General features: G+C 41.4%; 2 protein-coding genes across 2 annotated transcripts in view; one reads left to right on the top strand and one right to left on the bottom strand.

Annotated features, from left to right (window-relative positions):
- LOC150044885 (uncharacterized) overlaps nt 1-2,248 on the bottom strand; it is a 23,006-nt gene extending 20,758 nt beyond the window's left edge. The window contains exon 1 of the mRNA XM_090320836.1: nt 2,030-2,248. The gene's annotated coding sequence lies outside the window, so the exon portion shown is untranslated. The remainder of the gene's footprint in view (nt 1-2,029) is intronic.
- Nucleotides 2,249-43,767: 41,519 nt separating this feature from the next.
- Nucleotides 43,768-61,577, top strand: LOC150044884 (zinc finger protein 717-like). Its single transcript, XM_090320746.1, has 6 exons — nt 43,768-43,847; nt 46,003-46,093; nt 49,319-49,377; nt 53,481-53,607; nt 54,351-54,440; nt 59,007-61,577. The coding sequence occupies exons 2-6, from the start codon at nt 46,030-46,032 to the stop codon at nt 60,062-60,064; spliced, it is 1,398 nt and encodes a 465-aa protein (XP_090176872.1). The 5' UTR covers nt 43,768-43,847; nt 46,003-46,029; the 3' UTR covers nt 60,065-61,577.
- Nucleotides 61,578-72,089: the final 10,512 nt, after the last annotated feature.

Genomic DNA, 72,089 nt, shown 5'->3' with positions numbered 1-72,089 from the left:
AGGAGAAGGGTTAGGCTAGCTATCAAGATGGGAATCTTGTGTTGAGGAAAGAAGTGTTCTACTGTTCTTCAGTTTCTGAACAGTAAAGATCTACCATAAAGCTGGGTGTGGGGGCTCACATCTGTAATCTTAGATACCCAGGAGGTGGAGATCTGAGGATGGAGGTTTAAAGCCACCCTTGGGCACAGACTGTGAGACTCTTATCTCTAATTAAGCACTAGAAAACAGGAAGTGGGAATGTGGGTCCAGGGGTAAGGTGGTAGCCTTGAGTTAAAGAGATCAGGGACAACCCCAGGTCCAGGGGTAGGGCGGTAGACTTGAGCTGAAGAGCTCAGGGACAGTGCCCAGGCCAGAGTTCAAGCCCCATGACCCACAAAAATATATAAAGATCAAGCTGACTCCTCCTGGCAGTTTGCAACAACTAGGTAAAATAGCTACTCCCCTAAGGATTAGCTCTGTGACAAAGAACCCTCGGTGCTCAAGATACCAAAACAGATAACAGCCTAATACTGAGGAGAAAAGAAAACCATCAACCTCAAACTCAGCCTCTTCCCTTCAGGACAGCCAATACTCACTCAAGTCTGACCCTGATACACAACCCCATAAACATCTGAAATGTCCCACTATACAAACCAATTCAAGCATGCCATATACTTGCCAGAAGATGACAGATTTGGAGTAATGTGATGGAGTAGGAAAATGCAAGTCTAAGGCAGGTGCCAGAGATTCACACAAGGGAATGAGATCTGAGAATCCTGGTTCTAAACCTGCCCAGGCAGTTAATGCTGTAAGACTTTCATCTCCAATGAACCACCAAAAAGCCACAAGTTGGGTGCCAGCCATGAGTGAAAATTTCTAAAGGGCAGCGCACAGGTCCTGAGCTCAAGACCCAAGATCTGAATACTCATACACACGTGAAGGAAGAAAATACTAATTTAGTACAAATGCATGTACACATGTGCAGGTTCATGAGTGAGTTTCAAAGAGGCACAATTCTGACCATGATCATGTGATCATGATCAGTTTGTAGTATCAGAAACACCATGTCCTGGTGCCAGTTGTTTGGGAGAGTACTTGCCTAGCATGCACAAAGACCGGGATTCAATTTCTCATTACCACATACATAGAAAAAAGCTGGCAGTGGTGCTGTGGCTCAAGTGGTAGAGCTCTAGCCTTGAGAAAGCTCAAGGACAGTGTTCAGGCCCTCAGTTCAATGCCCAGAAGTGGCAACAAAACAAAACAAAACCAACCATGTCCCATGAGTTCAGAGGAGGGAAGGAAGGCATGGGGCATTCTAGCCTCAGGAAACTGAAACTCTGGAATGTTTTGGGGGATCCCTCCACTGGGACACCTATACTCCTGAAGATTCAAAAGTGACAAGTTCCTCAGGAACCAGAAATTCATCTTTCACTCCATACAAGGGATTTGAAGCTCCAAGAAGATCATTGCACTCACTCCCCAAGGAATCCACAGGACTCGACAAAGAAATAGTAAGGAGAAAGCTGCAGAGGGTGAGGGGAGCAGGTAAATTGTAAAACAGACTTCCTGAGAAGAAATACCAGAATCAGCAGGTGGGGGTGATGGTGGGGAGCAGAGGTGAAGAGGGAACCAGTCCTACCCAAGGCATCACACCCTGGATACAGACATGCAGACAGCGTGCTTCCAAGAATGAGAATGCTTGAGCAGGTCAGGGGACAGGAGTAGGCAACAGAAAAAAAGAAGACTAAATAAAGTCTGGTAATTCGAAGCAACATTTCTGGATTGGTTACCAAGGGCCCTGGGTTCTAATTCTATCTCTGTCGAGTGGATAAATCTCTGTCCTAGGTGCCTCAGTTTACCCCATCCGGCATCAATAACAGCAATAATAATAATAATAATAATAATAATAATAATAATAATAATAATAGGAAGAAGCGCTGACCCTTCCAGAGTCCTCTCTCAGTACACAGACATGGGGAGGTGAAGTAGTAAAACCATTGCCGGGGAGGTGGATGGAGAGTCCCTGGCTCCTCTGCCCCAAGTCACTCACCTGACTGGCTGCAGGAACCAGTGCGGCTCCCAATCCTAGTCAGGCTGCTGCTGCAGAGCTCACAGTCGCACGTAGGGCAGGAAAACCAGGGCCACCAGTCCCAGAGCCGCGGGCTGCAGAAGCTGCTTCTCCTTCTGCCTAGTCAGGGCCCGCCGGCCTAGCTTTTTCTCGCTACAGGGTGGAGATAAGGGGCAATGATGAAAGTAGCAGGAGCCAAGCCCCGACTCCCAGGCAGTTCCGCTGCACTTCTGCTGCTCACTTCCGGTGAATTGGACGCTACCACCAATTCCGTGGGGGGGGACAAATGCGGAATCTCCGTGGCCAGCGCCAATGTTGGGCACCGTGCAGTCACCACACTCAGGATTATTTCTTCTCCACTTAGTAAGTTATACACCCTCCTCCTTGTGGAAGGTTTCAGTCTCTCTGGGTGTGACTTGGGGACTCCAAACATCAGATCTCCCACCTTCTGCGCGGCGATGGTGCATCCCGCTCCTCCCCTGCTGACCCCAAATGAGAAAGTGCCCTGGTAGGGTTGTTGGGAGGTAGTGGGTGCTTGCTGGGCACAGGTGAGCATGGTGCTGCTTTTGATGGGACAGCTCCCAGGCCTAGAGTTCAAGCCCCATGAGCGACACACACACACACATGCACAAAGTAGTCTCTACTTGGCTTTGTTAACGGGGTAGTTAACTCTTAGCCTTTTGAATTTCTTGCCTTCTTTGTACAATCTGGATACTAGGACTTTTACTTATTTATAAGTGCAAAAGCCTCCTCTCAATCTGCAGGGTGTCTTTTTTTTTTTTTCATATGTTAGGGTTACATTATATTCACCAGATAGAAGCTGCATTACTTCACAAACATTGATACCCTTTCTCATGTCTTGCTCCCCATTTCCCTTCCCCACCCTGCCCTTCATCTTGTTTTCCTCCCTTCCCTATCCGACTTCAAATAAGCAAATATGCATATATACAATATATCAAATTACCAGGTGAAATACTGTCACAACATGAGATAACCAAGGGACAGCAAAAGAGGTTAGAGATAACACAGAGTGAAGACAACCATCAGAAAGACAATTGGTTGTGGTTTGGCTGCTCGGGTCCTGCTCCACTGTGCCAGCTCTTTCCACATGGCTTCAGCTGAGGAGCTTCAGGTTTGCTCGCCATCTCTGTCTTCTTCTTGGTCTTAGGATGCGTTTTCCTCCTGCGTGAGTGTGGGCTGAAGGGCTCCTAGTTGGAGTGGTGGACCCCCTGGAGGAGGTGGCACTGCAGATAGGAGATGCATCGTTTTCATTAACCAAACTTCTTGAGGCCACATCTGCAGTATCAGCTCAAGTGGAAAAGATTGACTTAAATGTACAGAAAATGCACTCTTCCTTAAGATTTGGAGAGACCTCTTGAAAGAAGGCTATGATTCTCTGAAACCTGACAACTGACTATGACAGTATAATTCACCTTCTCATATGGATTTGCACACGTACCACATATATAGGACAATCTCCAGCATTTCTGTGTAGTCCGTATAAATTTCCTTCTTCTTTTTCTACACCTTTGTGAAAGCATAATATTGATGTGATTTTTTATGTAAACAAAGATGTGTTTATACTTCCTTTCTGTTCTTTAAGTGTTTTGAGATTCCTTTACAAAAGTGATTTCTCTCAACAGATAATTTTAACAGTGAGTTAGTATCACCAGATAATGTTTTTGAAAGATAGTGCGTGTCAGAAGATCATGTTACAACCCAAGCGATATGACTGTTTGCCCATGTAAATCAGCTCCCCACTTCTATGAAAATAGAGACAAGTTTATGACTTCCAGGCCTATAGCACCGGACACTCCCCAATTTTTTGTTGAGTAAAACACTTGGCAAACATGATTAAAAACTTCCCCCCTCTTTTTTTCCGCATGAAGACTAAGATCATTTTCTTAAAAAAAAAAAAGATGTGTGAATCTGAACTAAAGGGAAAAAAAACTCTCCCAATGGAAGTTGAGGGATGTGTGTGTGTGTGTGTGTGTGTGTGTGTGTGTGTGTGTGTGTGTGTGTGTGTGTGTGTTTTGAGACAGGATCTCACTATGTGGACAAGGCTAGCCTCATACTGCAGGTTCTCCAGCCTTGGCCATCATGAGTGCTGGGACTGCAGGTGTATACCACCATCCCCAGCAGAGTGAATTGAATTTTGATAACTTTTTGTTGTTGTTGTTCTTGGGGATTGAACTCTGGGCTTGGGGGCTGTCACTGAGCTCTTCAGTTCAAGGCTCCCGCCCTACCCCTGGAGCCACAGCACTACTTCTTCTTTTCTGGTGGTTAATTGGAATTGTGATCCTCAGAGCTCAGCCTCCTGAGTAGGTAGGATTACAGACATGAGCCACTGTGCCGGCTAATGATAACTTTTTGAAATAGAGAAGTAAATTTTCCCATTGTGTGATGCTTTTTAAAAAAGCGTTTACTTTAGAGAATAAAAGTATGTCGAGAGAAAATATGCCCTTTATCCCCATTTTATTTTCCTGATAGTCATGAGACTTAAATTTGGCCATACTTATAATTCCTGAGCTTTGTTGCTCAAGGCTAGAGCTCTACTATTTGAGCTATAGCTCCACCTTTTGATGATAAGATTCTCTTGGACTTTCCTACCTTGGCTGGCCTTCAATAGAGATCCTGATATCTCAGCCTCTTGAATTTCCAAGAGTACAAGGATGAACAACCAATGCCCAGCTCCCAACTTATTTTTAAGGTTGATTGCCTTCACAGTTAATATTTCTCACATTTGATGTTTTCATGTTTGAATTACATTATCTGTGTTATTGCTTTTTAATAACTTCAGAAGAGACTTTGTTTCTAATGTGTCAAATTAAGTGATGTAATGTTTTGTAGGATTTGAACTCACTGACCCTGTTTCATTTTAGCTATCTATCATGTCAAGAGTGACCTCATATATTTATGACTTTTGAGCATCTTTGATGTGATATTTTAAGTCTCTGTAGATCTACTGATGTATAAAGAACTTTACTCAAAATCCACACAGTGGAGCTGCAATTGGGGACAACTGGATGGGCAAAGAATAGTTAAGAATGGTTTTATTTAGCAAGTTAGGCCCTAATTCTTGGTTTTTTGTTTGTTTGTTTGTTTTGTTTTCACTAAAAGCCATATATGATATAATTTCTATACCAAAGAAATGTTCACTTCAGTATAAGACAAATATTTTTCTTAAATTTTCTTGTATATTCTGAAAACTGTGATTTTTTTTAAATGTATAAAAATAAATAATTATCATAAGCAAAAAAAAAAACCAACCATCACTCATTATGTGGCTCTTGTTTCTATATCCTGGAGGTCCTTTCATTTAACCTCATTCTATATGGCCTTATGTATCTAGGTTTTGTTCTATTGTAAATCTCTGCTAGGAGAGCCCAAGGTTTCTACTGATTAGGACAAATGAGGGAAACCATTGAACCTATATTCCTTTGAGTCTTCACTTAATATGATTTTTTCTAAGTCTTTCCATTTCCTTAGAAATGGGGAGATGTCAGTTTCTGATAGCAGCATAGAATTCCATTATGTAAAAGTACCACTACTACATCTTGTTGATCTAATCAACGGAGGGGCATCTGGGTTGGTTCCATATCTTTGCTCTAGTAAATAGTGCTGCAATGAACATCATTGTGCTAGTGAACTCGTGACCTGGGTGCTATCCTGAGCTCATCTGCTCAAGGCTAGTGCTCCACCAATTTGAGCCATAGCACCACTCCTGGTATTTTACTTGTTCATAGAAGATAAAGAGTCTCATGGACTTTGCCGAGGCTGGCTTTGAACCATGATCCTCTGATCTCAGCCTCCAGAGTAGCTAGGATTCCAGAGATGAGCCTTCAACACTTGGCAGAAAATATTCTTGTGATGTACAAAAACCCACAACTAATATGGAAACCTTGTTTTAAAATGATTCCTATTGTGTTTCCCAACACAATCTAACTGAAGTCTACAGAGTACAAGCAAACAAACCTTGATATCCCTCCTTAATTTTTGTTTTTTAAATTTTATGGATCTACATTTTGGGGTGTCCTCAGCTTGGTATTTTTTATGTTAAGATTTTTTTTTTTTGCCAGTCCTGGGCTTGAACTCAGGGACTGAGCACAGTCCTTGGACTTTCTCAAGGATAGAGCTCGACCACTTGAGCCACAGCAGCATTTCTGGCTTATCTATGTATGTGATAGCAAGGAATCAAACCTGGGTCTTTCTGCATATGGGCAAGCAATCTACCGCTAGGCCAAACTCCTGGCCAAGATTATTGAAGTCACATAAAATTTTAATCTTCTGGTGCCTTGGCTGAGGCTGGTTTTTTTAGGATTGTGCCACTCCTATAAGCAGTTTTTTTTTTATGTTACATCTTTATTTGGTTCTGTATCTCTCGCAGGATGATCAAATTCTTCACATGAATATTTAAGAACGTAAGCATTAGGGAATTCTCAAACCAGGGTTTAGATCCTCTTTATTGATGTCCCCTTGGCCAAAGCAGGTTAAATGACACATTGCAAGTCATTGCACAAGCGAACACTCAGTGTTTGAATACTGTCAAATTTTCCACTTGACAACTATTATTATTTTTGCCTGCATTAACTTTGGGTGAGAAATATTGTTATAACATGGTATTTAAATATGTAAATAAATGAAGTAGAGTACAAATGCTCAATGCAATCCTAGGATACCTTTACATTAATAGAAAAATAGTTCATACATCCCTAAGTGTATTTCAGTCATGACTACTTTTAGCGAACATGAGGGGATTTTTTTGGTTCCAATTATTTTTGTGGAAAATTATTTTAAAATTAATTCTGTTTGTATATTAACCTGGAAATGAATTGCTTTATAGTATATATCTACCAACTAATGGACTGTGGATTCTTCTTTGGAGGAGAGTTTAATGCTCTATTTGAGACACAAAAGATTATTCTCTCATAAGAAGGTTTTATGCTTTTCCAGCCCATGTATAATGTTTAGAGCAGGAAAATCTGGGGCAAAATCACAGATTCTGACTACTTCATTTTACTTCTTTTGCAGGCATACTTCCAGAATCTCCTGTTCATTGTCATCAGCAAAAAAAGAAAGAAACAAACAAACAAACAAACAAACAAAGAAACAAAGAAAGAAAAAAAAGAAAGAAAAAGAAAAAGAATGGCACTCTGATGAGTTGCTTTTTATTTCTCACTTGGTTTTACATTTCCATGTTTTGAAACTGTAAGGGTTGAGAAGCTCTCCATGCAAAGGAAGACTCCAAGAGATGTTTTCTCATGCAAAAAGCAAGGGGATTTATTCACCAAGCATGCATGGGGCTCACTGAACACACAGGAACAGAGAGCCCCCGAACACAAAGCAGGCAGGGGTTTTATAGTACTTTACAAACAACAAAATTCATACAGAGTTCAGGGGCTGGAGCATTATCTACATACATCATCTGCACAATCCACCGTTTTCCGGAATCCTGAGTAAATTTCCTAATCAATCATTTCTGTAAACTCTGCCTGTTTTTCAGTTTGTAAAACTTTAAACTGCCTAATTTTCTGCTTGAAAGGCTTTAATCGTTTTGTGAGTTTTCCTGAAACAGGCTGACATTTGCACAAACAAACTAATTCTCGAAACCCATTCACACATAGTTACAGGTTGGACCGGTAGTTTTACCTCTGGCTGGCCTGCATTTTTCAGCTCTTGAAACTTCTTAGAACTTTCTAACCCTTCAAAACTAAGGGTATCCAAACCTTAAAAGTAATACACATTGAGCTTCAGGAATATGTTCCTAAATCAGATAAAGATTACTTGAAGTTTTAGCAGATTACAAAATGTTATGGTCTGTTCAAGTTGTGTGCGGTTTTGCTGCAGGTTGTTTCTAGTTTTTCTGAGATGAGAAAAAGCTGTCAAAGTGATGTCTTTCAATGACACTGAGGAGGTGAGTTGGTTTTTTTGTTTGTTTGTTTGCTTGTTTGTTTGTTTGGTTTTTTGCAAGTCATGGGCTTCAACTCGGGGCCTGAGCATTCTTGTTGCACTTTCTCACGGCTACTGCTCTACAACATGTGCCACCGCCCCACCACCTTCTGTGTATTCTATGTATGTGGTACTGAGGAATCCAAAAAAGGTCTTCCTGCATGCTAGACAAGCACTCTCCCAGGAAGCCAAACTCCCGACCCTAGGAACATTCTTTACTGGGGAATTTTTTTGACAGTCATGGGACTGGAACTCTGCACCCGGGTGTTGTTCCTGAGCTCTTCAGTTCAAGACTACCGCCTTACTCATTGAGCCACAACACCACTTCCAGGTTCTGGTGGCTAATTGTCTCACAAAGTCTACGAAAGTCTCACGGAAAGTAGTACTCAGGCTGGCTTTGAACCGCAATCCTCAGATCTCAGCCTCCTGAGTACCTAGGATTGTAGGGTTGCACCACCATCCTGGCATGGGAAAATAATTTTAGTGGCCTGTTTCTTGCATCATATAAGAATTTGGGTGTTTTTTAATTCTTTACCACCATTTTCCTACAAAATCTTTAACAAACTATACACTATCTTGTCTCATTGGATTTTGCGGAAAAGTTATAACATTTTCACATTTTTGTTTTGGTATTTTCCCAGTTTTAGCTTCTGGGGTGCTAATGGGCCAGTACGAAGGGTTGAACTCAAGGTCTAGAGCACTAGATTAATTTTCTTTTTGCTCAAGACAGTCAATGGAGCGGGAGTGGGCTTAGTGGTAGAGTGCTAGTGTGTGATTAAGTTTATGTGGTACTGAGCAATAGAACACAGGGCCTCCTACATGCTAGGCAAGCACTTTACCACTAAGCCACATCAGCCCCTTTGACAGCCTTTATTTGTTTTGTTTTTTGCCTGTCCTTGGCATTGTCCTTGGGCTTTCTCAAGGCTGGAGCTCTACCACTTGAACCAAAGCACCATTTCTGGCTTTTTGTATGCAGTATGGAAGAATTGAACCTGAGTCTTCATGCAGGCTAGGCAAGCACTCTACCCCTAGGCTAAACTCCTGGCCCTGTGTTTGTATTATAATGTGCAGTGGATAATAAGTATGTGTCTGCTGATCTTGAGGATCGTTTTTACCTAGGACTTTTCACAGAGAGGGTTGCTCTGTACAGAATGGTTGAGACTAAATGTTAGGTAAATGAAATCAGCATCCCATCCACCTGCATCCCTCCCAAACATATGCATGTCCTGTGTTGTCCTCAGGGTTACTTTCTCTGTGTGTGAGCCAGTGCTGGGACTTGATTTATGGCCTGGATGCTACTCCTTAGCACTTTTATACAAAGCTTAGGCCTCTGGCATTTTAACCACAACTCAACGTTCAGTTTTTTTTGCTGGTTAATTGGAGGTAAGCGTCTTACGGAATTTATTGCATGGCTGATTCTGAACTGGAATCCTCAGATCTCGGCTTATCTTGAGTGCCAGGGATGACGGTACTTTTTTTTTTTTTTTTGCCAGTCCTTGTCTTGACCTTAGGGCTTGAGCAATGTCCTTAGACTTTCTCAAGGCTAGAGCTCTACCACTTGAGCCTCAACACCATTTCCGTCTTTTTTCTATGTATGTGGTACCAAGGAATTGAATCCTGGTCTTCCTGCATGCTAGGCAAACACTCTACCACTAGGCCAAACTCCCGGCCCTGATTACAGTACTTTTACAACCTGTATGCTCACACTCATCTCTTCTGATCCAAACACTCATTGTTCAATCTAACTGACAAGATGTGAGGAAAGATGATTGACTGTATGATTTACCAGATGGGTTTCTAGTGAGAACATATTTCCACTTCCACTCTGAAGCCAGGGAAATGTTTCTGATACATATTTCCAATATCTCCCAAAGAGGAAATGATGTGTGAGTACATTTGCTAGTATTTCAATTAGGACATGGTCTTTGGTGTTTGGAACTTGGTGGGCAGAATGCATCAGCTGGGCTGTGAGCACAGAGCTGATGTTTCAGATAGGAATATTTTCATCCCAGACAGACTTAATCCAGATCCTCTGATTTCAGGCCTTGAGTAGCTAGAATTACAAGTGTGAGCTGCCACCACCAGCTGGTTCATTTTGGAAAACTTAATTGCTTCTAATTTGTTCATTTTTCTTTCTTGGATGATTGATCTAAGTTGGCTGTTTGTGCATCGTGATAAAGTGATTTGTATAATGCTTCCTGGTCTCTGGAATGGTTATTATTTGTTTCATCAGCACTGGATGAATGAAGCTGATTTAAAGCCAGTAGTATTTTCCTTCTGATATGTAGGGTAACTTACTTATATCATTTATCCTTGCTTTGCTTTCCCAAAGCAAACAACATGTTTCTGTAAAACCCTACTTCCTGAGCATATTATAATTAGAAGCTATCATGTGCACACTTCAGAATAGTCCCTGCATTTATAAACTTATATTACCATATTAGGTAGAAGAATGGTGGCTGTTAGTTTCATAACTATTCCATAGGTTGTACTCTTTAAGGATCATTAGTCAAGAAGGGATTAAATGCACTCAGATAATAGTAGGCTGCTACTGATTTGATGGGTGTGCAGATGATAATCAGATTTCTTAGGATTAGTAAAACGATTTCTTAAAATTTTCAGTAGTAGACTGCTATGCTAACTTGGAGGAGATAGTTATTATGCTGAAATTCTAGGAATTGGCTATGAAGCAGAATTTCAGGGGAGAGCATTACCTAGGAACTTAATTTCTAAGGCTCATATGAAGTATATTAACCTATAACACCCAATGATTTAGGACTCTGCTTCACATTTTGTTTGTTTTATGCCAGTCATGGGACTTGAACCCAGGGCCTGGGAACTGTCCTTGAATTTTTTTTTGCTTAAGGCTAGAGGTCTACCCCTTGGTCCACAGCTCCACTTCCAGATTTTTGGTAGTTAACTGTAAATCAGAATCTCATGCAATGTGTTTAGATTGGCTTCATATCTAATCCTGAGACATCAGTCAGTCTCCTGTGTAGATAGGATTCCAAGGAGCCCCCAGAGCCTGGCTACTGTCATTCATGTATATCTATATAGTCAGTCGTGGGACTTGAACTCTGGGTCTGGGCCTGGGTGTTGTCCCTGAGCTCTTCAGCTTAAGGCTACCACCCTACCCCTTGAGCCATAGAGCCACTTCTGGTTTTATGGTGGTTAATTGGAGATAAGAGTTTCACAAACTTCAGTGTCAAGGCTGGCTTTGATCTGCTATCATCAGATCTCAGCCTCCTGAGTAGCTACAATTACCAGTGTGACCCACCATGCCTGGATAAACCATATTTAAGTTAATTTTTTTGTTTAGTTGATATACAGTTGGTATACAATTACATAAGTAATGAGTACATGTCTTCAGGAGTACATTCTTACCCACTCCTTCGTTTTTCTCTGTTTTCCAACCCTCATCCTCCTGCCCACCCAGGTTGGTTCACCCTTCATTCTTTGTTTTTTTTTTTTTAGTTTAAAAAGTTTTTTTAAATTATTTATTAACATTGATTTCTACATCATATTTCAAATGACATCTTTAACAAACAAGTATTCAAGAAGGAAATCTCTATATACAATCACTGGCACTTAGATTTTAGAACATAATTTAAATTAGGCTGAGGGTTTGTATGTCATAGATACATATTAATCTATGTAATAAAACATTATATCTAAACAGTCATAAATTTTTAGTCTATGTACTTGTGTTTATATTTCCAATGCCATGTCCATAGGATTGGGTAAGTGTAAGCCCCTGGCACCTGGCCTGACATAGAGTCCTGAAAGCAGGAAAGAAATGATGAATCATGCACAAGGGAAGAGGCTGGCTTCAAGAGCAAGGCCATCCACAGAAACGAGCTGGGGGATGCAAGCTAGGTGAAGAAATGGCCACAAAGTCAGGTGCGGTGGCTCACACCTGTCATCCCAGCTATTCAAGAGGCTGAGATGTGAGGATCAAGGTTCAAAGCCAGCCCAGGCACAAAAGGACCCCAGACTCTTATCTCCAATGAATCTCTTGAAAATAGGAAGTGGGGCTTGGATGAAGGGTGAGGTGGTAGCCTTGAGCTGAAGAACTCAGGGACAGTGCTCAGGCCAAGTTCAAGCCTATGACCCACAAAAAGAAAAGAAGTGACCACAGAAATATCCTGTGAGGGACCAGGAAAATGGACTAAACTACCATGCACAAAGGCCTGAGTTTGATTACTCTAAACCACATACACAGAAAAGCCAGAAGTGGTGCTGTGGTTCAAGAGGCTGAGCACTAGCCTTGAGCAAAAAGTTTCCAAGGACAGTGCCCAGGCCCTGAGTTCAAGCTCCAGTACTGACAAAAAAAAATCCTGTGAGGCAACACTAAGAACCCAGCATAGCAGGGCTTGGGTGGTGAATTATGAATTCTCAGGAAGGGTGGCATTGGTCACCTCAGCCAGGACGGCAGACACAGACACCTTCCTTCCTTTCAGGAAGTCAAGGTTTCTGTGTTTTTACTCAGTGAATGCATTTCTCTGCACCTGCAGGGCGTGCGGGTGTCTCCCATCCCAGTGATGACAGCAGCCTGCTCTAACTCGGCCTGGCCCCTCATGTCAACTTTCCCTTGGCAGCTGGGAAGATCCTGATGAACATAAATGTAATTGCTTCCTGCCAGAAATCATGCATCTCTGGATGGCTGTCAGGTTAAAGTCTTTGGTTATATCACCTACAGGCCTATACACACACACACACACACACACACACACACACACACACACACACACACACCACTTATCACTCATGCCAATGGCTAAATTATGCTCTATTTTCTGACTCTTGGTAATAACAACACATAGCCACATCACCTGAGATACACCACCAACACACTCCCACACTGATAGCTGACACACACATGCATGCGTACATCCCACACCTTAGCTTGTACACACACACACACACACAATTCTCATATAGTCACACATGAATTTCCCACATACAGATGTGTACCCAGGCCACAGGCTCCACACCCACCACAGGGTGAGCTGAAACCCACTCACGTAGATTCCATTCTTGCCACTCCCAGTTGCATTTCTTTCTGGAATGCTCTGGGCTCCCATCCTCCAGAAAGTATGAGCTGGTGGTTATTACCTGTAATCTCAAGAGACTGAGATCTGAGGATCACGCAGGCAGCACAGTCTGTGAGATTATCATCTCCAGTTAACTACCAGAAAGCCAGGACTGGTGCTGTGGCTCAAGTGGTAGAGCACTTGCCTTGAAAAGAACTGATATAACAGCCAGCAAGGGCTGCATCCAGAGGCCTAGCTCTCAGAGGCTGAAGTGGGACTCCGACCAGGTGAGTCTAAGAAACAAAATGAAGCTAAAGCTTCTTTGGTTATCACAAGAGTAGTAAGTCAGTCTCGCTTTTCTCCTCCCCTCACTCTACCTCTCTCTAACTTTCTGTCCTGGGGGTGCTGTCCTTGCATAGAGTCCTGCTCACATCTAAGATGTGTGCTGTGGAGAGGTCAGTGTGCTAGTGGTCATGCCAGGAGAAACCTGGATACCAGGCTGGTGCTAGCAACCTCGGGGCGAGGGAGATGGCAGAGGAGTGAGCAGAGGCCCAAGAGGTGTTAGCTTCTGCATGCTAAGACCCAAGTTCTCAGACTCATGTTTGGTGTAGAGTAGGCCAGGCCACAGCACTCTGGGGCAACATCTAGTGGACAGTTGAGGTAGTGCAGTGACAGCTTGGCTGAGGGTGAGCCTGGGTCAGGAGGCTGAGGCCCAGTGGCTCCTGCTTGGCACTAAGGGCTACAGGGAAGGGCTGTCGGCATGACGTGACAGGTTAGTAAGCCACCCAAGACCTGCTGGAATGTCAGTGTTGGAGAGTTACCAGGCCAGAGAGGCCTAACTAGTCAGAGAGTACACGAGAAGTCTTCCTCTCAGCAAGAAGGGGGGTGTTAGGCCTGATGATGAGCAGAGAGGGGTCACAGAGGGGCTGAGGTCAGGCCACCGAGGGTCACACCGGAAGTGCCACCACTGTGAGAAGAAACACGTCTTTCTCCAGCACAGGAGGAAGTAACAACCACCAGGGTTTCATTGCTCTGCTCTCACTCTCCATAACCATCAACACACAGAGGGCACTAGCACAGACTCCCAGAGCCTCTTACAACCTCTTCTGTGACACCGTCGGTGCCAAGAATAGCTCTCCTCTTTTCCAGCCTCTCCCTCAGCCCCTTCAATCCCCTTTCCTCAGTTGAACCTGCGGATCCCCGTATACACTGCCAACAATGGTTCAAGTGGCAGGACTGGACTACACACCAAAATGTAAATGCGTTGAGTTTCTAACAGGCAAAGCTAACACAATCCCTCCCTGATGGCTCAGAAGTGATTCAGCCCCCAGACACTCCTCTGTCTCCAGTACTTCACAGGCCTCTGTCATTGCTACTGAAACCATTGGAATTGGGCAGAGATGCTTAAGGAATGCTTGTGCTCTAATTTCAAAATAAAAGACTTGTGTACACAGATACACACACACACACAGTATATCTCCAAAAGTGTGTCCTTACATGTTTTCTGAATGTTTCATAAATAACTTGAGGCAAAAGGTGATGAGAAACATTTTCCTATTGCAATAAACAAGGAGTAGTATCTTCCATCATACCTTCCATTCAAAAATTGAATTTGAAACAGTAAGTCATTTGTGTTTTAATGCATGGACCACACACACAGCTGACTTTAGGGGAGCAGTGGAGAAATTGATGCTCTCAGGTCCTTGGCTTGAATTGTGTCAGTCTTTCCCCATCCAGCACTCCTCAGCCCATCGTGGAGATTACCTTAGTCCAGTCTCAATGGGCCAGAGCTCTTATTACTGAGTTAATAAAGTTAACTGAAGGTCATTTCCATTATATCTAGCTTCCTTCTGCCATGCAGGATTTCTTTGTAGAGTTTAGAAGTTAGTTACCCTCCCCTTTTCTCTCTCCCTCTCTGTCTGTAAAGTTTAGTAGTTTCTCTGTCTCTCTCTCGTGACAATCCTCAGGCTTGAACTCAGGGCCTGAGCTTCTTTTGCTCAAGGTTAACACTCTACCACTTGAACCACAGTGCTGCTTCTGGCTTGCTCTTTTTATTTAGTACTGAGGATCTAACCCAGGCCTTCATCCTTGCTAGGTAAGCACTCTACCACTAAGCCACACAATCAGCTCTTGGATTTCTGACAAAGGTTTTCCTTTATAGTAATTATTTCTTCTGTGAGTGCTCTTAATGCTTGCTGAAGGTTGACTTCTGTTTTGAAGTCTTACCCTAATGCTTATATATAGAGAGAGATTCTATATATAGCTAAATGGTTTTCATTACTCAGAATTTCTCTCTTGTGTATGTTCTGAAATGTACTGAAGACTGACTTCTGATTAAAAGTCATTGCACATTTGATACATTCATTAGTTTTCTTTTCTTCTATGGGAATCAGGTTTGTGATGAAAACAGAGGTTTGTCTTCCAGGTCAAACACTTTCCACATTTGTAATATTCATAAGGTTTTTCTCTCCTATGTGCATTCTATACTTAGCCATGCCTTCATGATGGACTTTTCACATTCCTTATATTCATGTGTGTGTGGTCTCATGCAAACTCAAGTATGACTTCTTCAAAACATTTCCCTCTCATTTTTTTCATAGGATTCTCTCCTGTGGGTGTTTAGTGATAAATCCTGTGTTTTGCCTTCTGGGTTATTTGCTACATTCATTAAGGGCTTTACCTTGAGTTGCTTCTGTGATACAAGCTGAGTTTTCTTCCACAGACTAAAAAGGCTTTCCCATTTATTACACTGCTAAGGCTTCTCATATGTGTGAACTCTCTTATGCTTCCTGAGGGGTGAATACTGCATGAAGGACTTTCCACTTTGGTTACATTCCTAAGGTTCCTCATATGTGTGAATTCTGTTATGCCTCCCGAGATGCGACTTCCACCTGAAGGCCTTACCACATTTGTTATTCTCATAAGGTTTCTATCCTGTGTGTGTTCTCTGATGCAATTTGAGGGAAGACTTCCATCTGTAAGACTTTCCACATTGGTCACATTCATAAGGTTTCTCTCCTGTGTAAATTGTTATATGTCTGTTGAGGTCTGACTTTTGTGTGAAGGACTTTCCATATCTGTTACAAACATAAGGTTTTTCTCCTGTGTATCTTCTCTGATGATCACGGAGTCCTGCCTTCTTGCTGAAAGACTTTCCGCATTCACTACATTCATAAGGTTTCTCTCCTGTGTGAGTTCTATTATGCCCATCAAGATATGACTTCAACTTTAAGGTCTTTCCACATTTGTTGCACTTGTAAGGTTTCTCTCCTGTGTGTGTTCTCTGATGCAAATTGAGAGAAGACTTCTGTCTGAAACACTTTCCACATTGGTCACATTCATAAGGTTTCTCTCCTGTGTGAATTCTTGTATGCATGTCAAGGTTTTGCTTTTGTGTGAAGGTCTTTCCACATCTCTTACACTCATAACGTTTCTCTCCTGTGTGTATTCTCTGATGAACTCCAAGGTGTACTTTCTGGGTAAAAGACTTTCCACATTTATTACATTCATTAGGTTTCTCTTCTGTGTGCCTTCTCTGGTGCAAAGTGAGGTATGACTTCTGTCTGAAAGACTTCTGACATTTATTGCATTCATAAAATTTTGCTTCTGTGTGAGTTCTCTAAGGCCTGCTGACACCTGACTTCTGGGCAGAAATATTATTACGTTCCTCATATTCGTAAGGTTTCTCATCAGTTAGAGATCCAGGTTGGAACGTCAGGTCTGACTTCTCAGGAATTGAATTTTCAAACTTGATGTACTCATCAGATATCTCAGGATATTTGCTCTGAGGTATTGTAAGGCATATTTCATTACTCAAATATTTCTCACATTCACTACATGTACGGGGAGACTCTCCTGTGTACATTTTCAGATGTATAGTTATGGTCGGTGTTAAGTACAATATTTTTTGACACACAATACATTAACCATTTTTCCTCCCTCCCTGAAGAATTTCTTGGGCAGGGAGAACAGGATTATAATTCTTCAGGTCTTTTGGACTGTCACAATTGTGACTAAAATGCTCTGAATATCTGAGGGATTGTTCAACAACAGGAGATATATGAGACCTAGATGCAGCATGCATCTCCTCAGCCTCAGGAGACAGAAGCATGTTCTGACACTTAATGAACTCCCCAGTTCTCATCCCTAAGGTGTTCCCACTATTACTAATCAGCTCTGGCTTATGTGTGGAGCTCAAATTAAAAGTTGTTGCTAATCTCACGTTTTTCTCTGTTTCGATACTACTTGCAACTGCTACTTCACAAAGACATTCTGTGGACTTTCCTGGCAGGTCTTAAACACATTCTCCATTACTTGGACATCTAAAATGAGTCATAGAAAAAAAGACACAAACATACATGAGATACAAATATTCCTTAATGTAAAGGTAAGGACTTTACTTTCCCATCCCAAGTGTTAGATATTTTAAAATATAAAAGTGGAAATTGATTTGTGAGAAATGTATGTATTTCTCCCTAACATATTAAGAAAATGATATTTTACAATGACCAATAATATTTTTCTGTGTTTTCGTTTTAGTTTTATAACACAGGAAATACTTATCCAAACTACCCAACTATGTATTGCTACAATTTTAAGCTGAGTACTGCCTGTAGTATACCTGCAGCTGTTTTTTTCAAATACTGTTTTGTTTATACATTGCAGAATAGCTGCCTTTCTTTTATTTTTGAGAAATAATTTATAATTGTGCTGCTTTGCTTCTTTAATATTTCCTTTTTTTCTTTTCTTTTCTTTTTCTTTTTTTTTTTTTTTTTTGTGGTTCATGGGCCTGGGCCCTGTCCCTGAACTCTTTAGTGGAAGGCTACACCCACTATCCGTGAGATACAGCCCCTCTTCCTCTTTTCTAGACGTTAACTGGAGGTAAGAGTCTCACGTCCTTTTGTGCCCAGGCTGGCTTTGCACCTTGATCCTCAGTTCCTGAGTAGCAGCTAAGATTACCTGACCCAGCTCCAATGCTGCTTTGCTTCTTAACCATTAAGTGAGAAATGGGAATCTTTTCTAGATTCAGAGGCCACAAGAATGGTTTATATATCTGTTTACTTTTGATCTAAGCAAGAATGGTTCTTGAAAGTAAGGACTTATACATACATCCCTTCAGTTATAACTTCTCACTAAAGCCTCAATTTAGGTATTTGTGGAATTTTGAAATTTGTTTCTTTCCATTTCAAGTCTCATCAACATTCCTATTCTGACACTCTTGTCCCTCAGAACCATGGAAGACCAGAAATATTCCAGCTCATTGTCTAATTAATTTTCTTCTCTAGACAAAAACTTTTTTTTCCTTCCACTCCTGACCTTGAACTTAGGACCTGACCAGTGTCCTTGGGTTTTCTCAAGGCTAGAACCCTACCAATTAATTCACTACTTTGGGCTTTTTCTATGTATGTTGTACCGAGTAATCGAACCCATCTTTCTGCATTCTGGGCAAGGACTCTACTACTAGGCTCAACTCCTGGCTGGAAAGATCTGGTTCTGAATACCAGTCTCTGCCTGCCAGCGAAAAGCCATTATCCTTACAAGAAAATAAAGCCCTCACTTATTCCTTGTTTCCTCAATCCTTTCAAGTCTTCGTTTTAAAGAAAATGAAATCTCATTTCTACATTTCCTTTCTTCTTTCTTTCGTTTTGTCAATCATGGGACTTGAACTCTGGACATGGGTGTTGTCCCTGAGCTCATCAGCTCAAGGCTACTGCCCTAGCTCTTTAGGCTCAGCCCCACTTCCCATTTTGTAGTGGTTCATTGGAGAGAAGAGTCTAAGGTCCTGTTGTGATGGGTCTGACTTTGAATCTTGATCCTCTGATCTCAGCCTCCTAAGTAGCTAGGATTACAGGTGTGAGCCATTGGCTCCCGGCTTTCTCATTTTCTTTTGCTTCACAGTGATTTCCACAGAGAAATCTACTTTAAATCTACTGCCACAGAGAATTCATTATATCACCATATGATTCTTGCTGTCAGGAGCTGGGCCTAGCATGCACAAAGACCTGGTTCAGTTCCTTGGTACCTCATACGAAGAAAAAAGCCAGAAGTGGTGCTATGGCTCAAGTGGTAGAGAGCTAGCCTGGAGAAAACCAAATGACTGTGCTCAGGCCCTGAGCCCAAGCCCAGGACTGGAAAAAAAATGATTCTCGATTCATTCAAAAAGAATTCCATAGGTTCCACACAGGACTTAGGGCAACTAAGAACATTATTGCTCAGTACATCACAACATGAACTTACCAAGTGGGCTCAGGTTCCATCATCAATATTAAGATGCATTAACTCACCTGTGATATTCTTTTTTTATTGTAATTAGTAAAAGGGTTACATGATATTTGCCAGATAGAAGGTGCATTAATTCACATACATTGATACCCTTTCACATGTCTAGGTACCCGTTTCCCTCCCCCCCCCACACCCCCTCACCTGTGATATTCTTGTCAGAGGAATTTCCTATCCATGGTTCTGCACCTTGCTCTAGCTTGACAATCAATACAGGTTTGGGAACACAGGGCCCTATAAATTAGAAATAGTGGAGAATTATTGCTTATGCTGGGTCATCATTGCTGTAAGATCGCAGACAACCCACTCACAAGGTATCTATTAAATCTTTCTTCTCATTTTTCTTTGGCTCCATGGTTGACTTTTCCACAGTTCTGGATTCATTTTCTATGGCATAAACTTAGCCATCTTGCTCAAGGCCAGAAAAATACCAGTTTGAGTCCCAAGGCCAATAGCATGCATGGGTCTTCATGCATGCTAGGCAAGCTCTCAACACTCCACTAACATTTTTGAGGGGTTAATTGGAGTTATAGAGTTTCATGGGAACTTTTCTGCCATTGCTGGCTTCAAATTACAATTCTCAGATTTCTTCCTCCTGAGTGTTTAAAGTTACAGGCATGAAATATTGCACCTAGTGCCAGGTTTCCATTATAAACTCAATGTTTAGTGATTTGTAGAACCTATTTCCAATAATGATATATATTATATTCTGGATTGTTTATCCACTTACAATTACTGTAAAAGTGTGAATGTCATCTCCATTAGTGGGAACATAATTTAGACTTTTGTCAAAGTGCTGATTAGGTATCCTGAAGAATGAGAACAAAGTTACCTTAGGTTTTCTTTAGAATGAAATGATATTTCTCAGGGCCTGGAATCTTATATTTAGATAGCATTGAAAGTTTATAGATATTCACGTATCTACAGAATACCAAGGCACTTGACCTTGTATGTTAATTTGACTTTTGCTCACCTAATGACACCAGGTTTCTGTAGGTCTCCAGCATTACATCTCTGTACAGGATCCTCTGAGCATTGTCCAGACTCTGCCACTCCTCCCAGCTGAAATCCACAGCTATATCATCAAAAGACACCAGCTTCTGTAATGGCACATGTCCATCAAGTAATTAGCCCTGAGTTATAAGCATACCATGTCTGGAATTTTATTCTTCTACATGAATGCTTTAGACTTACATAAAATATTGACCTGAAAAGCTTAGGGATGGTTCCTAGGCCCAGAGTTCATGTCCCATGACCCACAAAAAGTAAAAAGGCAAGCCAGGTACTGGTGGCTCATGCCTGTCATCCTAGCTACTCAGAAGACTGAGATCTGAGGACCATGGTTCAAAGCCAGTCTAGCACAAAATTCCATGAGTCTCATTTACAGTTACCCACCAGAAAATGGCTAATGGCTCATGGCATATCATGGTAGAGCGATTGTGGTACCAACAAGAAAAAGGGGGGACAATAGATTTAGGTTATAAATGGAATTATTCCATTGAAAAGAAACTACATTATATGATGGTATATGCGGGTACTGTGAGAATATTGCAAAATCTTAAGTTATCAAGTAATAATACAGTGAAGTACATCCAGAATGTTAATTTCGTATGTCTGGCATAATAATCACTCAGGGAAGAAACTTTTTTCTTTTTCTTTTTTTTTTTTTGTGGGTTGTAGGACTTAAACTCTGGGCCTGGGCACTGTTTCTGAGCTCTTCAGCTCAAGGCTATCACCCTACCTATGAAGCCACAGTGCCACTTCCCATATTCTAGTGGTTAACTGTAGATGAGAGTCTCACAGACTTTTTACTTGCTAGGCTGGCTTTGAACCAAATCCCTAGATATCAGCCTGATATCTGAGTAGCTAGGATTACAGGTGTAAGTCACTGCACCTGGCAAGAAATTTATTTCTTGCTGTTTTATACTTACTGTATGATTTACTTTTTCAAAATGACTGCGGATGACCTTTGTTCTGTACATAATGGGAAGTGGCTAGAGGGGTAGAATGATAGGGAGCCTTGAGCTGAAGAACTCAGGGGCAATACCCAGGGTAGGACAATAGCTCATGGCCCAATGTCCAAGCCCCATGATTTCCCCCACTCCTCCACAAAAAAAAGGGAAAAAAATTGGACACTGGAGAGGCTTTTTTAAGAAGAATATATACAAATAGTGTTTCAAAATGTAGAAAGAAGTTCAATATCAATAGTCATGAGAAAAATTAAAATTACAATGAAATCACTACTTTAAATCTGTTAATATAGACATAGTTTTAAACAAAAAGAAACACACACACACACACACACACAAACACACACACACACGAAACCAACTTCCAAAGTCTAACTATTACTGGGAAGGTTGTGAGAAGAAAGAGAACTTTGGTATATTCCAGGAAGGAATATAAAACAATCAAAAATTGCATGGAGAGTGCTAAAAAAGAACTAAATATCGAATTACATAGGAATGTGGTCCAACACTTCTATTTCTAGATTTGTACCGAATGCAAGAGAAAGCAGAGACTACAACTAATATGTGGAGAACCACTTCACAACTATTCATAATAATCAAAAGATAGAAGTATACAAAACAGTGCATTAAAAAGGAAGAACATTTTACAATATTTTACAGATGAATCTTGAATACAGTAAACTAAATAAAATACAGCAGTCATAAAGGAATGGCTAGGGTATGTTTTCCCTTCCAGAGCTTCCAAGGATCAACAAACCCATGGAGTCAAAAAGCATGATGGTTCCAGAGAATGGAGTAGAGAGGAACAGGAGCTGCATGTTTAATGATTGTACGTGGAAGATGAAAATTGCTGTAGATGGGTAGAAGGAAGAGAGAACTGTACCCTAAACAATGGTTAATGTAGCCACACAGGATGGGACACACCTATACTCCCTGATCTTGGGAAACTCAAAAAGGGTTTCTACCCATCCTAGACTACATGGAAAGATCTATCATCAAAAGGAATGTGGAGGGGCTAGGAGTCTGGCATAGTGGTAGAGTGCTTGTATGAAGACCAGGGTTCAATTCATTGGTACCACATACATAGAAAAAGTCAGAGGTGGTGCTGTGGGTCAAGTACTAGATCACTAGGCTTGAGGAAATCTGAAGGACAGTGCTCAGACTGAGTTCCAGCCAAACGCCTGGTTTAAAAAAAAACTGGAAGCTGGGCATGGTGTTCTAGGGGGCTCACTTCTATAATCCTAGCAACTCAGGAGGCTGAGATCTGAGGATCAAGGTTTAAAGCCAGCTTTGCACAAAAAGACCTGAGACTCTTATCTCCAATTTACCTTTAGAAAATGGGAAGTGGAGCTTGACTCCAGGGTAAGGTGGTAGCCTGGAGCTGAAGAGCTTAGAGACAGTGCCCAGGGTGAGTTCAAGCTCTATGACCCACCAAAAAAAAAAAAAAAGAATATGGAAAAATCTGCATTCTGTGAACTTTATCAGGCATATAAATGTGTCTTTTCCTATTGAAATAAAATTAAGTGTTTGGAAACATTTTAAAAGTTTTTAGCTAGAAATGTACACTACAAATGGAATTAATAACCAACACAGATGGACAAAAGACACAAATTATTATGTGTATCCTGCTTTTAGTTTTTGTATCTTTTCACTGACTCCTGTTCAAATGAGTCACATATTCCTGAATCATTTTTCCCAGTCCATATATGCCACACATGTCAGCTTGTACTGAACTTCTTGAGAAATCAAAAGCAATTACTAAGCAAATGTCTGTTAGATTTTGCCAACAGTGATATTTAAATTTAAAATCCCTACTCACTGTATTATTTAATATCAATACCAGCTTCTAACTTACACTGGCAGTGGATAAAAATCTTCAAATGTAGTGAAAAGAAAAAACAAAACTACAATACAATATCCAATGAGGTGAGACCACATAAAGGCAATACAATCAGGAGTGTGCTTGCTTAGCATGCATGAAAACCTGGTCTCGACTCCTTGGTACTACATGCATAGCAAAAGCTGGAAGTGGTTCTGTGACTCAAGTGGTAGAGCTCTAGCCTTAAGAAAACCCAAGAACACTGCTTAGGCCTTGAGTCAAGCCCAGGACTGGCTAAATAAATAAATAAATTTCTTGTAGGGAGCCCTGAATTTGAGCTGAAGGTAAAAAATTCTGAGAGGTTGGAACTCCACCCTGACAACACTCTGAGAGCTGGCCAAGGAAGGGTTAAAACAGACAAATCTGGAGAGGGTTAAGAGACCCTTCCCAGCCCTCTTCCCTTTCCTGAGTGCTGCAAAGGCTGCGAACTGAACACTGGATGCTGTTGACTTTTTTTTTTTTTTTGCCAGTCCTTGGTCTTGGACCTGAGCACTGTTCTTGGGCATTTCTCAAGGCAGGCACTCTTCCACATGAGCCACAGAACCTTTTCTGGCCTTTTCTTTTTCTGTTTTTGTGGGACCTGGGAATTGAACTCTGAGCCTGGGCGCAGTACCTGAGTTCTTCAACTCAAGGCTACTGCCCTATCACTTGAGTCACAGACCACCTCCCATTTTATATTGATTGATTGGAGATAAGAGTCTCACAGTCTCTGGTTCCCAGGCTTGCTTTGAACCGTGATCCTCAGATCTCAGCCTCCTGTGTAGCTAGGATTACAAGTGTGAGCCACTGCGCTTGGCAACTCTGGCTTTCTCTGTGTATGTGGTCATGAGGAATTGTCTTCCCGCATACTAGGCAAGAACTCTACCACTAGGCCACACTCATGGCCCTGCTGTTGGCCTTTAAGCCTAGGTAAGGTGAAGTCCACATCTGGACTTTCTCTGGGTTCTAGTTTACAGACTCAAATGAATAAGTGAACAAATGTCTCTCCTAAACTCTTTTTTGGTCCCGATTGTAGTATTAATATAGATGTTTTATTCTTTACATATATTCCTGGTAACCTTCCCTGTGTGAACTCAAGCAAATATACTTGCTTTTGTGTACTCAAGTGCCAGTGAGGCTTGGAAGCCCTGGCCTTCCCTCCCCCGTGTCTCCATGTCTCTATCTGTTTATGTTTTGTATTTTTCTAATTCTCTTTGGCACTGGAATGTTGTAGAATTTTCTAGGGTTACAGTTAACAACAATTTTCCTACATTGTTGATAAGAACAGTATCCATTTGAAAGGTATGATGACTCACGCCTCTCATGCTAGCTACGCTAGGGGCTGAGATCTGAGGATCTCGGTTCAAAGCTGGTTCAAAAGGGTGAAAACAAGCTCAGGCACTGAAGTCCATGAGACGCTCATCTCCAATTAACCACTTAGAAAACCAGAAGTGGCTCTGTGGCTCAAGGGGTAGGGTGGTAGTCTTGAGCTGAAGAGCTCAAGGACAACATCCAGGACCAGAGTTCAAGACCCACAAAAAAGTTTAAAAAGAAAAATATGAATTAGAAAAGTCACGTCAGCAAAGGCAAATTGATCAGGAAAGCAGAAAGGAAAACTAGCTCTCAGACATCATTTGAAGAAAAGAAAGATAGTGAGAGACATATGGAGGGAAGAGGTACTGGGTAAAAGAAAAAGAGACAGAGAAAAACAAATGCAAAAAAAGAGGAGAAATGAAGAAAGCTAGTGAGCAGGAAACAGACAATAAGACAGAAATTAGAGAAAAAAATATTGTGAAGACACCTTACAAAAAAAAGAGCGATTTCTAGAAAGACCACAAACTGCATAATCAAATATAGCTAAATTTCACATAAGACAAAGACCACAAAACATTTGAAGAAGCACTCTTAGAGAGTAATTACTTATACCTTACTCAGTTCCATAGAACATTAGAAGGTTTGTATGTGTGACCACCTATTTTAGCAACTCCACTAAGACTTCTTTAAAATAATATACCGTTACTCATGAGGATGTGATTTCTGACCAGTTACTAGCGTACTTTCACCTTCCATTAGACGTCATCTCCTAGGTATCACTGAATCATATAACAAATGTGACTTTTTCTTTTTCTTTTTTCTTACCAATTCTGGGCTTGAGCTCAGGGCCTGAGCATTTTCCTTGGATTTTCTCAAGCCTAGAACTCTACCACTTGAGCCTCAGAAGGACTTCTGATTTTTTTTTCTATGTATGCGGTACTGAGGAATCAAATCTGAGTCTTTGTGCTTGCTAGTCAAGCACTCTACCACTTGACCAAACTCCCGGTCATGACTTTTTCTTGCAGCACAAAAAAAACTATCAAGAAATTGAAGCAAATATGCACTCGAACACCCTTGGATTAATAACATGAAATGTAAAACAAAGTGAGAAAAAGCAACTCACCAGAGATCTTTTCATTCTTTCTTGCTGTTGAGAATGAACACAAGATTCTGGAAGCAGGGCTGGAAGAGAAGGCAGATGAGGCAGTCAGGAAAGAACTTGTGTGATTTTGCCCCAGATTTTCCTGCTCAAAACATTATACAAGTTGGATGTGGTGGCACACTCCTGCAATACTACCTACTCAAGAAGCTGAGATCTGAGGATCAAGGTTCAAAGCCAGCCAGGACACAAAAAAAACCTGAGATTTACCCTCAAGAAAATAGGAAGTGGAGCTTGGCTCAAGGGTAGGGTAGTAGCCTTGAGCTGAAGATCTCAGGGACAGTGCCCAGGCCCAGTTCAAGCCCCAGGACGCCCCCCCCCAACCACACACAAGAAAATGATAGCTAAATAAATAAATAAATAAAAACCAACTAACATGATGCAAGGGTTGGAAAATCAAAAACTTTTTTTTCTCTTTCTCTCTTTTTTTTTTTTGTCAGTTGTGGGGCTTGGACTCTGAGCCTAGGCATTGCCCCTGAGCTTTTCAGCTCAAGGTTACTTACACTACCTTGAAGCCAGAGCAGTACTTCCTAGGTCTTCGGAGTTAAGAGTCTCAGAGTCTTTAGTGCCTGGGCTGGCTATGAGCTGAACTCCTCAGATCTCAGCCTCCTGAGTAGCTAGGATTACAGGTGCGAGCCACCATGCTGGCTAAGCATTCTTTTTTTTTTTTTGCCAGTCTTGGACTTGATCTCAGGGTCTAAGCACTCTCCTTGGGCTTTTCTCAAGGCTAACGCTCTACCACCTGGGCTATAGCCCATTTCTGTCTTTTCTATGTATGTGGTACCAAGGAATCAAGCCCAGATCTTTGTGTATGCTAGACAAGCACTGTACCACTAGGCCAAACTTCTAGTCCTGCATGAAGCTTTCTCATGGGAGCAGAATCACTTTTTTTCATATATTTTTATTGTAATTAAAAGAAGGGTTACACTATATTCACTAGATGAAAGGTGCATTACTTCACATACATTGATACCATTTCTCATATCTTGGTCCCCATTTCCCACCGCCCCAACCCCACCCCTCATCTTGTTTTCCCCCCTTCCCTATCCAATTTCAAATAACCAAATACACATATATCCAATATATCAGATAACAATGTGAAATACTGTAACAATATGAGATAACCAAGGGATAGCAAAAGAGAGGAGAGATAACATACTACATTAAAGACAATAAGCACTCATTATATGGCTTTTGTTTCTATATTCTACAGGTCCTTTCATTTAGAATCATACCAGACCAGAATCTTTTATAACACCTTAAACTCTTCACCTAGGACCAGTCCACACTCAATGAATTGGTAGGCATTATAAGAGCAAATCATTTCGTTAAACATGTAAAGAGCCCTGGACATCCTCCTGGAGATACGGCACTTAATAACCATACAACATAAAATATCCCAAACAACCATCCTCGCCCAAGGATGAAAAATATTGGATTTGGGGGTTTCTTTGTTTATTTCTTTTGCTTTTTAGTCAATCATGGGACTTGAACTCTAGCCTGGGTGCTGTCCCTGAGTTCATCAGCTGAAGGCTACCACACTACCCCTGCGCATGAGCACTGTCCGTGAGTGCTTCAGCTCAAGGATACCACCCTACCCTGAGTCAAGCCTCATGTTCCATTTTCTACAAACTAATTGTAGATAAGAGTCTCAAGGTCCTTTTGTACCCTGGCTGGCTTTGAATCAAGATCCTCAAATTTCTCAACCTCCTCAGTAGTTATGATTCCAGGCGTGAACTACTGCACCTGGCTTATTTCAGGCTGTTTTATTAGAAATATAATCTGTATTTAGAAGTTAGTATTGTGGGCCAGGAGTTTGGCTTCATGGTAGAGTGCTTGCCTGGCAGGCACAAAGACCCGGGATTCATTCCTCAGTAACACACAGAAAAAGCCAGAAGTGGTGCTGTGGCTCAAACAGTAGAGCTCTGGGCTTGAGAAAGTTCAAGGATAGTACTCAAGCCCTCGGTTCAAGTCCCAGGACTGGCAAAAACATCAAGTCAGTATTGTAACTGGGCTTTGGTGGCTCTTGGTTCTAATCTTACCTACTCAGAGGTCTGAGATCTGAGGATCAAAGTCAGCTGGAACAGGAAAGTCTGAGAGTCTCAATTCTCCAATAAATAATCACAAATAGCTAGAAGAGGAGATGTGGCTAAGTGGTACTACATTAGTCCTGAAGTAACATGCTGTGTAGGGCTTGCCAGAGTCAGTCAAGACTGTCGTTTTAGGAGGGAGACTCCTGTTAATAGGGTAATCTCCTTCAAACAGTGCCAGGCTCCCTTCCTAAAAACATAGGACCAGCACACACTACTCCAATTTCCCATTGTAGAATTGTCTCTAGACACAAGATTGTGTATGAACACTTATGAACTCAATCCAACAGTGCTAAGTAGGATAACATGGCAGTAGCAAAGCAGAAACTCCTCTAGGAGAAACAAATCTGCCCCCAAAAATGTAATTATAAGACTCAAGGCAAGCACACACACTTCACAATTTTTCTACAATTTTTTAAATATTTTTTATTGTAATTAATAAAAGGGTTACATGATATTTGCCAGATAGAAGGTGCATTAATTCACATACATTGATACCCTTTCACATGTCTTGGTCCCCATTACCCTCCCCCCACCCCCACCCCCCATTTTGGTTTTCCCCCCTTCCCTATTCAATTTCAAATAACCAAATACAAATAAATCCAATATATCAGATAACAAAGTGAGATACTGTAACAATATGAGATACCCAAAGGACAGCAAAAGAGATAAGAGACAACATAGTACATTAAGGACAACAATCATTCATTATATGGCTTTTGTTTCAATATCCTGGAGGTCCTTTCAATTAGCTTCACATTATATGTCCTTATGTATCAAGATTTTGCTGTATTGCAAATCTCTGCTAGTAGAGCACAAGGTTTCTACTGATTATGACGAATGAGGGAAACCATTGGGCCTAAGTTCCTTTGAGTCTGGCTTACTTCACTTAATATGATTTTTTCTAAGTCTTTCCATTTCCTAACAAATGGGGCGATGTCATTCTTTCTGACAGCAGCATAGAATTCCATTGTGTACAAATACCACAACATGTTGATCCACTTATCAACTGAGGGACATCTAGGTTGGTTCCATATCTTTGCTATGGTGAATAATGCTGCAATGTACATTGTTGTGCTAGTGGATTTAGTATGCCCTAGATTCTGGATGGTTGGGTAAATGCCAAGTAGTGGGATTGCTGGGTCATGGGGGAGTTCTATGTTTAGACTTTTGAGGCACTGCCATACTGCTCTCCATAGTGGTTGAACAAGTTTGTACTCCCACCAACAGTGTAGTCGTGATCCCTCCTGACCACATACCCTCCAGCATCTGTTGTTATTCCTTTTCCTGATCCTGGCCATTCTGGAGTGAGGTGGAATCTTAGAGTTGTTTTGATTTGCATTTCTTTTATGACCAGAGATGTTGAGCATTTCTTCATGTGCTTATAGGCCATTTTTGTTTCTTCTGCAGAGAAGGCTCTGTTTAAGTCTTTGGCCCATCTTTTAATGGGATGGTTGTTACTTTGGAGATAAGTTTTGGAGTGATTCAATTTTTTGAGCTGTTGATATATTTTAGGTATGACACATTTGTCCGTTGTATGGTTGGTGAAGATATTCTCCCACTCTGTAGGCTTCCTAGTTAATTTACTAGCTATGTCCTTTGCCATACAAAACTCGGCAGTTTAATGCAGTCCCACTTATCCAGCCTTTCTCTGATTTGTTGTGATTCTTGGTCCTTATTAAGAAATTTCGACCTGTGCCAAGGAGGCCTAGTGTATCTCCTATTCCTTCTTGTAAAGTTTTCAGTGTGTCAGCTTTTACCTCCAGGTCTTTGATCCATTTGGAGTTAAATCTAGTGCAGGGTGTTAAAGAAGGATCCAATTTTAGTTTTCTGCAGGTGCTTAACCAGTTCTGCCAGCACCACTTGTTGAAGAGGCTGTCTTTCTTCCATTCTATTTTTTTTGGCTCCCTTGTCAAAGATTAGGTGGCCATAGGTCTGTGGTTTAATATCTGGGTCCTCAGTTCTATTCCATTGGTCTTCAGGCCTGTTCTTGTGCCAGTACCAAGCTGTTTTGATAAATACACCTCTGTAATAGAGTCTAAAGTTTGGAATTGAAATTCCTCCAGCACTGTTCTTTCTGCTAAGAAGTATTTTTGCTATACGCAATCTTTTATTATTCCATATGAAATTTTGAATTGCCTCTTCTATTTCTTTAAAGAATGCCATGGGTGTATTGATGGGTATTGCGTTGAATTTGTAGATAGCCCTTGGCAAGATTGTCATTTTCACAATGTTGATTCTTCCAATCCAGGAGCATGGGAGGTTTTTCCATTTCCTTAGTTCTGCTTTAATTTCCTTTTTTAGAGTTTTAAAGTTTTCATCAAAAAGGTCCTTTACATTCTTAGTTAAGCTAATTCCTAGGTACTTTATTTTCTTTGAGGCTATTGTGAAAGGAGTAGCTTTCCTGATTATTGCCTCGTTCCTCTCACTGTTGGCGTAGAGGAAGGCAGTTGATTTTCGAGGGTTGATTTTATAGCCTGCTACCCTTCCAAAGCTTTGAATCAGCTCAAGGAGCTTGGGAGTAGAGTCTATAGGATTCTTTAAATACAGAATCATGTCATCTGCAAAGAGGGATAGTTTTATTTCCTCTTTCCCTACTTGGATCCCCTTTATGCTTGCTTCTTGCCTTATTGCACTGGCTAGGAATTCTAATACTATGTTAAAGAGGAGTGGAGAGAGTGGGCATCCTTGTCTCGTTCCTGATTTTAGAGGAAATGGCTTTAGATTTTCACCATTAAGTGTAATACTAGCAGTGGGTTTGTCATACACAGCCAAAAATCCTAAAGCAAAAGATAAACCAAGATATTTAATGTGTGAAAGCTTGATCATTTGCATGAAATCAATTCAGCTCCCATATCAAAATTAATGTGTTAGAAATATTATTATTAAAGTAGAACATCCACAGATATACAAAATGACTGTTAAAAATAATCTCTTTTAGGGCTGGGAGTTTGGCCTACTGGTAGAGTGTTTGCCTAGTATTCACAAAGACCCGGTACCACATACATAGAAAAAAGCCTGAAATGGTGCTGAGGTTCAAGTGGTAGAGCTCTAGCCTTGAGAAAGTCTAAGGACAGTTCTCAGACCCTTAGCTCAAGCCCAGGAATGGCAAAAAAAATATAATAATCTCTTTTAGAACATCAGAGGGATCCACATAGGGAAAGAACAAATTAAAATATTCCTATTTGCAGATGACATGATCCTCTACCTGAGTGACCCAATAAGTTCTACTCCCAAACTCCTAGAATTAATAAGCCACTTTAGCAACGTGGCAGGATAAAAAATTAATCTGCAAAAGTAGCCTCTTGTACACCAACAATACTCAAACAGAAGGACAAATCAAGAAAATGATACCATTTCCAATAGCCCCCCCCCCAAAGAATAAAATATTTAGGAATTAACTTAACCAAATATATTAAGGAATTATTTAATGAAAACTATAAAAGCCTAATGAAAGAAATTAAAGAGGGTGCCGGGAAATGGAAAGACATCCAACGCTCATGGGTTGGGAGAACCAATATAATGAAAATGGCCATACTGCCAACATTGATACACAAATTCAATACAATACCCATCAAAATCCCCCCATCAAAATCCCACAGACATTCTTTACTGAATTAGAAGATATAATCCAAAGATTCATATGGAACAAGGAAAGACCTAGAATAGCCAAAACAATTCTAGGCAAAAGGAGCAATGCAGGTGGAATTACAATACCAGAATTCAAACTCTACTATAGAGCCATAATAACAAAAACAGCATGGTACTGGCACAAAAGTAGACCAGAAGATCAATGGAACAGAATAGAAGATCCAGAAATAGAACTACATACATATAGTAAACTTGTATTTGACAAAGGAGCCAAAGATATACAGTGGAACAAACACAGCCTATTCAATTATTGGTGCTGGCAAAACTGGGCAGCCACATGCAGAAAACTGAAAATTGTCCCTAGTCTTTTGCCATGCACAAGCATTGACTCAAAATGGATCAATGACCTCAATATCAGACCAAAAACCTTAAAACTGCTGTACGATAGATTTGGAGAGACACTGGAACTCATAGGCAGAGGCAAAACATTCCTGAACAGAATCCCAGGGTCACAACAGATTAGAGAGAGACTTGATAAATGGGACTACCTAAAAATAAAAAGTTTCTGCATAGATAACAGCATAGCTACTAAAGTAGAAAGACAGCTAACCAACTGGGAAAAGAGATTTACCAATAATACATCACACAAATGCTTAATATCCAGTATCTACAGGGAACTCAAGAAATTAGTCCCCCCCCCCTCCCCGCAAACCCAACAAACCAATGACTAAATGGGCAAGGGAACTGAAGAGAGACTTATCAAAAGAAGAGGTTAAAATGGCAGAAAAGCATATGTGAAAAATGCTCATCATCCATGATCCTAAAGGAAATGCAAATAAAAACAACCCTAAGATACCACCTTACCCTTATAAGAAAGGCCAAGATTTTGAACTCAGAAAATGACAGATGCTAGTGGAGTTGTGGAGAAAAAGGAACCCTACTATACTGCTGGTGGAAATGTAGACTAGTTCAGGCACTCTGGAAAGCAGTGTGGAGGTTTCTTAAAGAACTGAAAATAGACCTTCCCTATGATCCCACCATGCCACACCTGGGCATCTATCCTGAACATGACAACCCAGGATATGATAAGGACACCTGATCAGCTATGTTAATCTCTGCACTATTCAAAATAGCCAGGCAAAGGAAACAATACAGATGCCCTACTGCAGATGAATGGATACAAAAAATGTGATATATATGTATGTATATATATATACATATATATATACATACAAGGGAATTCTACATAGCCAACAGACAAGATAAAATAATGGCATTCGCAGGGAAGTGGATGAATCTAGAGTATATCATGTTGAGTGATCCAAGTCAAGACGAAAGGAAGAAAAGGCACATGGTATCCTGAATATGTGGCTATTAGATCCAAACAGCACAAGAGCGAGGACTCAATGCTTGCACACCCAATGCTATGGACATGGTATTGGAAATATAAACACAAGTACATAGACTAAAAATTTATGACTGTTTAGACATAATGTTTCATTACATAGATTAATATGTATCTATGACATACAAACCCTCAGCCTAATTTTAATTATGTTCTAAAATCTAAGTGCCAGTGATTGTATATAGAGATTTCCTTCTTGAATAATTTTGTTAAAGATGTCATTTGAAATATGATGTAAAAATCAATGTTAATAAATAATTTAAAAAAACTTTTTAAACTAAAAAAAAAAAGAATGAAGGGTGAACCAATTCAACAGTGATACTTACAAGACACTGAATGGAAATGAATTGTACAACCTGGGTGGGCAGGAGGCTGAGGGTTGGAAAACAGAGGAAAACAAGGGAGGGGTAAAAATGTACTCCTCAAGACATGTACTCATTACTTATGTAATTGTATACTAACTGTATACCTACTTAACAAAAAAATTAACTTAAAAAATAGTTTAGCCAGGCAGGATGGCTCACACTGGTTATCGTAGCTACTCAGGAGGCTGAGATCTGATGATAGCAGTACAAACCCAGCCCGGGAACTGAAGTCTGTGAGACTCTTATTTCCAATTAACCACCAGAAAACCAGAAGTAGCTCTATGGCTCAAGGGGTAGGGTTGTAGATACATACTTATTCCCCACTGCACATTTAAAATACAAACACAGGGCCAGGAGTTTAGCCTAGTGGTAGAGTGCTTGTCTAGCCTGCACGAAGACCCAGGTTGAATTCTTCCATACTGCATACAAAAAGCCAGAAATGGTGCTGTGGTTCAACTGTTAGAGCTCTAGCCTTGAGAAAGCCCAAGGACAATGCCGAGGACTGTCAATGGGGCTGATGTGGCTTAGTGGTAAAGTGCTTGCCTAGCATGTAGCAGGCCCTGGGTTTGATTCCTCAGTACCACATAAACTTACTCACACACTACCACTCTACCACTCTACCACTAAGCCCACTCACGGCTCCATTGACAGTCTTGAACAACAACAAAAAAATTATCTAGTGCTCTAGACCATGAGTTCAAGCATTAGTACTGACCCATTAGCACCCCAGAAGCCAAAACTGCAAAAATACCAAAACAAAATGTGAAAATGTTATAACTTTTAAGCAAAATCCAATGAGACAACATAGCATATAGTTTGTTAAAGATTTTGTAGGAAAATGGTGGTAAAGAAAAAAAACCCACACAAATTCTTATATGATGGAAGAAACAGGCCACCAACAGTATTTTCCCATGCCAGGCATGGTGTGCAACCCTATAATCCTAGCTACTGAGGAGGCTGAGACCTGAGGATTGCGGTTCAAAGCCAACCTGAGTACTACTTTCAGTGAGACTTTCGTAGACTTTGTGGGACAATTAGCCACCAGAACCTGGAAGTGGTGTTGTGGCTCAATGAATAAGGCGGTAGTCTTGAACTGAAGAGCTCAGAAAAAACACCCAGGTGCAGAGTTCGAGTCCCATGACTGTCAAAAAAAAAATCCCCAGTAAAGAATGTTCCTGGGGTCGGGAGTTTGGCTTCCTGATAGAGTGCTTGTCTAGCATGCAGGAAGACCTGGGTTGGATTCCTCAGTACCACATACATAGAATACACAGAAGGAGGTGGGACTGTGACACATGTGGTAGAGCAGTAGCCTTGAGAAAGTGCAAGAAGAATGCTCAGGCCCTGAGTTGAAGCCCATGACTTGCAAAAAAAAAAAAAACCCAAAAAACAAAAAAAAATAACAAGACACCTCCAGTGTCATTGAAAGATATCACTTGACAGCTTTTTCTCATATCACAAAAACTAGAAACAACCTGCAGCAAAACTGCACCCAACTTAAACAAACCATAACATTTTGTAATCTGCTAAAACTTTAAGTCATCTCTATCTGATTTAGGAACATATTCCTGAAGCTCAATGTGTCTTCTTTTTAACGCTTGGATACCCTTAGTTTCAAAACATGGAAATGTAAAACCAAGTGAGAAATAAAAAGCAACTCATCAGAGAGCCATTCTTTTTCTTTTTTTTTCTTTCTTTCTGTCTTTTTTTGCTATTGATAATGAACAGAAGATTCTGGAAGTATGGCTGCAAAAGAAGGAAAATGAAGTAGTCAGAATCTGTGATTTTGCCCCAGATTTTCCTGCTCTAAACAGTATACATGGGCTGGAAAAGCATAAAAACTTCTTATGAGAGAATAATCTTTTGTGTCTCAAATAGAGCATTAAACTCTACACCAAAGAAGAATCCACAGTCCATTAGTTGGTAGATAAACACTATAAAGGCAATTCATTTCCTGGTTAATATACAAACAGAATTAATTTTAAAATAATTTTCCACAAAAATAATTGAAATAAAAAATCCCCACATGTTCGCTAAAAGTAGTTATGACTGAAATACAGTTAGGGATGTATGAACTATTTTTCTATTAATGTAAAGGTATCCTAGGGTTGCATTGAGCATTTGTACTCTACTTCATTTATTTACATATTTAAATACCATGTTATAACAATATTTCTCACCCAAATATAATGCAGGAAAAAATAATAATAGTTGTCAAGTGGACCATTTGACAGTAATCAAATATTGAGTGTTCGCTTGTGCAATGACTTGCAATGTGTCATTTAACCTGCTTTGGCCAAGGGGACATCAATAAAGAGGATGTAAACCCTGGTTTGAGAATTCCCTAATGCTTACGTTCTTAAATATTCATATGAAGAATTTGATTATCCTGCGAGAGATACAAAACCAAATAAAGATGTGACATAAAAAAAGAAAAACCTGCTCATAGGAGTGGCACAATCCTAAAAAAAAAAAACAAAAAAACAGCCTCAGCCAAGGCACCAGAAGATTAAAATTTTATGTGACTTCAATAATCTTGGCCAGGAGTTTGGCCTAGCGGTAGATTGCTTGCCCATATGCAGAAAGACCCAGGTTCCATTCCTTGCTATCACATACATAGATAAGCCAGAAGTGCTGCTGTGGCTCAAGTGGTAGAGCTCTAGCCTTGAGAAAGCCCAAGGACTGTGCTCAGGCCCTGAGTTCAAGCCCAGAACTGGCAAAAAAAAAAATCTTACCACAAAAAATACCAAGCTGAGGACACCCCAAAATGTAGATCCATAAAATTTAAAAAACAAAAATTAAGAAGGGATATCAAGGTTTGTTTGCTTGTACTCTGTAGACGTCAGTTAGATTGTGTTGGGAAACACAATAGGAATCATTTTAAAACAAGGTTTCCATATTAGTTGTGGGTTTTTGTACATCACAAGAATGTTTTCTGCCAAGTGCTGAAGGCTCATCTCTGGAATCCTAGCTACTCAGGAGGCTGAGATCAGAAGATCATGGTTCAAAGCCAGCCTGGGCAAAGTCCATGAGACTCTTTATCTTCTATGAACAAGTAAAATACCAGCAGTGGTGCTATGGCTCAAATTGGTGGAGCACTAGCCTTGAGCAGATGAGCACGGGATAGCACCTAGGTCAAGAGTTCACTAGCACAAGGATGTTCATTGCAGCACTATTTACTAGAGCAAAGATATGGAAGCAACCCAGATGTCCCTCCGTTGATTAGATCAACAAGACGTAGTAGTGGTACTTTTACATAATGGAATTCTATGCTGCTATCAGAAAGACTGACATCGCCCCATTTCTAAGGAAATGGAAAGACTTAGAAAAAATCATATTAAGTGAAGACTCAAAGGAATATAGGTTCAATGGTTTCCCTCATTTGTCCTAATCAGTAGAAACCTTGGGCTCTCCTAGCAGAGATTTACAATAGAACAAAACCTAGATACATAAGGCCATATAGAATGAGGTTAAATGAAAGGACCTCCAGGATATAGAAACAAGAGCCACATAATGAGTGATGGTTGGTTTTTTTTTTGCTTATGATAATTATTTATTTTTATACATTTTAAAAAAAACACAGTTTTCAGAATATACAAGAAAATTTAAGAAAAATATTTGTCTTATACTGAAGTGAACATTTCTTTGGTATGCAAATTATATCATATACGGCTTTTAGCCGAAAACAAAACAAAAAAAAACCCAAAACAAACAAACAAATAAAAAAACAAGAATTAGGGCCTAACTTGCTAAATAAAACCATTCTTAACTATTCTTTGCCCATTCATTTGTCCCCAATTGCAGCTCCACTGTGTGGATTTTGAGTAAAGTTCTTTATACATCAGTAGATCTACAAAGACTTAAAATATCACATCAAAGATGCTCAAAAGTCATAAATATATGAGGTCATCTTGACATGATAGATAGCTAAAATGAAACAGGGTCAGTGAGTTCAAATCCTACAAAACATTACATCACTTAATTTGACACATTAGAAACAAAGTCTGTTCTGAAGTTATTAATAAGCAATAACACAGATAATGTAATTCAAACATGAAAACATCAAATATTAACTGTGAAGGCAAGCAACCTTAAAAATAAGTTGAGAGATGGGCATTGGTTGTTCATCCTGGTATTCTTAGCAATTCAGGAGGCTGAGATCTCAGGATCTCTATTGAAGGCCAGCCCAGGCAGAAAGTCCAAGAGAATCTTATCAAAAAGGTGGAGCTATGGCTGAAATAGTAGAGCTCTAGCCTTGAGCAAAAAAGCTCAGGAATTATAAGTATGGCCAAGTTTAAGTCCCATGACTGTCAGGAAAATAAAATGGGGACAAAGGGCATATTTGCTCTCGACATACTTTTATTCTCTAAAGTAAACGCTTTTTTAAAAAGCATCACACAATGAGAAAATTTACTTCACTATTTCAAAAAGTTATCATTAGCCGGCACAGTGGCTCATGTCTGTAATCCTAGCTACTCAGGAGGCTGAGCTCTGAGGATCACAATTCAAAGTCAGCCTGGACAGGAAAGTCTAAGAGACTTATCTCCAATCAACCACCAGAAAAGCAGAAGTAGTGCTGTGGCTCCAGGGGTAGGGCGGGAGCCTTGAACTGAAGAGCTCAGTGACAGCCCCCAAGCCCAGAGTTCAAGCCCCAAGAACAACAACAACAAAAAGTTATCATAATTCAATTCACTCTGCTGAGGATGGTGGTATACACCTGCAGTCCCAGCACTCACGAACGCTAAGGCTGGAGAACCTACAGTATGAGACTTCCCTTGTCTACATAGTGAGATCCTGTCTCAAAACACACACATACACACACACACACACACACACACACACACACACACACACACACACACACACATCCCTCAACTTCCTTTGGGAGTTTTTTTTCCCTTTAGTTCAGATTCACACATCTTTTTTTTTTTTTTTTAAGAAAATGATCTTAGTCTTCATGCGGAAAAAAAGAGGGGGGAAGCTTTTAATCATGTTTGCCAAGTGTTTTACTCAACAAAAAATTGGGGAGTGTCCGGTGCTATAGGCCTGGAAGTCATAAACTTGTCTCTGTTTTCATAGAAGTGGGGAGCTGATTTACATGGGCAAACAGTCATATCGCTTGGGTTGTAACATGATCTTCTGACATGCACCATCTTTCAAAAACATTATCTGGTGATACTAACTCACTGTTAAAATTATCTGTTGAGAGAAATCACTTTTGTAAAGGAATCTCAAAACACTTAAAGAACAGAAAGGAAGTATAAACACATCTTTGTTTACATAAAAAAATCACATCAATATTATGCTTTCACAAAGGTGTAGAAAAAGAAGACAACTTTCATTCTGAGTACACAAAAATGCTGGAGATTGTCCTATATATGTGGTACGTGTGCAAATCCATATGAGAAGGTGAATTATACAGTCATAGTCAGTTGTCAGGTTTCAGAGAATCATAGCCTTCTTTCAAGAGGTCTCTCCAAATCTTAAGGAAGAGTGCATTTTCTGTACATTTAAGGGAAATCTCTTCCACTTGAGCTGATACTGCAGATGTGGCCTCAAGAAGTTTGGTTAATGAAAATGATGCATCTCCTATCTGCAGTGCCACCTCCTCCAGGGGGTCCACCACTCCAACTCAGAGCCCTCCAGCCCACACTCACGCAGGAGGAAAACGCATCCTAAGACCAAGAAAAGACAGAGATGGCTGAGGCGGCCAGCAAACCTGAAGCTCCTCAGCTGAAGCCATGTGGAAAGAGCTGGCACAGTGGAGCAGGACCCGAGCAGCCAAACCACAACCAATTGTCTTTCTGATGGTTGTCTTCACTCTGTGTTATCTCTAACCTCTTTTGATGTCCCTTGGTTATCTCATATTGTGACAGTATTTCACCTGGTAATCTGATATATTGTATATATGCATATTTGGTTATTTGAAGTCGGATAGGGAAGGGAGGAAAACAAGATGAAGGGCAGGGTGGGGAAGGGAAATGGGGACCAAGACATGAGAAAGGGTATCAATGTTTGTGAAGTAATGCAGCTTCTATCTGGTGAATATAATGTAACCCTGACACATGAAGAAAAAAAAAAGACACCCTGCAGATTGAGGGGAGGCTTTGCACTTATAAATAAGTAAAAGTCCTAGTATCCGGATTGTACAAAGAAGGCAAGAAATTCAAGAGGCTAAGAGTTAACTACCCCGTTAACAAAGCCAAGTAGAGACTACTTTGTGCATGTGTGTCTGTGTCGCTCATGGGGCTTGAACTCTGGGCCTGGAAGCTGTCCCATCAAAAGCAGCACCATGCTCACCTGTGCCCAGCAAGCACCCATTGCCTCCCAACAACCCTACCAGGGCACTTTCTCACCCGGAGTCGACAGGGGAGGCGCGGGACGCACCATCGCCGCGCAGAAGGTGGGAGATCTGATGTTTGGAGTCCCCAAGTCACACCCAGAGAGACTGGAACCTTCCACAAGAAGGAGGGTGTATAACTTACTAAGTGGAGAAGAAAGAATCCCGAGCGTGGTGACTCCACGGTGCCCAACATTGGCCCCTGCCATGGAGATTCCGCATTCGTCCCCCCCCACGGAATTGGTGGTAGCGTCCAATTCACCGGAAGTGAGCAGAAGAAGTGCAGCGGAAGTGCCTGGGAGTTGAGGCTTGGCTCCTACTACTTTCATCATTGCTCCTTGGCCCACGTGTTGACTAGCTCCACCCTGTAGCAAGAAAAAGCATGGCTGGCGGGCCCTGACTAGGCAGAAGGAGAAGCAGCTTTTCCTGCCCTAAGTGCGACTGGGCCGCGCTGGTTCCTGCAGCCAGTCAGGTGAGTGACTTGGGGCAGAGGAGCCAGGGACTCTCCATCCACCTCCCCGGCAATGGTTTTACTACTTCACCTCCCCATGTCTGTGTACTGAGAGAGGACTCTGGAAGGGTCTGTGCTTCTTCCTATTATTATTATTATTATTATTATTATTATTATTATTGCTGTTATTATTGATGCCGGATGGGGTAAACTGAGGCACCTAGGACAGAGATTTATCCACTCGACAGAGATAGAATTAGAACCCAGGGCCCTTGATAACCAATCCAGAAATGTTGCTTCGAATTACCAGACTTTATTTAGTCTTCTTTTTTTCTGTTGCCTACTCCTGTCCCCTGACCTGCTCAAGCATTCTCATTCTTGGAAGCACGCTGTCTGCATGTCTGTATCCAGGGTGTGATGCCTCGGGTAGGACTGGTTCCCTCTTCACCTCTGCTCCCCACCATCACCCCCAACTGCTGATTCTGGTATTTCTTCTCAGGAAGTCTGTTTTACAATTTACCTGCTCCCCTCACCCTCTGCAGCTTTCCCCTTACTATTTCTTTCTCGAGTCCTGGGGATTCCTTGGGGAGTGAGTGCAATGATCTTGGAGCTTCAGATCCCTTGCATGGAGTGAAAGATGAATTTCTGGTTCCTAAGGAACTTGTCACTTTTGAATCTTCAGGAGTATAGGTGTCCCAGTGGAGGGATCCCCCAAAACATTCCGGAATTTCAGTTTCCTGAGAGTAGAATGCCTCATGCCTTCCTTCCCTCCTCTGAAATGATGAGAGTTGGTTGGTTTTTTTGTTTTGTTTTGTTGCCACTTCTGGGCATTGAACTGAGGGCCTGAACACTGTCCTTGAGCTTTCTCAAGGCTAGAGCTCTACCACTTGAGCCACAGCACCACTGCCAGCTTTTTTCTATGTATGTGGTAATGAGGAATTGAATCCCGGTCTTTGTGCATGCTAGGCAAGTACTCTCCCAAACTCCTGGCCCCAGGACATGGTGTTTCTTGTACTACAAACTGATCATGATCACATGATCATGGTCAGAACTGTGCCTCTTTGAAACTCACTCATGACCCTGCACATGTGTACATGCATTTGTACTAAATTAGTATTTTCTTCTTTCACATGTGTATGAGTATTCAGATCTTGGGTCTTGAGCTCGGGACCTGTGCGCTGCCCTTTAGAAGTTTTCACTCATGGCTGGCACCCAACTTGTGGCCTTTTGGTGGTTCATTGGAGATAAAAGTCTTACAGCATTAACTGCCTGGGCAGGCTTAGAACCAGGATTCTCAGATCTCAGTCCCTTGTGTGAATCTCTGGCACCTGGCTTGGACTAGCATTTTCCTGCTCCATCACATTACTCCAAATGTCTCATCTTCTGGCAAGTATATGGCATGCTTGAATTGCTTTGTATAGTGGGACATTTCAGATGAGTGAGTATTGGCTGTCCTGAAGGGAAGAGGCTGAGTTTGAGGTTGATGGTTTTCTTCTCTCCTCAGTATCAGGTTGTTATCTGTTTTGGTATCTTGAGCAGGGAGGGTTCTTTGTTATAGAGCTAATCTATAGGGGAGTAACAATTCTACCAAGTTGTTGCAGACTGCCAGGAGGAGTCAACTTAATCTTTATATATGTATATTTTTGTGAGACATGGGGCTGGAGCTCTGGGCTGGGCACTGTCCCTGAGCTCAAGGCTACCACACTACCCCTGAGCCTGGGGTTGTCCCTGATCTCTTCAACTCAAGGCTCCCACCTTAACCCCTGGAGCCACAGACCCACTTCCTGTTTCCTAGTGCTTAATTAGAGATAAGAGTCTCACAGTCTGTGCCCAAGGGTGGCTTTAAACCTCCATCCTCAGATCTCCACCTCCTGAGTATCTAGGATTACAGGCATGAGCCCCCACACCCAGTTTTATGGTAGATCTTTACTGTTCAGAAACTGAAGAACATTAGAACACTTCTTTCCTCAACCCAGGGTTCAAATCTTGATAGCCAGCCTAACCTTTCTCCTCTCTACGTCTTGTGTGTGTGTTTCTTTCTTGAATCTCTTTCCTCCATTGGTCTGGATGCTAGGACTGTGTCCTCAGCTCTGCTGTGGATTTGCTGCATGTGTTCATCATCAACCATCTCTGTCTCTAGACCTTAATTTCTCTATCTGTAGACTATGATTTATGGAGAGAAGAGCCATTAGTGGCTTGGCTGGCCTTGAACCTTGATCCTCAGATCTCAGCTTTCTTTCTTTCTTTTTTTTTTTTGCCAGTCTTGGGCTTGAGCACTGTCCTTGGACTTTCTCAAATCTAGAACTCTACCACTTGAGCCTCAGCACCACTTCCGGCTTTTTTCTATGTATGTGGTACCGAAGAATCGAACCCGGGTCTTCATGCATGCTAGGCAAGCACTTTAACCACTAGGCCAAACTCCCGGCCCCACATCTCAGCTTTCTGAGTAGCAAGGATTACAGATGTGAGCCACAGTGCCTGGCAATTCTTTTTTTTTTTTTTTGTGGGTCATGGGGCTTGAACTGGCCTGGGTGCTGTCCTTGAGCTCTTCAGATCAAGACTACCCTCCTACCCTTGAGCCAAGCCCCACATGCCATTTTCTAGAGATTAATTGGAGATAAGAATCTCATGTCCTCAACCTGGGCTGGCTGAGAACCTAGATCCTTAGATCTCATCCTTGTGAGTACCTAGGAATACAAATGGGAACTACCACACTGACTGTTTTTTTTTTTTTTCTAATGCCAGTGCTGGTGTCTGAAGTGGGACCTGGGCATTAACACTTAGCCTTTTTTTCCCCCTCATGTTTTCCTACTGAGCCATAGTACCATTTCTGGCTTTTTCTGAGTAATTTATTTGAGGTAAGATTCTCATGGAGTTTCCTACACATGGTGGCTTTAAGCTGCACTCCTCAGGTGTCAGCCTCCTGAGTAGCAAGGACTGTGGGTGCAAGAGTTCTTTCCCAACCCAGTTCATATTTTCTTTTGCCAGTCCTGGGCCTTGAATTTAAGACCTGAGCACTGTCCTTGAACTTTCTCAAGGGCTAGAGCTCTATCACTTGAGCCTCAGCACCATTTCCAGCTTTTTCTTATGTATGTGGTACGGAGGAATTGAACCTAGGTCTTTGTGCATGCTAGGCAAGCACTCTACCACTAGGCCAGACTCCTAGCCCCCTAGTGCATATTTTTGGTTGGCTTTTTTGGGTTACAATTGGAACCATGTGAGCCACATCTTCTGTTTTGGTTCTCTGTATTTTTATGTTTCCTGTTTATTAGAGATGAGTAATAGAGTAGGCTGGGAATTTAGCTTAGTGATAGAATGCTTGCCTAGCATACATGAAGCCCTGGGTTCAGTTTCCCAGTACCACATAAACAGAAAAAGCTGGAAGGGACACTGTGACTGAAGAGCCCAGGCCCTGATTTCAAGACCCAGGAATGGCTCATGCCTGTAATCCTAGATACCCAGGTAGCTAAGAGCTGAGAATTACCCTTCACAGCCAGCTTGAGCAGGAAGGTCTATGAGACTGTTGTGTCTAATTAGCCACCAAAAATCCAGAAATGGAGCTGTGGCTCAAGTGGTAAAGCACTAGCCTTGAGTAAAAATACCTAGGTTCAAGTCACTGAGTCAGCATCCCTGAGTTCAAGGCCTACTCTCCACGACCAGCACAAAAATTAAAAAAAAAAAAAAGAGACCAAGTGACTTCTTATCTATGGGCCTACAACACTTGTGAGTATAATAACACTTGTGAGTATGTTTACGTACATGCCTGATTACTTTCCAGAACATGGTAGACTTATGCTTTTCTGTACTTTCCCAGGTTCAGCACAGTAATGTGATTACAACACCATAGCTGAAGACGCTATGGGTCAATGTGAAAGTCATTGTTTTCCTTTCTCTTTGCTACAGTGATCTTGGAAGTGTCAGAGTGGAGACTCCATCTGGTGGCCTCTGTTCCTCACAGGAAGAACAGAATCACCTACGAAGTCACCTTGAACACAATTTGTGAGTAGAAATCAGGCTGTTTGTCACTGCAGTGTTCTTTGGTTGGTACAGACTCATCCTGGCAGAACCCTTCTCTGATGGCAGTTTAGGGGTCTCAGAGTCTGTCAGCACAGAATAGGTACTGAAAATCTCACCAGCTGTCCTTCACTAAAAAAAAGCCAGAAGTGGTGCTGTGGCTCAAATGGTAGAGCTTGAGAAAACCCAAGGACAGTCCTCATGCCCTGAGCCCAAACCTAGGACTGGCAAAAAGAATAATAATAATAATAGTAATATTAAAAATTGAACTTATATGAGCAATGAACAATTTAACAATAATTTAGGGAGTCAATTCTATTTATACTAGAATAAGAAATAAAACATTCAGGAGTAAATGTATAAATAATGTAACATTGGACAATGAAAACTAGACAGAGCAGCTTATCTTGGAAGCACCCCAGTTTTTACCTGATCTTCTCTCTTTGCTACTGAGGAATTTACTTTTCCAAAAAGGCATTTTGCTATTTTCCTTTATATTATTTTAGGTGCTTCCAACTTGAAGTCTCTACATCCAAATATGCCCTACAATCTCAATTTTCCTGAGGAATAGATTAAGTCCACAAAACAGGGGGAACCCATACATTGGATGACTGAATAGCAGGCATGAAAATTCCCTACTCTCTCCTTCCAATCACAATAAACCTTTAAGAACAAAGCGTGGGATCTCACGCTTTAATGGAGGAAGACAAAGGATCTCTTCCACAGGCTAATGGATAAGGTCTGGGAAGACAAATGTGAGGTCCCCTTGAAGAGCAATGGAATTGAGGGCGGTGATGTACCATGCCCTAAGAAACCCCTGTAAGGAAACTTTTCACTAGTTAGCATAGCTCACAGACAGTGCCCAAGCTATGAGGTCAAGCCACAGCACCAACAGCACAAAACAGTACAACAAGAAAACACAACAACACAAAACAAAAACAAAAAACCCTTAGAGAAAATGCAGAATTCAAAAACTAGTCACCAAAAACTCCTTAACATTTTATATATGGATTTTGGATGGGTCTAAGAAATTCATTGTTAGATTTTTGAGAAATCTAAATTGACACAAGGATTGTGCCTTATATCTACTTAACAATCCTCTGATTTTATTTCAGTGTATACATTAAGTGCACATGAGAACAGTGGAAAAAAGACTAGGAATTTAGTTTAGTTGCTGCGAATATTTTTTTTTCTTCCTTCCTTTAGTCATGGGGCTTGAACTGTGGGCCTGGTTGCTGTCCCTGAGCTTTTCAACTTCAGGCTTGTGCAACACCAGTTTGAGCCACAGTGCCACTTCTGTTTTTTTAGTGATTAAAAAGAAATGAGAGTCTCATGGATTTCCATGCCCAGGCTGGCACTGAAGTGTGATCCTCCTATCTCAGTGTTCCTCATAAGTAGCTAGAATTATAGATGTGAGCCACCTCACCTGGCATGCAAAATACCTTGGGCAGGGTAAAGGAGGTTCCTGGGACTTGAACTCAGCCTGGATGCAGTCCCTGAGCCCTTCAGCTCAAGGCTACTGCTGTACCCTTGAGTCAAGCCCCATTTCCTGTTTTCTAGAGATTAATTGGAAATAAGAGTCTCAGGTCCTTTTGTGTCCAGGCTGGCTTTGAACCTTGATCCTGAGGTCTCAGCCTTCTGAGTAGCTAGTATTTCAACTACCTAAAGTGAGAGCGTGGAGAAGTTCAAAAAATAATAAAACAATGCAATAACCTCAATTACATTATTAGAACTAAGAATTACAAAAATCAACTCATCTAATGCTCCCCAAACATTTCCATTTTCTAGTTGGTCTCACAGTGTTTCAGGAGGTAAACCGTGAATTTTTAAGAAGAAATTCAACTTAGCTCCTGCAGCTAGAAGAGAAAATCCTCCAGGCACCCACATACTCCTGGACCTAAGGTATGGCACTGGACTGGATGAACCTCAGTTAACAAGCCTACATGACAGCACATTGTGGGAATTGTAGTCTCCTTTGGAGTGCAAAGCCTGTAAAAGTGCTGGGGTTTTTTGGGGGTGAGGGGAGGTGGCGGGTGGATGATCCATCTCCCCTGTTGGTTTTCTCCATTTGCAAGACCTGTTTTCTCTCACTTTGCCTTGCTGCTGGAAGCACTCTGAAGTACAGTTTTGCCTTTTGTAGGTCAGAGCCCCAAGCTAAGTGCCCAGGATGTCTTCAGTGGACCTTGGGAGCTGTGACTCGAAGGGATCTCAGGCTGTAGAACCAATGTCAGGTATGAACCACGAACTGTGCTCAGGACCAGCATTTACCTTCCATGTGTTTCTCTAGTCTGAGGTGGAGGATTTGTGTGGGATTCATGAGTTTGTGTTGCTTTTAGCCTTAGCCTACGTGCCTCCATATGGCAGTAAGTGGCTCCTGAAGCTCCTAGAGCATGTTGTGTGGTTCTCTAGACTAGGAGAACAGGAGCTATGCATTTATACTCCATGACTGAGTGATTCTGCTGTTAACCCACGTGACCTTCTTATTCACTTTGCCTAGCTGTAAGATAAGCACTTTAAAAATTGTAGCAAAAGGGGGCGGGGAGTTTGGCCTAGTGGTTAAAGTGCTTGCCTAGTATGCATGAAGACCCGGGTTCGATTCCTTGGCACCACATGCATAGAAAAAAGCCAGAAATGGTGCTGAGGCTCAAGTGGTAGAGCTCTAGCCTTGAGAAAGTCCAAGGACAGTGCTCAGGCCCTGACCTCAAGCCCAGGACTGGGGAAAAAAAAAAATTGTAGCAAAATTGTGAAGTGTGTGTGCCTGCCTCCAGTCTTATTATAATTACTTTTGAGGGGGGCAGATTTGTTTCTCCTAGAGGAGTTTCTGCTCTGCTACTGCCATATTATCCTTCTTAGTACTGCTGGCTTGAGTTCACACGTGTTTACACACAACCTTGTGTCTAGAGACAGTTTTACATAAGGAAATTGGAGTGGTGTGTGCTGATCCTATGTTTTTAGGAAGGGACCCTGGCAATGTTTGAAGGAGGTTACTCTATGAATAGGAGTCTCCATTCTAAAAGGACAAACTTGACCAACTCTGACAAGCCCTACACACCAGAGGCAGAAAAGCACAGGAAGAGGATGATGTATCCTTGCCTTAAGCAATAATTGGTTCTGATTCCCATGTGTTACTCTCCTCCAACACTCTCAATCACTTGGTGATGTCTGAAGATTTAGAACAACTTTCAAGAAAGAAAATGAGCCGGCCTACGGAATGCGCCAAGCCTAATTATTAGCTAGGACATGAAGTCATGGTTTCAAGTGCAGGGACCTTTTCCACTTTATTCTTCTGTTCTTGACAAATTGCAATTAGAATTATGAGCCTGTTTTACATCACTTCAAATGAGACTGACTAAACTTGGATTCTAAAACAATTGATAAAATATAATTTAGGGTCAGAAGGACAGCCTAGTGGTAGAATGCTTGCCTAGCATTCATGAAGACCTGAGTTCGATTTCATGGTACCACATATACAGAAAAAATCCAGAATTGGTGCTGTGGCTCAAGTGGTAGAATGGTAGCCTTGAGAAATGCCCAAAGTGCTCAGACCCTGAGTCCAAGCCCCAAGACTGGCAATAATAATAATAATATAATTTAAATATAGTGCAATGCCCTTTTTTGTGTGCTTCTACTTGTTCTTGAGGTCATGGTGTGGTCTGGGTACTGACCATGTTTCTTCAGGACTAATGTAGTACCACTTAGCCACATCTCCTCTTCTAGCTATTTGTGAGTATTTATTGGAGAATTGAGTCCTCTAAGGCTTTCCTGTTCCAGCTGACTTTGATCCTCAGATCTCAGACCTCTAAATAGGTAAGATTAGAACCAAAGCCACCAAAGCCCAGTTACAATACCTACATTTTTGTTTTTTGGTTTTTTTTTTTTTTTTTGCTAGTCCTGGGGCTTGAGCTGAGGGCATGAGCACTGTCCTTGGACTTTCTCAAGCCTAGAGCTTTACCATTTGAGCCACAGCACCACTTATGGCTTTTTCTATCTGTGTGTTACTGGGGAATGAAACCCGAGTCTTCCTGCCTGCCAGGCAAGCACTCTACCACTAGGCTAAACTCCTGGCCCCAATCCTGACTTCTAAATACAGATTCTATTTCTAATAAAACAGCCTGAAATAAGCCAGGTGCAGTAGTTCACACCTGGAATCATAACTACTGAGGAGGCTGAGAAATCTGAGGATCTTGATTCAAAGCCAGCCCAGGTACAAAAGGACCTTGAGACTCTTATCTTCAATTAGCCTCTAGAAAATGGGAAATGAGGCTTGACTCAAGGGTACGGCGGTATCCTTGAGCTGAAGAACTCAAGGACAGCGCTCAGGCCCAGGGGTAGGGTGATAGCCTTCAGCTGATGAACTCAGGGACAGCACCCAGGCTGGAGTTCAAGTCCCATGATTGACTAAAAAGCAAAACAAATTAAAAAAAAAAAATCCAAATCCGTTAGTTTTCATCCTTGGCTGTGGATGGTTGATTGGGATATTTTATGTTGTATGGTTATTAAGTGCTGTATCTCCAGGAGGATGTCCAGGGTTTGTTACATGTTTAATCTAAAAATGAATTGGTTTTATAATGCCTACCAATTAATGGAGTGTGTATTGGTCCTAGGTGAAGAGTTTAAGGTGTTATTTGAAACATAAAAGATTCTGCTCCCTTAGGAAAGCTTTATACGGAGCCAGAAGTTTGGCCTAGTGGTAGAGTGCTTGTCCAGCATACACGAAGATCTGGGTTTGATTCCTTGGTACCACATACATAGAAAAGCCAGAAATGGTGCAATGGCCTAGATGGTAGAACGTTAGCCTTGAGAAAAGCCCAAGGACAGTGCTTATGCGCTGAGATCAAGTCCATGACTGGCAAAAAGAAAAACGAATGCTTAGCCAGCATGGTGGCTCAAGCCTGTAATCCTCGCTACTCAGGAGGCTGAGATCTGAGGAGTTCAGCTCAAAGCCAGGCCAGGTACTAAAGACTGTGAGACTCCTACCAAACAGGAAGTGCTGCTGTGGCTTCAGGGTAGAGTAAGTAACCTTGAGCTGAAGAGCTCAGGGGCAATGCCTAGGCTCAGAGTCCAAGCCCCAGGACTGACAAAAAAAAAATGAGAGAGAGAGAGAGAAAAGTTTTTGCTTTTCCAACCCTTGCATCACGTTAGTTGGTTTATTTATTCAGCTATCATTTTGTGTGTGTGGGGGGGGGGTCCTTGGGCTTGAACTGGGCCTGGGCACTGTCCCTGCAATCTTCAGCTCAAGGCTACTATCATACCCTCAAGCCAAGATCCACTTCCCATTTTCTTGAGGCTAAATCTCAGGTTCTTTTGTGTCCTGGCTGGCTTTCCACCTTGATCCTCAGATCTCTACTTCTTGAGTAGGTAGGATTAAAGGCGTGAACCACCACACTTGTATAATGTTTTGAGCAGGAAAATCTGGGGAAAAATCACACTGACTACCTCATTTGCTTCTCTTCCAGCCATGCTTCCAGAATCTTGTGTTCATTCTCAACAGCAAGAAAGAATGAAAGGATCTCTGGTGAGTTGCTTTTTCTCACTTTGTTTTACATTTCATTTTATTAATCTAATGGTGTTCAAGATTTAAAAAACAGAAAAGCATTCAGCTTTAAGGACATGAGCAAACATTCAGCTTCGGGGACATGTGCATAAGTCACAAAGATTGTCAGGGTCCTTTGTCCCCAGTCCCTATCTACTAGTAGAGGAGATGGGGAAAAATACACCCCAACCAGGCCAATCTTGAGAGGAAGAGGCCCACTGTCCTCCTGCACTCAGCCTTCTTACCCTGGAGCATGAACAGAGATGCCACGCAGCTTCTTCAAGGCAGGAAGGTCTCTCTCTCCTCTTTATTCCCCAAATCACTCCTCCTTATATTGGGTACGGGAGCCTATCAGTATAAAATATGGACAGGACAAAGAGGTGCACGTGTTTTATCCCTACTACAAGCCTCAGCAGAAAGTTATTAGACATGGTGTTACTTGGCCCCCGACAAAAGATAGTTTAGCAAAGTTTAAAATCTGCACATTCTAAGTTGAGTGCAGATTTGCTTCAATTTCTTCATACTTTTTTTTTTTTGGTTGTAAGAAAACGTCACGGTTGGGAGTTTGGCCAAGTGTTAGAGTGCTTGCCTAGCATGCACGAAGACCCATGTTTGATTCCTCAGTACCACATACAGAGGAAAAAAAAGTCAACAGCATGCATTGTTCAGGTCCCAGCCTTTGCAGCACTGAGGAAGGGGAAGAGGGTGGGGAAGGGTCTCTTAACCCTCTCCAGAGTTGTCTGTTTTAACCCTTCCTTGGCCAGCTCTCAAAGTGTTGTCAGGGTGGAGTTCCAACTTCTCAAAATTTTTTACCTTCAGCTCAAATTCAGGGCTCCCTACAAGAGATTTATTTATTTATTTTGCCAGTCCTGGGCTTGAACTGAGGGCCTGAGCAGTGTTCTTGGGTTTTCTTAAGGCTAGAGCTCTACCACTTGAGCCACAGCACCACTTACGGTTTTTTCTATGCATCTGGTAGCAAGGAGTAGAACCCAGGATTTCGTGCATGCAAAGTACACTCCGAATTGTATTGCCTTTATGTGGTCTAACCTCATTTGATGTGGTACTGTGGTTTTGGTTTTTTTTTTGGTCACTATATTTGAAGATTCTCATCCACTGCCAGTGTAAGTTAGAAGCTTGTATTGATACTAAATAATACAGTGAGTAGGGTTTCTATATTTGAAATATCATTGGTGGCAAAATCTAACAGACATTTGCTTAGTAATTGCTTTTAATTTCTCAGGAAGTTCAGTACAAGCTAACATGTGTGGCATATATTGACTGGGAGAAATGATTCAGGTATATGTGACTCATTTGAACAGGAGTCAGTGAAAAGACACAAAAACTAAAAGCAGAATACACATGTTATAATAATTTGTATCTATTGTCCATATGTGTTTGTTATTAATTCCATTTGTATTGTACATTTCTAGGTAAAAACTTTTAAAATGTTTCCAAACACTTCATTTGTTATTACAACAGGAAAAGAGACATATACACTATGTATATCCCTAATAAACTTCACAGAGTCTAGATTTCTCCATATTCTTTTGTTTGTTTGTTTGTTTGTTTTGGTGGGACATGGAGCTTGAACTCAGCCTGGGCACTGCCTCTGAGCTCTTCAGCTGAAGGCTACCACCTTACCCTGGAGCCAAGCCTCACTTCCCATTTTCTAAAGGTTAATTGGAGAAAGGAGTGTCAGGTCTTTTTGTGCCAGGATGGCTTTAAACCTTGATCCTCAGATCTCAGCCTCTTGAGTAGCTAGGATTATAGAAGTGAGCCACCAGCCCAGGTGCCAAGCTTCCTTATTTTTTTTTTTTTGCCAGTCTTGGGCTTGAGCTCAGGGCCTGAGCACTGTCCTTGGACTTTCTCAAGGCTAGAGCTCTACAACTTGAGCCTCAGCACCACTTCCAGCTTTTTCTATATGTATGTGGTACCAAGGAATCGAACCCGGGTCTTCGTGCATGCTAGGCAAGCACTTTAACCACTAGGCCAAGTTCCTGGCCCTTATTTTTTTTTTAAAGCACTCCTTTGGCTTGAACTCGGTCTGAGTGCTGTCCTTCAGCTTTCCTCAAGCCTAGTGATCTACTGCTTGAGCCACAGCACCACTTCTGGCTTTTTCTGTGTATATGGTACCAATGAATTGAACCCTGGTCTTCATACAAGCACTCTACAACTATGCCAAACTCCAAGCCTGTCCACATTCCTTTTGATGATAGATCTTTCCATGTAGTCTAGGATGGCTAGAAATCCTTGAGTTTCCCAAGATCAGGGAGTATAGGAGTGTCCCATCCTGTGTGGCTACATTAACCATTGTTTAGGGTACAACTCCCTATTCCTTCTATCCAACTACACCAATTTTCATCTTCCACGTATAATCATTAAGCATTCAGCTCCTGTTCCTCTCTACTCCATTCTCTGGAACCATCATGCTATTTGGGTCTATGGGTTCGGTCATCCTTGGAAGCTCTGGAAGGGAAATCATACCCTAGCTGTTCCTTTATGACTGCTGTATTTTATTTAGTTTCAAGACTCATCTGTAAAATATAGTAAAATGTTCTTCCTTTTTAATGCATTGTTTTGCATACTTCTATCGTTTGGTTATTATGAATAGTTGTTAAGTGATGTTCCACATATTTGTTCTAGTCTCTGCTTTCTCTTCCATTGGTTAAAAATCTAGACATATAAGTGTTGGACCACATTCCTATGTAATTCTACATTCAGTTCTTTTTTTAACACTCTCCACACAATTTTTGATTGTTTTATATTCCTTCCAGGAATATACCAAACTTTTCTTTCTTCTCACAACCTTCCCAGCAATAGTTAGAATTTGGAAGTTTTTTGGGGGGTTTGTGTGTGTGTGTGTGTGTGTGTGGTTCTTTTTGTTTAAAACTATGTTTATATTAACATATTTAAAGTAGTGATTTCATTGTACTTTTAATTTTTCTCATGACTATTGATATTGAAATTCTTTCCATACTTTGAACCACTATTTGTATATATTCTCTTTAGAAAAGCCTCTCCAATCTCCAATTTTTTTCCCTTTTCTTTTGTGTGGGAGCAGGGACAATGATGGGGCTTGGACTTTGGGCCATGAGCACTTGAATTCAAGGCTACTGTCCTACCCTGGGTATTGCCCCTGAGTTCTTCAGCTCAAGGCTCCCTACCACTCTACCCCTTGAGCCACTTCCCATTATGTTCAGAATAAAGGTCATCCTCAGTCTGAAACATTAGTGCTTTTGAAAAAGTGAAACATACAGTAAACTCGTAGTACTATAAAACAGTAAGAAATAAATTTCTTCCCAGGCGCAGTGATTTACACCTGTAATCGTACCTACTCAGGTATCAGGCAGATATCTGAAGATTTGGTTCAAAGCCAGCCTGGCCATTAGAAAGTCTGTGAGACTCTCATCTACAGTTAACCACTAGAATATGGGAAGTGGCACTGTGGCTTCATAGGTAGGGTGATAGCCTTGAGCTGAAGAGCTCAGGAACAGTGCCTAGGCCCAGAGTTCAAGCCCTACAACCCACACAAAAAAACGAAAGTTTCTTCCCCAACTGATTATTATGCTAGACATAGGAAATTAACACTCTGGATGTACTTCACTGTATTATTACTTGATACCCTAAGATTTTGCAATATTCTCACAGTACCAGCATATGCCATCATATAATGTAGTTCCTTTTCAATGGAATAATTCCATTTATAACCTAAATCTATTGCCCCCCCCTTTGTCAGTACCACAATTTTTTACCACAATATGCCACAGCCATTAACCATTTTCTGGTGGGTAGTTGGAAATGAGTCTCATGGAATTTTGTGCCAGGCCAGCTTTAAACCATGGTCCTCAGATCTCAGTCTCCTGAGTAGTTAGGATGACAGGTTTGAGTCACCAGCATCTGGCTTGCCTTTTTTTTTTTTCCTTTTGTGGCTTATGGGACTTGAACTCTGGGCCTAAGCACCATCCCTAACCTCTTCATGTCAATATTTTATGTAAGTCTAACACATTCCTATAGAAAAATAAAATTCTAGACATGGTGTGCTTATAACTCAGGGCTTATTACTTGATGGACATGTGCCATTACAGAAGCTGGTGTCATTTGATGATGTAGCTGTGGATTTCAGCTGGGAGGAGTGGCAGAATCTGGACAACGCTCAGAGGACTCTGTACAGAGATGTAATGCTGGAGACCTACAGCAACCTGGTGTCATTAGGTGAGCAAAAGTCAAATTAACATGCAAGGTCAAGTGCCTTGGTATTCTGTAGATATGTGAGTATTTATCAAACTTTCAATGCTATTTAAATGTAAGATTCCAGGCCCTGAGAAATATCATTTCATTCTACAGAAAACCTAAGGTAATGTTGTTCTCATTCTTCAGGATACCTAATCAGCACTTTGACAAAAGTTCTAAATTATGTTCCCACTAATGGGGATGACATTCCAAACTTACACAGTAATTGTAAGTAGATAAACAATCTAGAATAGAATATATATCATTTTTTGAAATAGATCTACAAATCACTAAACAGTGAGTTTATAATGGAAATCTGCCACTAGTTGCAATGGTTCATCCAGGAGGAAGAAATCTGAGAATTCTAATTTGAAGCCAGCAATGGCAGAAAAGTTCCCATGAAACTCTATAACTCCAATTAACCCCTCAAAAATGTTAGTGGAGGACCGAGAGTTTGGCCTTGTGGTTGAGTGCTTGCCTAGCATGCATGAAGACCCTGAGTGTTAGTGGAGCTGGGACTCAAACTGGTAGATTTTTAGTCTTGAGCAAAAGAGGTAATTTTATGCCATACAGAATCAATCCAGAGCTTGGGAAAGGTCAACCATGGAGCCAGTGAGAAATGAGAAAAGAAGATTTAATAGCTACCTTGTGAGTGGGATGTCTGAGATCTTACAGCAATGAAGACCCAGCATAAGCAATAATTTTCCACTATTTCTAATTTACAGGGCCCTGTGTTCCCAAACCTGTATTGATTGTCAAGCTAGAGCAAGGTGCAGAACCATGGATAGGAAAGTGTTCTGACAAGAATATCACAGGTGAGTTAATGCATCTTCATATTGATGTTGGAGCCTGAGCCCAATTGGTAAGTTCATGTTGTGATGTACTGAGCAATAATGTTCTTAGTTACCCTAAGTCCTGTGTGTGGAATCTAGGGTATTCTTTGTGAATGAATGAAGAATCCTTTTTTTTGCCAGTCCAGTGCTTGGTCTCAGGGCCTGAGCACGGTCCTTGGGTTTTTCAAGGCTACCCCTCTACCACTTGAGCCATTGCACCAGTTTTGCCTTTTTTCTTTGTATGTTGTACCAAGGAACTGAACCAGGTATTTGTGCATGCTAGGCCTACCTCTTGGCTCCAAGAATCATATGGTGATATAATGAATTCTATGTGGCAGTAGAGTTAAAGGTAGATTTCTCTGTGGAAATCACTGTGAAACAAAATAAAATGAGAAAGCCGGGAGCCGGTGGCTAACACCTGTAATTCTAGCTGTAATCTTAGCGGCTTAGCCGGCTGAGATCTGAGGATGAAGGTTCAAAGCAAGACCAATCACAGGAGGACCTTAGACTCTTCTCTCAAATGAACTGCTTGAAAATGAGAAGTGGAGCTGTGGCTCAAGAGGTGAAGAGCTCAGGGACAATACCCTGGTCCAGAGTTCAAGTACGATGACTGACAAAGAAAAAAGAAAGAGAGAAAGAAGGAAATGTAGAAATAAGATTTCATTTTCTTTGACACTAAGACTAAAGGTATGAGGCAACAAAGAATAAGTCAGGGCTTTATTCTCTGGTAAGGATAATGGCTTTTCGCTTGTAGGCAGACACTGGGATTCAGAACCAAACCTTTCCAGCCAGAAGTTGAGCCTAATGGTAAAATGCTTACCTAGCATGCACCAAGACAACGGTTTGATTACTCAGTACCACATACATAGAAAAAGCCTGAAGTAGTGATTTAATTGGTAGGATTCAACCCTTGAGAAAACCCAAGGACAGTGCCCAGGTCCTACGTTCAAGCCCAAGACTGGAAAGAAAATAAAACATGAAATTTTAGTCTAGAGAAGATAATTAACTAGAAAATGAGCTGGAGTTTTTCTCGTCTTCCATGGTTCTGAGGTATAGGAGTGTCAGAAAAGGAATGTTGATGAGACTTTAAATGGAAAGAAACAAATTTCAAAATTCCCACAAATACCTAAATTGAGACTTTAGTGAGAAGGTATAAATGAAGGGATGTAGGTGTAAGTCCTTATTGTCAAGAACCATTCTTGCTTAGATCAAAGGCAAACAGACATATAAACCACTCTTGTGGCCTCTGAATCTAGAAAATATTCCTGTTACTCACTTAATGCTTAAGAAGCAAAGCAGCATTGGAGCTGGGTAAGGTAATCCTAGCTTCTACTCAGGAACTGAGGATCAAGGTGCAAAGCCAGCCTGGGCCCAAAAGGACCTGAGACTCTTATCTCCAGTTAACCTCTAGAAAGCAGGAAGTATGGCTGTAGGTCAAGGATAGGGGCTGTAGCCTTCTGCTGAAGAGTTCAGGGACAGGGCCTAGGCCTATGAGCCACAAAAAGAAAGTTTAAAAAAGAAGCAAAGCAGCACAATACATAAATTATTTCTCAAAAATAAAAAAAAGACAGCTATTCCCCAATGTATGAACAAAAGAGTAGTTGAAAAAAACAGCTGCAGGTATACTATAGGCAGTACTCAGCTTAAAACTAGCAATATATAGTTGAGTAACTTGCATAAATATTTCCTGCAATATAAAAAGAAAACTAAAACACAGAAAAACATTGGTCATTGTAAAATATCATTTTCTTAATATTTTAAGGAGAAACGCATATATTTCTTACAAATCAATTTCCACTTTTTTTAAGAATTAATTAATGTTGATTTTTACATCATATTTTAAATGACAGGTTTAACAAACAAGTGTTCAAGAAGGGATCTCTATTTACAATCACTGGGACTTAGTAATTAGAACTTAATCAAATTAGGCTAAGGGTTTGTATGTCATAGGAACATTAATTTATGAAATAAATCATTATATCTATAGAGTTATAGGTTTTTATGTCTATATAGTTATGTTTATATTTCCATTACCATGTCCATAGCATTGGGTGTGCAGATATTGAGTCCTCGCTCTTGTACTCTTTGGATTTAATAGCCACATATTAAGGATACCATGCGCCTTTTGTTCCTTAGGTCTTGACTTGTCTCAGTCAACATGATTTGCTCTAGATTCATCCACTTCCCTGTGAATGCCATTATATTATCTTGTCTGTTGGCTATGTAGAATTCCATTGTGTATATATACCACATTTTCTGTATCCATTCATCTGCAGTGGGGCATCTGGATTGTTTCCATCGCCTGGCTATTGTGATTAGTGCAGAGGTGAACATAACTGAGCAGGGGTCCTTGTCATATCTTGGGTTATGATGTTCAAGGTAGATGCTCACAGTGGTATGACGGGATCATAGGGAAGATCAGTTTTCAGTTCTTTAAGAAACCTCCACACTGCTTTCCAGAGTGGCTGAACTAGTTTACATTCCCATCAGCAGTGTAGTAGGGTTCCTTTTTCTGCACAACCCCACCAGCAACTGTCATTGTCTGAGTTCAAAGTCTTGGCCATTCTTGTTGGGGTAAGGTGGTATCTTAGGGTTGTTTTTATTTGCATTTCCTTTATGACCATAGATGATGACCATTTTCTTATATGCTTTTCTGCCATTTCAATCTCTTCTTCTGATAGGTCTCTCTTTAGTTTCCTTGCCCATTTAGTGAATGGTTTGTTGGGTTTGGGGGGGGATTAATTTCTTGAGTTCCCTGTAGATACTGGATATTAAGCATTTGTCAGATGTATTATTGGTGAACATCTTTTTCCAGTTGGTTGGCTGTCTCTCTACTTTTGAGAGTATGTTTTTATCTGTACAGAAACTTTTTATTTTTAGGTAGTCCTATTTATTGAATCTCTCTCCAATCTGTTGTGACCCTGGGATTCTGTTCAGGAATCTTCTGCCTATGCCTATGAGTTCCAGTGTCTCTCCTACTTTATCAGGTAGCAGTTTCACAGTTTCCGGTCTAACGTTGAGGTCTTTGATCCACTTTGAATTAATGCTTGTGCATAGCAAAAGGCTGGGGTCAATTTTTAGTTTTCTGCATGTGGCTGCCCAGTTTTGCCAGCACCAATAATTGAATAGACTGTGTTTGTTCCACTGTATATCTTTGGCTCCTTTGTCAAATACATGTTGCCTATAGATATGTGGTTCTATTTCTGGGTCTTCTATTGTGTTCCACTGATCTTCTGGTCTATTTTTGTTTCAATACCAAGCAGTTTTTGTTATTATGGCTCTATAGTAGAGTTTGAGGTCTGGTACTGTAATACCACCAGCATTGCTCTTTTGCCTAGAATTGTTTTGGCTATTCTAGGTCTTTTCTTGTTCCATATGAATTTTTGGATTGTATCTTCTATTTGAGTAAAGAATGGGATTTTGATGGGGATTGCATTGAATTTGTATATCAATTTTGGCAGTATAGCCATTTTCACTATGTTGGTTCTCCCTAGCCATGAGCATGGGATGTCTTTCCATTTCCTAGCGTCCTCTTTAATTTCTTTCATTAGGCTTTTATAGTTTTCATTGAATAATTCCATCACATATTTGGTTAAGTTAATTCCTAAGTGTTTTATTCTTTTGGGGTCTATTGCGAATGGGATCATCTTCTTGATTTGGCCTTCTGTTTGAGTATTGTTGTTGTAAAGAAGGCTACTGACTTCTGAACGTTAATTAATTCTAGAAGTTTGGGAGTGAGTTTGTTGGGTCACTCAAGTAGAGGATCATGTCATCTGCAAATAGGGATAGTTTAATTTCTTCTTTTCCTGTGTGGATCCCTTTGATGTCCCTTTCTTGCCTTATTGTTCTGGCTAAGGGTTCCAGCACTATATTGAAGAGAAGTGGAGAGAGTGGGCATCCCTGTCTAGTTCCTGATTTTAACGTGAATGGTTCCAGTCTTTCACCATTTAGTATAATACTGGCTGTAGGTTTTTCATATATGGCTTTCACTATTTTGAGAAATGTAACTCTTATTCCTATTTTTTCTAGTGCTTTCAACATGAATGGATATTGTGTTTTGTCAAATGCCTTCTCCGCGTCCAGAGAGATTATCATATGATTCTTATCATTAGCTCTATTAATGTGATGTATTACATTGATTGATTTGCGAATGTTAAACCAACCTTGCATCTGTGGGATGAAGCCTACTTGATCATCGTGTATGATTGTTTTGTTTCTGGATTCTGTTGGCTAATATTTTATTGAGGAGTTTTTTGTCTGTGTTCATTAGAGAGATAGGTCTGTAGTTTTCTTTTTTTGTTGGGTCTTTCCCTGGTTTGGGGATGAGAGTAATATTAGCTTCATAAAATGAAAAACATTATTGGTCATTGTACAATATCATTTTCTTCATCTATTAGCGGGAAACACATATTTCTCACAAATCAATTTCCACTTTTACATTTTAAAATATCTAACACTTAGGATGGGAAAGTGAAGTCCTTACCTTTACATTAAGGAATATTTGTATCTCATGTATGTTTGTGTCTTTTTTTCTATGACTCATTTTAGATGTCCAAGCAATGGAGAATGTGTTTAAGACCTGCCAGGAAAGTCTACATGAATCTCTTTGTGCAGTAGCAGTTGCAAGTAGTATCAAAGCAGAGGAAAACGTGAGATTAGCAACAACTTTTAATTTGAGCTCCACACATAAGCCAGAGCTGATTAGTAATAATGGGAACACCTTAGGGATGAGGACTGGGGAGTTCATTAAGTGTCAGAACATGCTTCTGTCTCCTGAGGCTGAGGAGATGCATGCTGCATATAGGACTCGTATGTCTCCTGTTGTTGAAGAATCCCTCAGATATTCAGAGCATTTTAGTCACAATTGTGACAGTCCAAAAGAGCTGCAGAATCATAATTCTCTTCTCTCTGCCCAAGAAATTCTTCAGGAAGGAAGGAAAAAGGCTGAATGTACTGTGTGTCGAAAAATATTGTACCTAACACCGACCATCACTACACATGCAAAAATGTACACAGGAGAGACTCCTTGTACTTGTGAGAAATCTTTTAGTAATGAAATATGCCTTACAATACCTCACAGCAAATATCCTGAGATATGTGATGAATACATCAAGTGTGAAAATTTAATTTCTGAGATGTCAGACCTGACATTCCAACTTCGAGCTCCAACAGAAGAGAAACCGTATGAGTATGAGGAACGCAATAAAATTTCTGCCCAAAAATCAGGTCTCAGAAGGCATCAGAGAACTCACACAGAAGAGACATTTTATAAATGTAATAAATGTGGGAAGTCTTATAGACAGAAGTCATACCTCACTTTGCACTGGAGAACACACACAGGAGAGAAACCTTATGAATGTAACCAGTGTGGAAAGTCTTTCACCTTTCCGTCATACCTTTATGTTCATCGAAGAATTCACACAGGAGAGAAACCTTATGAATGTAATCAATGTGGAAAGTCTTTCAGATGGAAGCCTTCCCTCATTTTTCATCAGAGAATACACACAGGAGAGAGACCTTATGAGTGCAACAAATGTGGTAAGACTTTCAGGTGGAAGTCACATCTCGTGAGGCATAACAGAATTCACATATATGAGGAACCTTAGGAATGTAACCAAAGTGGAAAGTCTTTCATGCAATATTCAACCCTCAGGAAGCATAAGAGAGTTCACACATATGAGAAGCCTTAGCAATGTAATAAATAGGAAAGACTTTTAATCTTTGGAAGAAAACTCAGCTTGCATCACAGAACCAACACAAGATAAAACCCTTAATGAATGTAGCAAATGTTCAGTCTTTACCCCAGAAGGCACAACTCAGGATTTATCACTAAACACCCACAGGAGAGAATCCTATGAATGAAATAAAAGGGAAAGTTTTTCAAGAAGTCACACACAGGATAGAAACCATATGAATATAAGGAATGTGAAAAGTCCATGACGAAGGGATGGCTAAGTATAGAATGCACATAGGAGAGAAAAACATTACGAATATTACAGATGTGGAAAGTGTTTGATCTGGAAGGCATACCTCTGTGTTCATCACAAAACCAATTCCCATAGAAGAAAAGAAAACTAATGAATATAACAAATGTGCAATGATTTTTAATCAGAAATCAGTCTTCAGTACATTTCAGAGCATACACAAGAGAGAAATTCTGAAAGACATTTAGCTATATATAAAATCTGTATATGTGAGCATTAGGGGAAGTCTTCTAAATAGAAGTCAACCCTCAGCAAGCATTAAGAGCATTCACAGAAGAAATAAATAGCATATAGGAAACCCTTTGTCAGAAACCTCTGTAAGAGCTGGCTGTGTGGCTTAGTGGTAGAGTGCTTACCTAGCAAGGATGAAGGCCTGTGTTAGATCCCTCAGTACTAAATAAAAAGAGCAAGCCAGAAGCAGCACTGTGGTTCAAGTGGTAGAGTGGTACCCTTGAGCAAAAGAAGCTCGGGCCTGGAGTTCAAGCCTGAGGATTGTCACCAAAGGGGGGAGGGGCACTAATTTCTAAAATGTACAAAGAAATCCTGCATGGCAGAGGTAAGCTAGGTATAATGGAAATGACTCTTCAGCCTTGGGCACTTTCTGAATCAACATTTCTCATTGTGTTTAGTGGTGAAGTCCCTGAATATTATCCAAAGGATGTGGACACAGATGATGGGCATTAATTACTTCAAGGTTTACAAGTAATTAAGAGAGTAGAGTTGTTGATTTGTGGCTTTTATACTAAGGAATAGTTTATGAAGTTAATTTTATTAACTCAGTAATAAGGGCTCTGACCCACTGAGACTGGAATAAGATAATCTCCACGATGGTCTGGGGAAGGATGGATGGGAAAAGACTCACAGTTTGAGCCAAGTACCTGAGAGAATTGATTTCTCCATTGATCCCCTAAAGTTTGTTGTGTGTGTGGTCCGTGCATTAAAACACAAATGACTTGCTATTTCAAATTCAATTTTTGAATGGAAGGTATGCTGGAAGATACTACTCTTTGTTTATTGCAAAATTTGCACAATAGGAAAGTTATTTTCATCACCTTTTGTCTCAAGTTATTTATGAAACATTCAGAAAACATGTAAGGACATACTTTTGGGGATATATTTGTGTGTGTGTGTGTGTGTGTGTGTGTGTGTGTGTGTGTGTATCTGTGTACACAAGTCATTTAGCTTGAAGTTAGAGCATAAGCACTCCTTTAGCATCTTTGCTCAATGCTAATGCTTAGCACTTGAGCCCCAGATCTTCTTCGGGTTTCATTGGTGGGTAAAGACAAGACACATAAGTATTTGGTTTTGGATGAGTAAGTCCAAAATGACTTCAGTGCTTTCTTTATGTTTATTTACTCAATGATGATGAATCACATGTGATTTAGTGACTCCTACCCTGTTCTTTTGTTCTGCTGAGTGAGTTTTAATTAAACACCAGTGTTCATTAAGTGAAGAACCTGTGTATTCTCACTGTTCTGGAGGTGAAGTTAACAGGAGGATGAATATCTTCCTACCACTACTAATTATTCCTTTAACCAGCTCCCTTCAGAATTTTGTTCCCAAACAAAACTAAGACATAGATTTGTTAAACTTACAGTAGTGTAAAAAATTAGAAGCATGGCCGGGCCTGGTGGATCACACCTGTAACTCTAGCTACTCAAGAGGCTGAGATCTGAGCATCAAGGTTCAAAGCCAGCCCAGGCACAAAAGGACCGGACAATCTTATCCCCAGTTAACCTCTAGAAAAGGGGAAGTGGGGCTTGGCTCATGGGTAATGCCTTGAGCTGAAGACCTCAGGGACAACCCCCAGGCCTAAGATATGATGATAGCGTTGAGCTGAAAACCTCAGAGACTGGGCCCAGGCCAAGATCAAGCCCCATGACCCTCCTTCCCCCCAAAAAAAATTATAAACATGGAAAAGATGGGGAACAGCAGCTAGCTAGAAGATGATTAAGGAAATCCAAGTGATGTGGCCTGGGAGTTTAACCTAGTGGTAGAGTGATTTCCTAGCATGCACAAAGACCTGGGTTCAATTCCTCAGTATGACATACATAGAAAAAGCAGGAAGTGGTGTGTTGGCTCAAGTGGTAGAGTTCTGGCCTTGAAAAAGTCCAAGAACAGTGCTCAGGCCCTAAGTTCAAGCTCCAGGACTGGCAAAAAAAAAAATCCAGCTGAGAGAGACAACTGGTTTTAGGGAGAAATGTAAGTATTTGACGTACAGTATTATGTGCCATGTTATCATTGTGCAATGATTGCATATAGAAAGCCAGATTGCAGGTTTCTTTGTCATGAGGACAGTATCATGGATGATTATGGGGGATAATACATTATGCTGACATACAGAAAGATATTGAGCATTTGCACAAAATGAATCATACATTTCTGTTTCCCCTTCTTCACTGCTATCTAGCTCAATCAGCCACGCATGTCCCTCTACTTTCTCCTAACACTTCAGGTTCCCTTTGTTTTTCCATGTTGAGCCAGTCTCTTCCACTTCACTGATAGTTTTGTTAGCAACACAGATGAGTGTCCCTAGATGACTCCTCCTGTTGCTCTGACTCTGCTTCGTGTTCTTCAGCTTTCTTAATTGCCGGGGCCTACCAGCAACAAATTGGGGTTCCTGAAATGGGGGGCAGGGACTGGAAAAATAGAAGAGAGACAAACACATGGGATCCGGGAGGTCTGCAGCCCAGGTAAAGACTGCAGCCCCGTTTATTCTCAACTCAAGGCTTATATCCCTTCTTGAAACCAGGGAACTTGCAGGTGTTACATTCATATGGTAAATCTCGGGTCATTTAAACAGAATAAGGCCAGAAAACAATAAGACAATAAAGCAATTGTCTGATGCAAATCAAGGTACAGTTTGATTCCACTCTGGCTCCCAACATATCGCCCATTTTTATTTTAAAAGAAACACAAGTTCGATTACTACTCTTTTTAATACCTCTAATTTATCCTGTCTCACTTTCCAAAACTGACTCTGGTCCCTTCATCTAAAGGGGATTGATGGGCAGAGATTCAGCTTCTGAGACTTCTTCAAGCTGAGTCAGGGGCGTTGTCTCTGTGCTTGACCAGGGACCTTAAGAAGCCTAGCCTGTTTTATCAAGGGGTTATAAGGATTAGATTTCAGGAACAATAATTTGCTCCAAACTACAGATCATATTTAACAACTGCACAAACCATCTTTGGCTACAATAGTGGAGCTTACTTAGCACCCATTTACAAAGTCATTTTCTTCATTGTTTGGGGAACTAAATCTCTGCAACCTTAACAGATCTAAACAGATTAGTAGAGGCACAAGCCCCAGATCCACTAACTTTCCTGAATTTGTGGCTGGTGTCAAATAAAAATTCACTCAATTAGGGCTTTAAACTACCCACTATCACAGAAGATTGACAAGTTCCTGCCTAGTTATGAAAGGCACGGGCATTGGTAAGGCATGCTTACAGACTATTCTATGACCTCCCGGCTCTGATTAATTTGAATGGCCAAGCACAAGTGACTCTAGGATCTGACACCATCTCTGCCATTCAAGCAGAGGCTTTCTGGATGCTTTATTACTTTCGTTGCAATAGTGTCTCTTCACACCGGGATAAACATCCCATTGGCATTTCACTTTGTTGGTTTCTGGATTTGAACTCAGGGTCTGGGCCCTGTCTCTCAGCTCTCCAGCTCAAGGCTAGCACCCTGCCACTGTGAGTCCCAAGCTTGGTGCTTCAGTGCTGCCCTCCAGCTTTTCAACTTAGAGCTCCAAAGCAAAACTCTGTCCCAGCATCCTGCTGGCAGATTAGACACCACAGCCTCACAGGGACTTTGCTTTGCCCGGGCAGGCTCAAAACGGCGGCTTTCGGGTCAATGAGTCCTACAAAAGGCCACTTTACACCAATTGAAGCAACAAGGTGGTCAACACAGAAATAGTCTTTAAGCATGATCTTACCTGGAACTTGGTGAGGGCCAAACTTACATCTGAATGAGGATCTGCTGTCCTTCTCCATGGGCCTGCTGGAGATTGCTATAAAGTAACTTACAAGAGTAAGCTGATATAGCAATTAAGCAACCATTTTGGTAGTCCTAATTTTCCTTTTTTCTTTTTTTGAAACAAAACTTTAGGACAACTTTACTTTTAAATTATGTTCAGAAACCATTTCTACTTTTCTTTAAAACTTTTACACTTTTTAACTTAAACTCTTAACACTTTGGTCTTTATTTGCATTTGAAAAACCTTTAAGGCTCAAGGAACTCCCTTTGCCTCCAGGCCCCCTAGGGCCCAAGGCCCTCCCTTTGCCTATTAGAAGAGACTTTTTGTTTTTTCCTGCAGTTTAGATTATTACTGCCTAGAACTCCATCAACAGTTTAAACTCAAATAACAGTTTTTCCCTAATGCAAGAATTACAACCATCAGTGCACCAAAAATCTTAAGTCTGGACTTAGTTTCCTTCCCCCCCCCCTTTTTTTCCCACATTTTATCATCAGATTTCCAGTGTCAGTCTGCAAGAAAAGACAGATAGGCCAAGTTTCTGACATTAATGAACAATTTTACATTTAAATCTCTAATACATGTCTCCAAACTTTAAAGGTAATTAATCCCAAATTCCCTAATACCTCTGGGCTAAACAGGATACAATGTTTACAATGTAAACAGCTGTATGCATTGCAATACCACATTTTTAAAATGCAGATTTCAGGCTCTTTAGAAAAATACTTTTTACCAATTTCTCTTTAACACAATGTAATAATCCTTTGAGACATTGTAAAACATTCAAACCTAATACTTTTCTTGAAGTTTTAAGCTTAGATTTACCCAATTGCCTTTGTGTTTAAGTATAAATTTATCCATTGTTTTTTACAGCATGCTGACAATTTAACCTTGAACATGTTCACTCACTCATTCACACACATTCATACTCAAAGATCTTAAAGCGCGCAAAATTAATATCGGCCGTTCGTTTTCTGGAAGTTTGTGTCAAGAGAGCTTTGCCAATTTTACTCTTGCAGGTGAGAACCAGGTTCAAAACAAAACTTTTTGCAAGGCAACTTAGCTGGAATTTATTTTTCCAGGGCTTGTTACAACTGCAGACACGCGGGAGCGGCCATACTAGGCCCAAAAATGTTCAAATAAATAACAAGGATGTGTGCTTGAGTATGCACAGAAAAACCATAAGGATCCATATTTAGAACTGGTACCAATTTTAAAAACAAAACTGGACAAGGAAAAATATGTGACACGAACAAAACAGAGAGCGGAGACTTTTAAATAACTTCTAATGGCATGCCCTGTTAGTGACAAGAAACTCAGAAGGGGGGTCAAGCCATCCCCTGACCACCCAGGCCTCTGTTTTAGGCCCACAGTGCACCCTTTTCAATAAATAAATAAATAAATAAAAATAAAACAAAACACAGACATACAGGGGGTCGGCTGATTTCTACTTACCTCCAGAGGCCTTTGCTTTTCACCTGGGCATCTTTTACAAAAAAAGTTGTTAAGGAGAGGGATAGTAAAGACAAACTAAAAAGAACAATCCTTTATCTCAATAGCATACAATTTGTAAAAGAACAAATGTCACATGTTACATTAAATTGTGTAGAGTCAATTGATATGTTAAAAGGTCCCTACATAATAGCAAAAGGAGAAACATAGCTCATATGAATGTGTTGAACAAGTGGATCAGGAGCAGTCCCCATTGACATGCACAAATAACTCAGGTCCTTCCCACGTCACAGGATGCACCACTGGAGGTTTGGGGGTGTAGGCCCTGTGAGTTGCTGCTTGGATGGCCACTGTCAATCTCCACAATCCGAACGCAGCGTTCAGGCAGCCAGCGGGCATCATTTTCTCCTTGTGAAAAAATACATACATTCCCTCGACCCCAGGTTAGAACAGGGTCGGGTCTGTGCCAAGCACCAGTTAGGGAATCCTTCCACTTTACTAAGGCAAAAGCATGCTGCTCTCTTTTTTTTTTTTATGCTTTGTACCCAATAGATATCAGAGGATCTAAATCCTCTCTGTCCACGTGGGGCAGAGGAATTGGCAGTCTCCCCGGGAGGTAAACTAGCTGTGCTGTTTTTTTGTCCTGCTGGAATCAATATTACATGTCTCGGGGCAGAGGCCATAACCTTGATTTCTCCAGTAAAATCCTGGTCAATTATGCCAGGTGTAATTTGTATCCCTTTAAGGGCTGAGCTACTTCGCCCTAACAGCAATCCAGCCACTCCAGGGGGAAGGGGGCCGAAGACCCCTGTGGGGAGAGCTTGTATCCCCATTTCGGGTCAGTACTGAGCAGGTGGAGGAACAGAGGTCCAATCCTGCACGGAAGAGGCAGGAGACTGATTTTGGGGGGGTTGTTAGAAGATGTACTTGTGGCTAAGAAGAGGGAGGGACTGCCCTATAGTTTTGTGGGGCCAGGGGCTGGCCCCTTCTCCAGTTTCCCGAAAATGGGCAGCCATTGCGATTTGTTGCTGACTTGCAGTCTTCAGCCCAGTGCTTCCCTTTACCACAGCGTGAACATATGCCAGGTGATGTTTTTTTCCTCTAACTTGGCCTGGCGTGGGCATTGCACCATCCAATGTCCTATTTGTCCACAAGAGAAGCAACTCCCTGGGGGTCTAGCAGCCCGAGAATGCCGCTGGCCTCTATGTTTTATAAATTCAGTAACAGTCTTTCCTTGAGGAGCGGTGGCTAAAGTGAGGCCTTGTACATGGGAGGGTCCAATATCAGCACACAGTGTAATATAGTCTGTAATTCCTCCCTTATTCCTATGGGGTCTGATAGCCGCCCGACAGGCGGCGTTGGCATTTTCATAGGCCATTTGCCTTCCTTGTGTTCTCATCTTGTACTAGGCGGTCTGCAGTCTCCATTAATCGAGACAAAAATTCTTGATAAGGTTCATCAGGCCCCTGTCTAATTTCAACTATATTTTTAGTACGGTTAGAATTTGGTAATTTTTTCCAAGCCTTTTTTGCCGCTGCATTTATTTGTATACAGGCTTCCATTGCATAGCCCAATTGATCTTTGGTGTTTTTATAGGTTCCCTCTCCTAGCAACTGATCCAAAGTGTAAGGCAGGTTCTCAGCCCTATTTGCTTCAATTTTAGCTCGACACTGTGCAGTGAACTCTGTTTCCCATAATAAGTACTCTCCCCCACTAAGGCATGCTCTGGCAAGCTGCTTCCAGTCATTTGGGCATAAAATGTCAGCACACGTGGCCTCCAATGCTACTTGAGTAAAAGGGGCAGTTGGTCCATATTGGGAGCAGGCACTCTTTAAGTCCCATAATAGTTTAAAAGGAACAGGTCGATGGTATACTTGTTCATCATGATCAACTAAAATGGGGATGCATCAAGGCCCTGAAATATCTTCCCTCCTTTTAGCAGCCTGAGCTAAGTTTAGTTGGGATGCACTGTGCCTGGTTGTAGTGCCTGTTAGGAGGCACTTGTTGCTAGGACTTTTAGACATGCATAAAGGTTGAGGAGGGGGTTGGGACTGCAAGGCTGCAGCCGGAGGCGGTGGCAATAGGGGGTAAGGATTAGGTTCCGCCGAGATTGTTGCTGGGGGTTCATATCTATTTCCTACTTCTGGGGGGGATCTCTGCACTATCCCCGTCTTAGATAGTAGATGGAGGATTTCTTCTAACTTCTTCTCCACCGTAGCCAGCCGGTCCTCATCATATCTTTCCTTCCTGTTATCCTAACCTGAACTCTTATACTCAATATCTGCTGGCTATTCCCTTCTCAAAATCTCACTTAGATTCTCTCGGGCTGCAGCATACGGCTCAGCCTCAGGTTTCTCAAAAGGGTTCTTTAATTCAAGATTAAGTTCAAGATTCCCATTTTGAAGACCTAAGCATTCATTTACTAAATTCCATAAAGTAATAGCCTCTGTTGGGGTCTTTTCAGGGCCATAAACACTATAATAATCTTGAATTCCTTTCCCTATCCTTGGCCAGGTTTCTAAATTTAGGGATTCCTCCTCTGGAAACCACGGGCATGCCTCCTCGACAAACTGTAGGAAGCTCTCAAGCTGCCCTTGTCCCACCCATGTTCCGTGGGCTTCAAGTATGCCTCTTAGGACCGGTACATATAGCCTGCGGCCATTAACTTGACCCATAATTTTTACTCCGACAATACAGCCTCCCGCTCTCTCACTCTCTTAAAATCCTCTCCTAATAGTCCTACGACGCATGTCGGGGTTTTTAGCACTCTTTGCCTCCTGACCAGCAGGAAGGGCAAAGAGAACATGCCCCGACTAAGACGAGACCAAGAAAGGATAGGGCCGGCTGGCCGCCTTCACCCAGCCCTCCCTTCTCCAGAGGGAAGACACAGACGCGCCAGGGAGAATGTCACAGCAGACTCGTTTAATGGGAAGATACCAGGGGCTAAAGTAAGAAGCAGGAATCTATTAACATAAAAGTAGGCAGGACAGGGGGAGGTAGGTGCGGTCAGAGAGGGCGGCGAGGCCAATCCATGGGTTCGAGGTAGCCTTATTTTACATCACAAACCATAACCAAACCTCCCAACCAGGAGACAGGCAGGCTGGATCTCCAAAACCAGGAGATCCACATCTCCTCCCTTTTGTTTTATTAAGCAGGTATTTGCCTTACTTGAGAAGTGTGCCTGTCTTAAGTTGTCCCCCTCTGGAGATCTTACCTGTCATTGACTACCACTCTAGCACTTCAGGCAACTTACCTGTAGGGTTGGCAGACCCAAACAGAGGTTTGAAATGAGGGGGATGGCCAACATCAGCAAATGAGTACACCTGCACATCCTGGTAAGGGCTGAGGTCAACCTCACAGAGTTCCCAATCCGCCATTTCATAGCACAGCATATTGTCTCCAGACCACCATTAGCTGAACAGCTTCCCCTGATCCTGCTTTCTAAAACACTGAAGGAGCTTATGGATTACACAAAATCTGAATGTGAATACAAAACCCACTGTAACCAAGGGGCCTGCCCACAAAGGGGAGAAGGTAAGGGAGCCAATCATAGTCCAGTCCATAGATAGTTTGTATCGAGTTCATTTTGGAGGCATTTGGGAACCTCCTGTAGCCTTTTTAAGCAGATCAAGGCCTCGACTATTTGGAGGACTCCTGCAGTCAGGAAATCAAGCTGATATTGTAGGTAGCGTCTTTGTGGGCGGCATGGATAATGATGCTCAGGATGAGGAGAAGGAAGGTGACTGAGGATTCCAACCACAGCTAAGCAGGGCGTCCAGTATGGTCTCCTTATTCCTGTGAATGAGAGGGAGAAAGCATACCTCAAGAGGGGGTGCTCTTGGATAATTAATTTTTTGTTTGCTGACAATATTTTAAATCTCTAGCCGGTACCCAAATTGGGTTTGGTTCTCCCACCGGGAAGACACATTCAAATCCTCTCCCCACACTAATGAGGGGATCAGGGCCTCTCCAGTAAGAGGATCTCTTCAATGGACTTCAACCTTTAAATAAGGTGTCTGATTAGACCAATGTCTCTGAAAGGCAGTCAGAGGCTGATCCTTGGAAAAATTTAAAATAATGTAAGTATAGTTGTCCTCAATTGGTCATGGGGGTTGCCTCCCCCCTTTTGTTTTATTAAAACAAGGCCCATTATCCATATTAAAGAAAGGCTTTCAGGGGCCAGGAGTTTGGCCTAGTGGTTAAAGTGCTTGCCTAGCATGCACGAAGACCCAGGCTCGATTCCTTGGTACCACATACATAGACAAAAGCTGGAAATGGTGCTGAGGCTCAAGTGGTAGAGTGCTAGCCTTGAGAAAGTCCAAGGACAGGGCTCAGGCCCTGAGCTCAAGCCCAGGAGTGGCAAAAAAAAAAAAAAGAAAGAAAGGCTTTCAGCGTGTCAGGCTCTTTCGCCGGGAATGCACAGTGACCCAACAAGCATATGAATGAATATCTACAGACATAATTTTCCAAAGGGTGTTTAGTGGGTTACATCAGTCTACCAGATAACATTAGGTTTAAGGCCCCAGGGATTGACTCCAGGGGATTGTAGAGGTGGGACTTGTAAAAATGGTATACACGATTTACATGTCCTCACGATCTTTTTTTCAGTTCACGAGGCAGGGATCTGACTTGAATCATTAGGGGACAAGTTTGAGAAATACTAATCATATCACCCACTTTACCAGATTTTCTTTTTAAATGCAGATTTTAGAATTTTTAGAAAACTCCTCTTGTGTTTTATTTATTTTTTTTTTCTTGCCAGTCCTGGGCTTGAGCTCAGGGCCTGAGCACTGTCCTTGGACTTTCTCAAGGCTAGAGGTCTACCACTTGAGCCTCAGCACCATTTCTGGCTTTTTTCTATGTATGTGGTACCGAGGAATCGAACCCGGGTCTTCACCCATGCTAGGCAAGCAGTCTACCACTAGGCCAAACTCCCGGCCCCTCCTCTTGTGTTTTAATTATGAATTTATCCATTGTTTTGGATGCTGACAATTTAACCTTGAACATGTTTACTCATACCCATTTACACACACATTCATAAAGATCTTAAAGCGCGCAAAATTAATATTGGCCGTTCATTTTAAAAGGATACGTGTACGCTCACTCACACAAACCACACAAACCACAAGGATCCATATTTAGGATGATTATCAATTTTATCATAATACTTTTTGCAGATGGAATTTGGGTGGGAGTCTTAAACCTAGGAGAACTAAGACTGAGGTCTGAATACTGCCACCCACTGTCTCTAGACTGTCACTACTAAGCCTGCCGAGTGGGAGGGGCCATACCAGGCCCTAGACCTACCCCAGGTGGGGACAAACTTTTGTTTTAAAGACAGAGAAGCAGACTTTTAAGAAACTCCTAAACTTCTGAAGGCATGCCTGGCCTTAAACTACCAGAGTGACGGAAAGACCGTGGGGCCCTGAAATCAGGAATTCAGGGGGCGCCTCCCCTATGGAAATTCCCATTCCTTGGTTGCTGGCTGGCGGAAGCCATCCTAACCTACTCTCAAACAGAACCAGACATTTAACACAACATTTAACACAACAACACAAACTCAGATGAACGCTCTCACCAAACAACTTATTTAGACAGACATACAGGGTGGTCGGCCGACTTTTACTTACCTCCGGAGGCCTTTGCTTTAAATCTGGGTGTCTTTTCCAAAAAGGGTTGTTAAAGGAAAACCACTGTTTCTAGAAAAAGCAATCTTTTATCTCAATAGCATATACAAATTATTAGGAATTGATGCAAGACTTGGGAGCCCTGGTCAGGTGGCTCCCATGGGCATATTTATATTTACTGCAGGGAGATCATGAAGAAACCTATCTTTGAAACTTGCATTTGCCTGATCCTTATTAACTTTAGTAGCTCCAATTGTTTTTCTGGCCAAGAGGCCACTGCTCCCCATGCGATTAGACTGCGGCCTCTAGAATTGGGGGAGCAGTTCTATGCTAATTTTTTCATAACTAATGCAGTCATCATAGAATGTCACAACATCTGTATCTTGTCTCTCCCTAGAGATTATAGGGCAGGTCCTCTTTAAGAGCAGCAGCTCAATGGCTCAGGCCAGGACAGGGGCGTGTCAATTGCTAAGATGCTGCTAGGCCAGCTAGCTGGGGCCTGCAGCAGTTTTTTGGTGGAGTTAGGCCTTTTGTTGGCCTGAAAGACTTCCCTGTGGGGGATCCATCCCCCAGGGCTATCTCTTTTGAATTG

This window comes from Megascapheus bottae, chromosome 29 (genome assembly GCF_031878675.1).
Source record: "Megascapheus bottae isolate mThoBot1 chromosome 29, mThoBot2.hap1, whole genome shotgun sequence".
Taxonomy (NCBI): domain Eukaryota; kingdom Metazoa; phylum Chordata; class Mammalia; order Rodentia; family Geomyidae; genus Megascapheus; species Megascapheus bottae.
The sequence above is the reverse complement of the archived record's forward strand: the minus strand, read 5'-3'. Positions and strand labels throughout refer to the sequence as shown.

Bases quoted from the DNA above. Each gene is read 5' to 3' on its own strand.
- LOC150044884 (XM_090320746.1), top strand. From the start codon at position 46,030: ATGTCTTCAGTGGACCTTGGGAGCTGTGACTCGAAGGGATCTCAGGCT. The intron at 46,094-49,318 runs GTATGAACCACG...CTTCTCTTCCAG, and splicing joins GGCTGTAGAACCAATGTCAG to CCATGCTTCCAGAATCTTGT. The intron at 53,608-54,350 runs GTGAGCAAAAGT...TCTAATTTACAG, and splicing joins CAGCAACCTGGTGTCATTAG to GGCCCTGTGTTCCCAAACCT.